The 72,089-nt window shown below is 39.5% G+C and overlaps 1 protein-coding gene across 1 annotated transcript; it reads left to right on the forward strand.

Moving 5' to 3' along the window:
- The first annotated feature begins 34,705 nt into the window (after positions 1-34,705).
- LOC121973551 (eukaryotic translation initiation factor 1A-like) lies at positions 34,706-35,389 on the forward strand. Its single transcript, XM_042524959.1, has one exon. The coding sequence runs from the start codon at positions 34,824-34,826 to the stop codon at positions 35,256-35,258; it is 435 nt and encodes a 144-aa protein (XP_042380893.1). The 5' UTR covers positions 34,706-34,823; the 3' UTR covers positions 35,259-35,389.
- The last annotated feature ends 36,700 nt before the right edge of the window (positions 35,390-72,089 follow it).

Below are 72,089 nucleotides of genomic sequence, written 5' to 3' on the forward strand. Positions count from 1 at the left end.
ATATCAATTTTAAAAAAACAAACATGTGCTTCTCAAAACAGTCTTGTGTATCGTTTTTCACAAAGAAGTTTGGTTGCAAAATAATGAAAAAATCCTCTTCTTTCTACAAACATTTCACCCCTATCCCAACCGATTACTCACTGGAAGAACAGATATAAACTAGGGAGAATTTACATCGTTAAAATGATTGTTTAAGATTGTTTGATTTCTTTTTTTATAAGTTTAAGGTTTGATAATATAAATTTATTTATTTATTTTAAAAATTAATTAATTTATTTATTTAATAAGTTGATAAATATTTTATTGATGATTCATAAATATTATTTATCAATATTATTCGTGAACATTAATAAGTGAATATATATATTAAAGTTTATTTATTTAATTAAATGAATTATTTAAATTTATTCATATAGTTAATTTTATATTTATTAAATAAATATAAATAAATTTTTATTAAGGGGAACGGAGTCGTTCAATTAGGGGTGTAAATGAACCAAGCCGCTTGTGAACTATTCGAAGCTCGATTCGATAAAAACCCATTTGAGCTCGTTTAATGAGACTCGTTAAGATAAACAAACCAAACTCAAGCTTCGTAATATTCGGCTCGTTAGCTCGTGAACACGTTCGTTAAGCTCATGAATTAACTTTTAAATTAAAAATAATAATAATTTTGATATTAAACTTATAGATTTTACACTCTACTTATGAAAAATATAGACAAATATATTAAATTTATTTATTAGAATAAAATTATAAATTTTAATTAGAATATTATAATTTTCTTTAAATATATAGTTTAATTTTTAATGAATATTTAAACTTATAATTTATATTTATTAAGCTCATTTAGGTTCGATAAAAATTCGAATAAACTTGTGAGCCATGAATATATTTATTAAATAAAACTCAAGTTCAATTCGATTATAAATGAACCAAACTCAAATATTCAAGAATTCGACTCAACTCACTCAATTACACACCACATTCAATTCATTTATAGTATTAAAAGTATTGGATCAGCATGGCAGTTATCATGGTGGCAACATTATTGATGGACTGACTTCCAGTCAAATCGTTCATTTATCGGGTCGACTCGAGTTGGCTGAGATATGGCTGTCTTACTGGGTCAATAAAGTTGTGGCTCCCGAGCCGTTCACTCATATCAATCACTATTTTCACTTAATTTTCAACAACGCAACACTTCAACTCCATGAAATCGAGCATTTCTGGAGTAAGGCGTATTAACCAAAATCAAAGAAAAAAAAAACAAAGGACAAGGAGCAGTCTATAACCACAACTATAAGCATTCCTTGCGCGTATTATTAATTGTAAAAGCATCCATAATATATGTTGTTGTAATATTTATCAAGATTTATTGTTACATTATTTCATCATTATAAGAATATATTTTTTTATTCGTATTTTTTTAACATTAATATTCATTATTTATGAATTTAACATTTCACTCAATCATCTTAAAATTATATCATATTAAATAAATATATTTTAAATATATTTAAAAATTTTAAATTATTATTATTAATTTTAATAATAATTTTACTTTAAAAATATAATTTTACTGTTGTTCAAAAAAAATATTAAATATTTTTAATATATTTATTAAATAAAATAGATGTAGGTAAGAAAATGAAATTACAAAGTTGGAAAAATGAAATAACAACTAAGCAGCTAAAATTACAAAATTGGAAAAATAAAATTTATTTAAAATTATCATATAATTTTAATATATGTGTTGATAATTTGGTGGAATTTATGGATTTTGAGAAGATGAATATTTTTTAAGGTTATTTGTAGAATTCAAAAAATTTGTAAAAAATATCCTATTATTTTCATCAATTTCGGATAGAGAATAAGATTTTAGGAACTTAAAAAAATAAAGATTTTAACATTGACACTCTGATGCTTAAGTTAGAAGTAGGAGAGGAAAAAAGTGAGAGTACTAAAGATAAAGATTTTTCTTGCCCTTCTTCATACTTGGCATCCCCCTTTTATATCTTTTCTGGTGACCCTCCGTCTTTCTCTGTTTAATGATATTGATTACCGACAGAGGATATCTTTGTCTTATTTTCTTCTCATTTAATGATAGATGAAGTGTTCTATTTGATTTTCTCTTTCCTTTATTAATTATCCATCTTTTCCTCTTTTATTATTTTATTGATTCAGTATGTGTATAATGCCAATGTCATTCTCCAAGCCAGATAAGTTGCCTGCTCGACTTGGGATCCCGACCCACTTAGCTTGTCCTCCTACCGACCGAGTTAACTATACTTGTTTACTTAGATGGTTGATTGGATAGGATCTCTCCGATCAGTCGATAAATCACTTCCCGCTCGGGTGTAGCCGAGCCTTGCTTAAGCCCTGGTGTTGGCCGCCTTGACTTTGACTTATACCGTGGCAATTGGCTCGTGCCAGGTAGACTCTTCCTTATCGCTACATCACAAGCCTCTCCTTCAAGTCCAATCGAAGGAGGTTGCAAGTCCGATTGACTGGACAAGATGTGTCTTTGGCGACTCTGAAGCCCGTTCGACCCAAATATTATAGTGTCCGATTGGACTGTGTTCAATCTATAATCATTGGTTGGCCCACAAGCCAACGCTACTCAGCTGCATTTTGTCGTTGTCAGGTTCAGTCCTGTGGCTTGTTCATTGTGCCGATCGGGAAGATGAGCAACAACACTTGGCAAATTGGCAAATTATCTTCCGTTATGTGTTTCCTTGGGTGAGTCCGGTCACGACTGACGTCATCTAAATTTCTTGAAGACTGTGCAAATTCTTGCTAATTATGGTCGAGCACGCGTTATATCCTTTTAATCAAGTTCATTAAATGTTATCCGGTGATCGCAGGACATGTGTCCCTTACTGTCGTCGCACGCTCGATGTGACAGGCGGACATCCGCTTGTGACGAGACGTGCGCCTTTTCAAAATCAACTATTGGATCTGCTTCTAAGTTTTCATAACCTTGGATCAGATGGTTGAGGTCGATCAGTCGCAAGGTTTATAAACCTCACGTGCTTCGCCATCTTCCTCACTTTGCATCTTCATCTTCGTCGATGAGCATCTCAGCGACACTACGCTCTTCACCTTTTCCGACAATCTCAGCTATCTCTCTAGTAAGCCATCGTCTCCTTTCAATTGAATCTGTTCATTGTTCTTAGCCCCCTCTTTTTCAGTCGAATCTCTTCGTTGTTTCCCGTCAACTTTTATTTCCGATGGCAAGCTCCTCTCAACCTCCTGTCCCTGTCCCTGGGCTCTGGTATACGTCCATTAGGTCCAGGTTCGACGAAGGCGATGCTGAGAGTTTCAGAGCTGCCTTTGAAATTTCATCCGATTATCAAATTGGTCTTCCTTCAGCTTTGACCACCTGAACGAGTTGCCTCTAGGTTTTGTATGCTTCTTTAGGGACCAATTTGCCATTGGTCCGTGGTTCCCGATCTACCCTTTCTTCTCTGCCATGTGTAAATATTTTCGTATTCCTCTCCATCAACTAGTGCCAAACTCCTTTCATCTACTGTGTGGGGTCGTCGTTTTGTTTCGCTTGCACGACATTCCCCTCACTCCTAGGCTTTTTCACTATTTCTATTATCCCAAACTGTCCGAGCCGGGGACTTTTCTCTTCCAAGCTCGAGTGGGCCTTGTCTTCTTTGACAAGATGTCGTCCTCCAACAAGCATTGGAGGGACTACTACTTCTTCGTTCGCTTTCCCGAGCGAACAAATTTCCCTACCATGTGGCAATTAAAGGTGTCGAACCCTCCAGAGCTCAAGAAATACAAGAGCCGCTCGCACTACCTTCCTGTAGCTTCCAGCTTGGTCGGTCAGAAATATCATATACACAAGTTGCTGCTAGAGGGTGTCCTCTACGTGTTCGGTCTGAGCCTGATTCGCACAAGGCTTCTGTCCAGCCTAGGTACGCTCCTTCTTGGTCTAACATTTGAATCTAATTGATTTCTCCATTTTTTTTTTTGTAGCCCAAGTCATGTTATGTGAACTTCTGGTCGGCAAAGCCAAACTCGCAGACACAGAGATCAATGCTGCGGTCGTTGTTGAGTTAGAGAGACGCAGCTTACAACCGATCGACTCTCAGGAGGATCCGCTCGGAGAGAGCACGGGAGTCCCAGCTCAAGGGAGCGAAGGAGTAGCCGGCCGCATGGTCGGTGATGAAGTGGTTATCGCAGTGAATCCCCCACCCGAGCGGTTGTCGGTAATTCCAATTGTTGAGGCCTCGGAATCGGCTTCTTCATGGGAGCCGTTGATAAGCCGGAAGAGGCGTTGAGCAGAGATTGCCACCCGATCTATTGCCTCTGCTACATAGACTCCAACCAGGGCAAGCCCACATCTGTCATCCGAGTGGGGCGAAACCTCCACACATGCGCCCGAGCCAGCGACGACCATCCCACACACTTCACTTTCATCCAATCGGACATCGTCCTTATCTGGTCTGCCATAAGGAACAATCTATGCACCGCCAGTTGCTTTCTTACCGCCTCCATTGCCAAAGACTCAAAAGTCTCACATCCACTCGACGTCAACATCTCAGTCGGGGGCAGAGTAATCTCAGCCCCGTCTGCCCCGAGTGGCCAGCGCCACATAACGATGGTCATTCATCTGCCCACGGACGAGTGGTGCGACTCTGACAGTGATGAATCCCAAGCCCCGGAGAACCAAATAATCATCCAGGGACCGCTAGAATTGATATGGGCCGACGCCCGAGCCCGTGCGACGGTCATGACTCCAAGGGCACTCGCCGACAGTCATACCCAGATGTCCACTGGGGTAAGTATTTTACAAGTTACTTTTTGTCGCCACTCAGCCCTAAAAAATTTCTCATTTCCTCGCAGTATAGGGTCGAGAGTCTGGTTATGTGTCAAAGGCTCGTATTTTTGGAGCAAGAAGTCAAGCAGCTGCGAGCCCCGAGCGGCCAATCATCTGCTTCCTAGGTGTAGCTGGAGCAGATGAGTGCTGAGATGGCTCAACTAAGAGCCGATCTGAATAAGAGCTCCAAACAGCTGGAGGCAAAGAAGAGAAAATGCGCCGAGAAGGCTGATCAATTGGCTTGGCTTGTTAAGCGGATCAGCTTCTTCGAGTCTAAGCTCAATTTGGCCAACACCAGAAAGCTCTAAGCCATCGAGGACTTGGAGATCAAAAATAAGGAGTTCCAGGTGTTGACCCAAAACCTAAAGGAGATGGAGGCCACATTGAAGGCCGAGCGGGATGGACAATCGGTCGACCAAACCGCAGCGAAGACCCAGCTCGCCGAAAAAGATGAAGAGCTAGCCAAGTTGAAGGTGTTAGGATCCTTCGTACGGAGGCTAGAGAGGTGTGAATAGCCGACCCCAAATCGTCGTTTCTTTCTACAAAACGTGTTAGCGCAGCGGAAAATAAACACAGAAACGAAAGGGAAAGAAGACAAACCTCAAACAAACCGATGTAACGAGGTTCGGAGATAAACTCCTACTCCTCGGCGTGTCCGTAAGGTGGACAAGTCCAGTCAATCCGTCGGTGGATGAGTCCCCGGAGAACCGGCTAATACAAACTCCTTCTGGGTGGAGAAACCTCGCCACAACACACTCTTGCAACAGCAAGTAAGGAGAGTACAGAAATACAAGAAAAAAAATAGCAAGAAATACAACAGTAAGAAAACTCTTGCTTGCCTTCTCTTCGACTGGAAGTAGCAGCAGCTCCAAGCGCCTACAACAGCAGGTGACCCAGCCAAAGGGAAGTTCACGCGAAGCTTCAACGCTTCAAGAACTCAGCAGAGCTCAGCAGCAGAAAGAAGAAGAAGGTTCGGAGAAGAGGAAGAAGAAGAAGGAGGCTCGCAGCAGCAGCCCTCCTTTTATAACCTGCGAAGAAAACGAAGAAACACAGAAGAAATCTAGCCGTTGCGTCGCAACGGCTAGTGCCTAGATCGGTTTGTGGACCGATCAGGCTCCATGTGGATCGGTCCACAGACCGATCCATTCCCTAGCCTTCGCTTCTGTTCCGTCTCTGATCGGTCCATGGACCGATCAGGGAACCTCCTGATCGGTCCGTAGACCGATCAGGCTTCTCTTCTCCCGAACTTCTTTGCGCCTCCTGATCGTTGTCTGATCGGTCTCCAGACCGATCAGATAACCTACAGTAGGCTACTGGATGGTTACTGATCGGGCTATCCAGTGTATCACTGGATCGGTCCCCAGACCGATCCAAACTCCCCAGCCCTAAACCTCAGGCTTCTACACCAACATCCGGTTAACCTTGACCTGTTGGTTCATCATTCCTAGCATCTGGTCACTCCCTTGACCTGCTAGAATTCTCCACCAAGTGTTCGGTCAATCCCTTTGACCCACTTGGGCTTTCCTCTTCGTGCCAAGTATCCGATCACTCCCTTGATCTACTTGGACTTCCCAACACCAGATGTCCGATCACCCTTGATCCATCTGGATTTTCCCTTGCCCGGCTTCACTCACCAGGACTTTCACCTAGCTTCACTTACTAGGGTTTTTGCCTGGCTTCACTCACCAGGATTTCCACAATGCCTGGCTTCACTCACCAGGACTTCCACTTTCACCTAGCTTCACTCACTAGGATTTTCACCTGGCTTCATTCACCAGGATTTCCCGACTGCCTGGCTTCACTCACCAGGACTTCTCCGACTGCCTGGCTTCACTCACCAGGACTTTTCCCCGTGCCAAACTCCCTGTTTGGACTTTCCCCGTGCCAAGTCTCCATACTTGGACTTTCCGCGTGCCAAGCTACCTGCTTGGACTTTTCCCGTGCCAAGTCTCCATACTTGGACTTTTCGCGTGCCAAGCTACCTGCTTGGACTTTTCCCCGTGCCAAGTCTCCGTACTTGGACTTTTCCAGTGCCAAGTCTCCATACTTGGACTTTTCACCGAATCAGGTCAACCAGATCAACCTTGACCTACGGTTGCACCAACAATCTCCCAAACATCTATTCTTGTCAAACATCAAGAATAGAACTTCTCTTCTCGTCAAAACATCGTCAAACATCAAAATACAACTCGAGTCAGGTCAACTCGAGTCGAGTCAACCAGGTCAACCTTGACCTAAGGTTGCACCAACAGAAGGAAGAGCTGAAATCTTCTCGAGTGGCCTTAGAGACTTACCAGGGAGCCGAGTCGAGCAGGTTCGACCTCATGAAGCAAGCTTACATTCGCTCAGACGCTTTTAACGACAAGGTTGTCGATCGAGCATTACGTCTATTCGACCTTGCTATCAACGGGACTCTTGATCAACTGAAGGAAGGCGGCTACCTCCCCACCTCTTTGACAAGCAAGATCATTAGTCAAGATAAGCTGACTGAGTCACTGTCCGATGATGTTTTAGATTATCTTGAGTAAACCTGCTCATGTGGGATTTACTTTTATATTTTTTGAAGTTTCAATAAATGATAGTTCGTCTGGAGAACCATTATTTTTCTTTGTCTCTTTCTGGCCATTCATCATTTTTGACTTGTATTTAGATCAGATGTCGCGTAAACTAAAGTGTGGCCTCATGTTCTTCCGATCTATTTTCTTAGCCGATCGATCTTTTTCAGTCTTAAGGTTGACACTCGACCATTTTTATGGAGCAGACGTGGGTTTATGGTCGTCGCTCGACCGCTGATGAAGGCAAGGGTTTAAGGTCGCTGCTCGACCGCTGATGAAGACAAGAGTTTAAGGTCACCGCTCGACCGCTGATGAAGACAAGGGTTTAAGATCGCCACTTAACTGCTTATGAAAACAAGGGTATAAGGTCACCGCCCGACCGTTGATGAAGATAAGGGTTTAAGGTCACTGCTCGACCGCTGATGATGACAAGGGTTTAAGGTCGCCGCTCAACTGTTGATAATGATAAGGGTTTAAGGTCATCGCTCGACCGTTGATGAAGATAAGGGTTTAAGGTCACCGCTCGATCGTCAGTATAGGCTGGGGTTTATAGTCACTGCTCAACTTAACATGTTCGACCGACTCATGAATCTGGAATACTTGCAATTTTATTCATATTTGTCCTGCAATTGGAAGACATGTGTGCATATACAGGTAAATATAATTATTCATACACCTCTTACTCGACCCTATAGGGTTGGAGGTGGTTCGCACTCCACGGTCGTTTCAGCCGTCTTCCATCTTCATCTTCCAAATATATACTCCCAACTGGAGTTTTTTCACGACCTTATAGGGTCCCACCCATGGAGCTTCGAGTTTGGTGACGTCGCGGACCGACTTTATCCTCTTCCATACTAGATCGTCGACCTGGAAGGACCGCACGATAACCCTTCGGTTGTAGCTCTGCTTCATTCGTTGTTGACATGTCATTAGCCGAACGACATCCTTGTCCCATGCTTCGTCGACCAATTCTAGCTCCATCAATCTCCGCTTGCCATTCTCCTCATCGCAGTGCTATACCCGATCGGACTCCACTCCGACTTCCATTGGGACTAATGCTTCACCGTTATACACTAGATGGAATGACATCATGTCGGTCGCCTCCTTCAAGGTCGTGAACAGGGCCCATAGGACACTAGGGAGTTCGTCGACCCAGCTGCCTCTTGCGTGGTCAAGTCGAGCTCATAATCCTTTGAGAATTTTTTTATTGGTGACTTTTGTTTGGCCATTGCTTTTGGGATAAGCCACCGAGGTGAAGGCCTGCTAGATACCATAACCTTCACACCATTCTTTGAGCCTCCGACCGGCGAATTACCTCTCGTTGTCTGAGACGAGCCGTCGGGGGATGCCAAACCGGTACAAGATATTTTGTCATACGAACTTGATGATCATATGTTCACTTATTTTTGCCAATGGTTCGGCCTGTAACGACCACCCTTCTTACTACTAGTCTGTAAGGGTAACCGTTACTAACTTAACTACTAACTCCCTAACGTGGTTAACGCTACCTACTTGACTACTAACTTTTTTTTTAAAAAACTATTGTCAGGCCTTGAGAGAGATTTCTGCTAGACAAAAATTCCGACAGCACCTCCCCTGTACCGGTGACAATAATCATGGATACATATATAACAATCATATTAAACAAACAACCACGCAGTTCTAATAAATATAAAACATAAAACATCTAAGAAGCTAAACCAAATCATCACATGGTGGCAAAAACTCCAATAGTCTAAATACAAGTCTTTATAGATTTCTAAAACTTAGTCCCAAGGCTTCCATAGTCCACACATCACACCTCCATCAGCTCCTTGTCGCCTTCCTTTCATACTTTAGCTTTTCCTTTATCTTTACCTTTATCTGCAGTAGGAGGAAAGTAGTATCTATAAGCATAAAGCTTAGTAAGCGCTATCTAACTCACAAAATCTCGATATGAAAAGCATGTGTACGAAATAAATTCGAAACATGATAAGAACTACTCATGCTTACTAAAAACAGCAAGTAAAGTATAACTAACTGAAATACTAAACATGTGAAGCTAGTCATGCTCATAAATAGCTATAGAAAGTCTCAATGGCATGCTAATATAAAAGAACTAACTTGCTGAATTTAAAGAGATAGAAATGACTATCTTGCTGAAATAAAACTAAGACAGTTAACTTGCTGAAATTGAAACAAAAAGAACTATCTTGCTGATTTCTGAACTTAAATTAAGTTTATTTCTTTTGTTCCAAAAGCTTATATATATATATATATATATATATATATATATATATATATATACACTTCAAAATAGATAATAAACTTCTTCTTGGGCCCGGCATTGGACCACTTTGCGTGCATCCTTAATAAGAGTCGAGGTAGCTAATCCCGAAACTACTAAGGTACTTCTAGGCCTTGTGCCTAGGGGCATCTTGGAGCCCATCCCTTGGACCTTGTGTCCGGTACATGCCCTTTAAAAGTAAAATACTTTTTATCTTTAAATACTTCTTATAATAAAATGTCTTAGCATTTAATAAGCACCTTGTGTGCCAAAATCCCTAAAGTCTTGACTTCGGAATCTTACTTAAGACTTTAGCCTTTTTCTTTCTTTTCTTTATCTTTCTTTTACTTATCTTTTGGTAATTTAGTAGAGGATCATAACTAAATCCAAAAGTAGATCTGTTCATGCTAAATGAGGTAGTAAAGAAACTTAAATCTAAACTGCATACTATCCTAAACAAATTCTGCATGCTTTGTTAACAAAATTCTAAAATATTATAAATACATGCTATCCATGTTCATTGCATATCTATAAAAACTAAAACTATATATTGAACACATGCTGTTCAAGTTCATTGCATATATATACAGAAAACTAAGCAAAGCAATAAGAAAATCTGCTTGTCTAACCGCAATAAGAAAATATGCTTGTCTAATAGCAATGGAAGCTACTGGTGAAGTAAACAAAACATGTTTCAAAATCAAGCAAAAATGAAAGTCATGTTCTTCTTCTCTTGTTCATAATATAGGCAAATATTGATTGACTTTGCATGACCCCTTGGACTTATTCCGTATACAAATCACACACGTGCTTGGAATTAATGACTTAAATGTTAAACAAGGAAGTATCCACCTCAGTAAACAAAACAAACTGATCATTGCTCATTAAGGTTGATACGGATCAAAGAAGATTCCAAGTTTTCAATATTAAAGCACTCTTCATAAACCAAAACTAGAATGAACGCTGCTATTGTTCATTTCACAACAAAAATGCAAAACAAAACCCCGAGAGCTATTCCTACCGCAGGTGAGAAGCACTTACATCGGGTTCTTGGACTTACAACCGAAGGGAAATGCTTTAGGGTTTCGGTGGAGCTTCAATTCTACCGGTTCCTTGTATCTCCCGAGTTCTCCTTGTCGGAATGGTCACCCACGGGTGAAAACCGGCCGGAAAAGCACGTCGCCGACGCCGGAGGGAGGAACCCTAGCCTTGGCTGCGGTTTCGCCCGAGGGAAGAAAACGGCGTCGCGTGCGTGGGGAGAAAAGGAGAGATTAGGTTTTAGGTTTCGGGAAAAGAAAATTATCTCCTTTAATAACCTGGATTATTTCGGTTCCATCTATTACTTAAATAAATTCCGCCCCATATATGATTAACGAAACAATTACAGCTTAGTTGGTTGGCTGCTGCTTGGCTCATACTTGGAATCGCGGGTTCGAATCTCAACTTCAACATTTTTGGTCAAATCTTCCTTTTTTTTGTAACCCTACTAAACGACCTCCAAAAATCACGTAAAAATACTCTAAAAATTCTTAAAAATCTCTAGAATATTTTAAAAGTATTTCCAAATATTTTTATGGACTTTTAGAACTTGAAATAGGGAAAATTGGGTTGTTACAATTCCCCACACCTTATAAAAAGTTCGACCTCGAACTTAGAATAGCTCTGGATACTTCTGTCTCATACTGTCCTCCCGCTCCCAAGTGACTTCCTCGTGCTTCCGGTTCTGCCAGACGATCTTCACTAGTGGTACTTCTTTGCTTCTTAATCTCTTGACTGCTCTGTCCACTATCTGTGTAGGTCTACTCTCAAAACTAAGATCCTCTTGGATCTGCACTGACTGAGGCTCAATCACTTGGCTAGGGTCATGGAGGCACTTCTTTAACATGGAGACATGAAACACATTGTGTATTGCTGACATGTCTTGTGGTAATTCCAGCTTGTAAGCTACCTTCCCAATCCTGTCTGTAATCAGGTAAGGTCCTACATAGCGAGGACTTAATTTGCCCTTCTTGCCAAATCTCATCACTCCCTTCATAGGAGCAACTTTGAGAAAAACTGAATCTCCTACTTGAAATTCCAGTGGCCTACGGTGTGTGTCAGCATAGCTTTTCTGTCTACTCTGGCCAGTCTCAATCCTCTGTCTGATTTTCTGAATAGCCTGAGTGGTTTCTTCTATCAGCTCTGTCTGAATACCCAGCTCTACTTCCATTTCCTTTCTTTCACCTGCTTCTTGCCAGCATATAGGTGATCTGCACTTTCTGCCATACAACGCCTCATATGGTGCCATCCTGATGGTGGCTTGGTAGCTGTTGTTGTAGGCAAACTCAGCTAAGCACAGATACTTGCACCAACTGCCTTTAAAATCTAGTGCACAAGCCCTGAGCATATCTTCTAGAATCTGATTTACTCGCTCTGTCTGTCCATCAGTCTGAGGATGGAAAGCTGTGCTGAACTTGAGTTTGGTGCCTAGTGCAGTCTGAACACATTCTCAGAAGTGAGAGGTGAAGCGCCCATCTCTATCAGACACAATAGATTTGGGAACTCCATGAAGTCTGATCACTTCCCTAACATATAACTGTGCCAACTGCTCTATAGAGTGGGACACCTTGATGGCTAGAAAATGGGCAGACTTGGTCAACCTATCCACTATTACCCATATTGCATCATATCCATTCGTAGTTCTTGGGAGACCTGTTATGAAGTCCATAGAGATGTCTTCCCACTTCCACTCTGGTATAGGAAGAGGCTGTAGAACTCCTCCTGGTCTCTGGTGTTCTGCTTTGACCCTCTGACATGTCAGGCAGGTACTGACATATTTAGCTACATCTCTTTTGAGTCCAGACCACCAGAACCTCTGTTTCACGTCTTGGTACATCTTGGTAGAACTAGGATGCATGGAGTATGGTGTATTATGGCTTCTTCTAGAATCTTCTTTCTCAGCTCTTCATCATTGGGAACACAAAGGCGACTTCTCTGATAAATAATTCCACTGTCTGATACTCGAAATTCTGAATTTCCTTCTTCTTGTATCCCTTGCTTGATCTTTTGGACATCTGGATCTTCACTTTGCTTCTTCTGTATATCCTCAAGCAGGGTTGACTCTAGAGTCAATGCAGAGAGTTGCCCATAAATAATTTCAAGTCCGAAATCTGACAACTCCTTCTGTAGTGGCAGGGCTAATGATGACAAGGACATCAGGGATGCACTGGATTTTCTGCTTAGTGCATCTGCCACTTTATTAGCTTTACCTGGGTGGTAAAGGATTTCACAGTCATAATCTTTGACCAACTCTAGCCACCTGCGCTGTCTCATGTTTAAGTCCTTCTGAGTGAAGAAGTACTTAAGACTCTGATGGTCTATGAAGATTCTGCACTGGACTCCATACAAGTAGTGTCGCCAGAGTTTCAGTGCAAAGACCACAGCCGCCAGCTCTAGATCATGAGTGAGGTAGTTCTTCTCGTAGTCTTTGAGTTGTCTGGAAGCATAAGCTATAACTTTTCCTTCTTGCATGAGTACAGCTCCTAGGCTCATCTTGGAAGCATCACTGTAGATGTCAAAACTCTTGTCACTCTCTGGAACTGTCAGAATGGGAGCACTGGTCAGTCTCTTCTTTAGCTCTTGAAAACTCTGCTCACATTTATCTGACCATTCAAACTTCTTGTTCTTCCTGGTGAGGGCTGTAAGTGGAGAGGCTATTCTGGAAAAGTCTTCCACGAATTTCCTGTAATACCCAGCTAAACCAAGGAAGCTTCTGATCTCCCTGGCATTCTTGAGTCTCTTCCAATTGCTGACTGCTTCTACTTTGACTGGATCTACTTGTATGCCTTCTCTAGAAACGATGTGACCTAGAAACGCTACCTGCTCCAACCAGAATTCGCACTTTGAGAATTTAGCATAGAGTTGCTTTTATTGAAGGGTCTGCAGAATTATTCTCAAGTGCGTGTCATGCTCCTCTGGGGTCCTTGAATAGATTAGAATGTCGTCGATGAATACAATGACAAATTTGTCAAGGTATTCTCTGAACACTCTGTTCATCAGGTCCATGAAAATTGCAGGTGCATTAGTCACACCAAAAGGCATGACTACGAACTCGTAGTGTCCGTATCTGGTCCTGAAAGCCGTTCTGGGTATATCCTTTTCCTTCACTTTCGACTAATGGTACCCAGAACGCAGGTCTATCTTGGAGAACACTGTTGCCCCTCTCAACTGATCAAATAAGTCGTCGATTCTGGCCAGTGGATACTTGTTCTTGATGGTCACTTGATTCAGAGCCCTATAATCTATGCACATCCGCATAGATCCATCCTTCTTCTTGACAAACAACACAGGAGCTCCCCAAGGTGAGTGACTAGGGCGGATGAAGCCCTTGTCAAGTAGCTCCTGAAGTTGCTCTTGTAACTCCTTTAGCTCTGCTGGAGACATGCGATATGGAGCTTTTGAAATTGGACCGGTACCAGGAACCAGTTCAATCTCAAACTCCACTTCTCTGTTGGGAGGTAGTCCAGGTAGCTCTTCCGGAAATACCTCTGGATACTCACAGACTACCCGAACTTCCTCCTGCTTAGGTCTTTCTTCTTCTTCTGTACTCACAATGAATGCAAGAAAACCAGCACACCCTTTAGCTAGCATCTGGTGAGCTGTGAGGGAAGAGAGGAATTTCTGAGTCTTCCTCTTTGGCACTCCTGTAAATTCAAAGGATGATTCACCTTCTGGACTAAAGATTACTTTCCTTCTGCGGCAGTCCACTGAAGCACTATACCATACCCAAAATGATATCGAAATCCTGCATAGCGAGGACTACCAGATTAGCACATAGCTCTCGGTCTGAAATTCTGACTGGTACAGACCGAAGCCACTGACTGGATTCCATGACTTCCCCAGAAGGTAGGGTTGTCAGGAACATGGAATTCATGCTTATAGGTACCTGTAATTCTTTGGCAAAAGGTATGGATACAAAAGAATGGGTCGCCCCAGTATCAAATAGTGCAGTAGCTATATGCTGAAAAATAACTACTTGACCTGTTACGACCGTGGAGGCACTAGCAGCTTCCTCTTTAGTAAGGGAGAATACTCTGGCATGGGCTGGAACTGGTGGAGCTTCCAACCTTCCTTGACTGATCTGAGGTCCTTCCAGAGTTGCAGGCATGTAATGTAACTGAGGCTTGCCTCCATATTGTATTGGCTGTGGCTGAGGTGCTTTGAACTTGTTAGGACACTGTTTAGCCATGTGTCCTTCCTGACCACAAGAATAACATCCAGTCTTACCCAAAAGACAAGCTCCTGGATATGTTCTCCCACATTTGGAGCAGGGAGGGAAATTAGTCTGCTTGTTTTCTGGTTCTCCCTTCTGGTTACTCCCTGAATTCCACTGCTTTCTTTTAGTACCCTTGCCTTTCCAGTTCTGATTATTTAACTGAGGTTTCTGACTTCCCCCAGTCTTGGTTTCTATCTTGATTGGCTTGTGCTGCTCTCGTTGTGCCTTCATGCTGTTCAGGTAATGCTCAGCTACTAAGGCTCTACTAACCAACTCTTCTCCAGTCAGGGGCTGATGAGCTCCACTACTCACATTAAGTGATATCACAGGCTTCAGCATTCTGAGCATTAGTCTGACTCGCTCCTTCTCTGTGCTTACTAATTCTGGGCAGAGACGAGCTAGCCTGTTGAATCTTTTAACTGCTTCCTCCACTGTCAGATCACCCTGTCTAAACTCCATAAACTCCTCGTAGTGCTTATTGGTGATCCTTTGGCGGAAGAACTCGTCGTAGAACTCTGTCTCAAAATCAATCCATCTCATCTGATTGACTGCCCTCTTGCTTTTGACTCTCTCCCACCACATGCGTGCATCTCCAGTCAGGCAGAAGGAGGCACACTTGACCTTTTCGACTTCTGGCCAGTCAAGAAGCTCCATAGTGCTCTCCAGTGTCTTGAACCAAGCCTGGGCATCCCAGGGCTCAGCCGTGCCTGAGAAGCTCTCTGGTTTCAGTTTCAGCCACTGTATGAGGTAGGCTTCTTGTCTCTGGGATGCTGTGACGACTCCCTGGGCAGTTGGTGGAACCTCAGTTACCACTGGAGTCTCCACAGTTACTGTTGGAGGAGTGGGAGGGACTGGCTGCTGATTCGCCATTAGATTGACGATCACTTGCTGCTGCTCTGCCACCTGTCTCTGAAGTTGAGCAACAACTTCAGAAAGATTGGGCTCAGTTGAACCTGGCCCCTCATTCTCCTGAACTTGGTCCTCAGTACGAGCGGTACGGGGACGTCCTCTTCTTGACATCTAGTTAAACAAATAAGAATATTTGATATTTTCTCTATCCTTTCTAATCATACACATATGTATATGAACAAAGAAAACTGCAAAAACTTTTATCTCACTTTAGCACTTATAAGCAATCACTCTATACTGCAAATAATAATAAAGGAAAGCAATAAAGAAAGAACTTAAATACTTTCTTACTTGAAGACGGCAAGGATGATGCTGATGTGTGTGTGATGCTGGAGAATAGGAACTGCTCTGATACCAACTGTAACGACCACCCTTCTTACTACTAGTCTGTAAGGGTAACCGTTACTAACTTAACTACTAATTCCCTAACGTGGTTAACGCTACCTACTTGACTACTAACTTTTTTTTAAAAAACTATTGTCAGGCCTCGAGAGAGATTTCTGCTAGACAAAAATTCCGACAACACCTTCCCTGTACCGGTGACAATAATCATGGATACATATATAACAATCATATTAAACAAACAACCACGCAGTTCTAATAAATATAAAACATAAAACATCTAAGAAGCTAAACCAAATCATCACATGGTGGCAAAAACTCCAATAGTCTAAATACAAGTCTTTATAGATTTCTAAAACTTAGTCCCAAGGCTTCCATAGTCCACACATCACACCTCCATCAGCTCTTTGTCGCCTTCCTTTCATACTTTAGCTTTTCCTTTATCTTTACCTTTATCTGTAGTAGGAGGAAAGTAGTATCTATAAGCATAAAGCTTAGTAAGCGCTATCTAACTCACAAAATCTCGATATGAAAAGCATGTGTACGAAATAAATTCGAAACATGATAAGAACTACTCATGCTTACTAAAAACAGCAAGTAAAGTATAACTAACTGAAATACTAAACATGTGAAGCTAGTCATGCTCATAAATAGCAATAGAAAGTCTCAATGGCATGCTAATATAAAAGAACTAACTTGCTGAATTTAAAGAGATAGAAATGACTATCTTGCTGAAATAAAACTAAGACAGTTAACTTGCTGAAATTGAAACAAAAAGAACTATCTTGCTGATTTCTGAACTTAAATTAAGTTTATTTCTTTTGTTCCAAAAGCTTATATATATATACTTCAAAATAGATAATAAACTTCTTCTTGGGCCCGGCATTGTACCACTTTGCGCGCATCCTTAATAAGAGTCGAGGTAGCTAATCCCGAAACTACTAAGGTACTTCTAGGCCTTGTGCCTAGGGGCATCTTGGAGCCCATCCCTTGGACCTTGTGTCCGGTACATGCCCTTTAAAAGTAAAATACTTTTTATCTTTAAATACTTCTTATAATAAAATGTCTTGGCATTTAATAAGCACCTTGTGTGCCAAAATCCCTAAAGTCTTGATTTCGGAATCTTACTTAAGGCTTTAGCCTTTTTCTTTCTTTTCTTTATCTTTCTTTTACTTATCTTTTGGTAATTTAGTAGAGGATCATAACTAAATCCAAAAGTAGATCTGTTCATGCTAAATGAGGTAGTAAAGAAACTTAAATCTAAACTGCATACTATCCTAAACAAATTCTGCATACTTTGTTAACAAAATTCTAAAATATTATAAATACATGCTATCCATGTTCATTGCATATCTATAAAAACTAAAACTATATATTGAACACATGCTGTTCAAGTTCATTGCATATATATACAGAAAACTAAGCAAAGCAATAAGAAAATCTGCTTGTCTAACCGCAATAAGAAAATATGCTTGTCTAATAGCAATGGAAGCTACTGGTAAAGTAAAACAAAACATGTTTCAAAATCAAGCAAAAATGAAAGTCATGTTCTTCTTCTCTTGTTCATAATATAGGCAAATATTGATTGACTTTGCATGACCCCTTGGACTTATTCCGTATACAAATCACACACGTGCTTGGAATTAATGACTTAAATGTTAAACAAGGAAGTATCCACCTCAGTAAACAAAACAAATTGATCATTGCTCATTAAGGTTGATACGGATCAAAGAAGATTCCAAGTTTTCAATATTAAAGCACTCTTCATAAACCAAAACTAGAATGAACGCTGCTATTGTTCATTTCACAACAAAAATGCAAAACAAAACCCCGAGAGCTACTCCTACCGCAGGTGAGAAGCACTTACATCGGGTTCTTGGACTTACAACCGAAGGGAAATGCTTTAGGGTTTCGGTGGAGCTTCGATTCTACCGGTTCCTTGTATCTCCCGAGTTCTCCTTGTCGGAATGGTCACCCACGGGTGAAAACCGGCCGGAAAAGCACGTCGCCGACGCCGGAGGGAGGAACCTTAGCCTTGGCTGCGGTTTCGCCCGAGGGAAGAAAACGGCGTCGCGTGCGTGGGGAGAAAAGGAGAGATTAGGTTTTAGGTTTCGGGAAAAGAAAATTATCTCCTTTAATAGCCTGGATTATTTCGGTTCCATCTATTACTTAAATAAATTCCGCCCCATATATGATTAACGAAACAATTACAGCTTAGTTGGTTGGCTGCTGCTTGGCTCATACTTGGAATCGCGGGTTCGAATCTCAACTTCAATATTTTTGGTCAAATCTTCCTTCTTTTTGTAACCCTACTAAACGACCTCCAAAAATCACGTAAAAATACTCTAAAAATTCTTAAAAATCTCTAAAATATTTTAAAAGTATTTCCAAATATTTTTATGGACTTTTAGAACTTGAAATAGGGAAAATTGGGTCGTTACACGGCCTCCACCCATTTTGAGAATTAGTCAACAGTGACGAACAGGAACCTTTGTTGACCGATTGCCATGAGAAACAGTCCTACGATGTCCATTCCTCATTGGTTGAATAGGCAAGACACTGTAGATGTTTTCATCTCCTTGGGTGGTCGATGTGGGATGTTGTGATACCTTTGACTGGACAGACGGGTGGCTACTGTCTGAGTGACATCCTCTTGGAGAGTTGGCCAAAAATATCTGGCCAGGAGGATCTTTCAAGCCAGCGAACGACTGCTTGGATGGCTTCCGCAGGAGCCTTGGTACACTTCTTGTAGGATGTATTTTGTGTCCTCTGGTCCAACGCACTTGAGCAAAGGTCTGGAGAAGGCTCTTTTATATAGCTGATCTCTGACATGGGTGAACCATTCAACCCTCTTCTTTAATAGTTGTGCTACCTCTCGGTCGACCGACGTGATACCCGATCGGAGGAATTCAATCAATGGCGTTCTCCAATCGCTCGAGCAGACCCCTCTCTCCATCCGATCGATGTGTGCCACCAGCAAGACCTGTTCGATCGGCTGACTGATAATGACTGGTGATACTTGTTGGATCGTGACACATGTGAGAGGAGAGAGGGGTGAATCACGTGGTTTTCAAAACACTTCTATTTTTATTTTTAGAAAACTCGAGTACGCAGCGGAAAGTAAGAAGGAAAGCACCAGAAAAAAAACACGAGCAGTTTTTAACTTAGTTCAGAGTCTTCAGAGACTCCTACTCCAAGGCCCATGTCTCGCGGACCTATCGATGGGAAACCCACTAAAAACCTCTTCTGGTACCCCTGGAAGAAAGAATCGAGGACACAAGAATTAGGTTAACTGCACAAACTGCACTTACCCTTTTATAGAAATTTAGTATAGAAAAATAATTGTTACCAACACTCTTATGGGAATCAAAATGATGCGCTTCGTGCTGATGTCTGTCTGTCGAGCGCGATCGAAACTCCTCGGAGCAATTGTCGAGCTCAGCAACTTTGAAGTAGAGTCGTAGCATCAATCGGAAGCAGTCGAAGGCTCAAATGTGCGCGCAATAGCTCGTATTTAGTTGTTATTCGAAAGTCTTCTCGAGATTGCCTTATAAAGAGCTTGGAAGGCGCCTTCTAAAGGCCTTGAAGGCACCTCCAATGGGATAGAATCTATCCTGAGGTGATTGGTGCTTATCTGTAAATCAGTCAAATTTTATCCGTGGAAGGCACCTTCCATGAACAATACCGAGGCGGCTTTCATATCCATGGAAGGCGCCTTCGGGTACTATTCACCCCGAAGACAGCTTTGTTCCTTTGCTTGCTTTCTTACCCTGCAACAAAGGTATTAGTCCAAAATATCCGTCAAGACAAGTGTTAGCGCAATATATCAAAAATAGGTTAATTAGTTTCTGTCCTCCCAGAACCAGGAACTAGTCAAGGTCTTAGTTTAAGGATCTCAAATGGACCTAAACTTGAATGATGCCTACTGTCCCTCAACTGGGATGCGTCCTCACAGTCACTCTCCTCCTATGACTTACTTTTACTTACCTTTTGTCAGACATTCGATCAGCCCATCGATTAGTCTGGACTTTGTGCTAGCTATCCGGTCGGCCCGTCGACCTAGCTGGACTTCGTGCCAGCTATCCGATCGGCCCGTCAACCTAGCTGGACTTCGTGCCAGCTATCCGATCGACCCGTCGACCTAGCTGGGTTTCATGCCAAATATCAGGTCAGCCCATCAACCTATCTGGACTTCTTGCCAGTTATCCGGTCGGCCCGTCAACCTAGTTGGATTTCTCCTGCACACTTAGTCAAAGTGTTAAATCACAATAAAACTAATTTAACCTACTTTGTCATTCATCAAAACCTGAGTTAGACCGTTAGTGCTAACCGCATCAACAATCTCCCCTTATTTGATACAATGACAACTTGGGTTAAGTTAGTGAAAAATACGCAAAAATAACTGGACCAATGAAATAATTTTGATTTAGTTAGGTTGGTGTTTTGTCTAGTATTTTTTTGCTAACTTAAACCACCTAACCCTCCTCTTTTAACATTCATCAAAAATAATAAATATAAACAAGTGAACTCATAAAGAAATAAAAAATTAGCTAAGTAAAGAAAAAACTTTGACAACTGAAATTTTTTTAGGTTTATTAGGGGAAGTTAAACTTATAACATTAAGTTAACAAATTGTAAAAAAAAATAAAACGATTTTCAAATAGGTCTTAAATCTTCATGTATAATTTCTAAAAATAAAGTTTAGATAATTTTCAAAGGATACTTAATTTTCAAACTTTACTACCTTTTTATTGGATTTTTAAAAGATATAAAATTTTGAAAAATGCTAAAACAAAGTTAGAAAATTAAAGAAACAACATTTTCAAAATGGAAAGAGTTTTGAAAAACATTTTAAAAATTAAATTTTGAAAACATTTTAAATATAACTTGCTAAATATTTTGAAATTTGAATTTTGAAAAAGATATAAAGGATGTTTTCAAAAATATCTTTTTCCAAAAATTTTAAGGTTTCCAAAAATAATACGATAACATTTTAAGTAAAATAATTTTTAAAGACTATATCGGGTTGTTTTAAAAAAATTTGTCAAATTGATTTTTAGGCTCTCTTCCCGGATTCTAAGTGCCTTGCGGGACGGGATGGGAGTAGATGGGCTGACCTCCTAGGGACCTCTCCCCACTGTAAAAATTATCTTTAAAATTTTTGAAGACTAAGGGAGTAAACAAAAAATTTAAAAATAATTTCGTAAAAAAAATGCAAGTAGTTTGGAAAATAAAATATTAATACTCCCCCTGAATTTGATAGTATTTTTAAAATAAGACAATTAGAAAGTGTCCTTAACTATCTAACCATTTAGTTATTTACTAACTATCAGAAAATAACAGTTTTCACTTGATTAGTCAGGTTAAGTTTAGTTGATTCAGTTAGTGTTTGACTAAGCTGAACAACTTAACCTGATTACTGTTAGTGTGTTTTTTAACGCCCAGACTTGTATTGATGCACTGATATAAGCATCTTAAGTCTAGGTAATCTGTCTATACATCTCACCCCTTTCTAAGTTTAGTAATACACAAACAAGGTAGTCCTAGTGTGTTAATGAGATGCTCAAGTTCTAGACCTATAGGAGCATGCATTCCAAGGATTTGATCTATAATAAGGCTAAAATTGATTTTGAAAATTTTAAAAATAGAGAATTTTTAGAAATATAAATAAAAAAGTTTCATCCTAGAATTTAAAAAAAAATGAAAATAATTTTGAAAGTAAAATATCATAATCTATTAAGCACATTCCTAATTTCTCAAATAGACCAAAACAAACTGTCTATAAATAACAAGTCAAATATGCAATGCATAGTAATGTATGTAGTCTGATCAAGTCTGATCATCGTCAGCTGGAGGTGGAGGTAGGGGTCTCTTGGGTGCGTGTAGAATCTAAAGGATCTCAGTAAATCTGGTGGTCATGTCATCTCGGAGAGAAGTGAATCCGGAGGTCATCTCCCCCCGAAGTGCGCTGAAACCATCCGAGACTGACTGTCAAATCTACACGGAAGACTACTCAAGACGAGTGAGTTGATCCTCGATGGACAGTGAAGTCGAGGGATGGGTTGAAGTCGAGGGTTGTGTCGGAGTGGGAGGATGTCCAAATATTTCCTCAGCCGTGAACTCTAACCACTCATCTCCCTCGGCTGAAACAAAAAACTCATCTCCCTTAGTTGGAGTAGCTGGCTGTGGCCCACCTCTCTAGGCTAGAACCCTTTGAGTAGTGATGTTTATATGCACTAGAGCTAACTAACGCTGACCAAACTCGTCATATGCACTAAGGGAGCTAGACATACCCTGGGTCATATCTACTCCTATGGTGGAAAATATGTATATCAGGATATGATAATAGGGCATATGAACTTGTCACCTAGTGACTAGACTAGATGCATGTATGACATTATGAAACATATGTAATGAAATGTCAATGTCTAGATGCTGATAAAGAGCATACAAAAAGGAGTGGGAGGGTCACATCATCGCAACGTCGCGAGATGTGATCGACAAAATGCATGTAGTCAGGACTCTATATAGGATATAGTCCTGAACTCTAAAAGAGAGTGACCTGAAGTTAGTCACTACATGGGATCTCTCCTCCCCAAAGAAATACATATAGATATCATCTAATGTAATATGAGAGTAGGGTCCGCCAAATGGTAAATCCCTACTAAGGTAACACAAAAATGGGAATGCTGACCTCCTAAATCCTAAACTATCATATAATAAGATAGGGGAAAAGTGAAAATCCTTTCCACTAACTCTGGTGGAGTAGGTCAGGTCATCTATCTTTCCTAAGTTATTATAGAACTGAGCACATAATTCAAGATTTACTGCATGACTATAGTAAACCAGTTTTTCTAACTGGTAGTGCTCAATAACCTGGATGATAGGGGTGCAATACTGGCGAAAAAGATCCTACTTAAGTATCTAGATTTCAATGAAACATATGTATGCTGTAAAAAGGACAATCTAAGCTGCCCAGAAGAGAACCTAGCATCAGTAGATGGGGCATTTATAGGTCTAGGGGCAACATGTTGTCTCTTCCTAATGTTTATACAAACATATAGGCATAAATACAAAAAAAGCATATAAATTAAGTATTGAAGTAATATACTAAGGTAGATTATACCTAGGAGGCATTTTCAAAGGTTGTGGAAGGGATGATGATGAAAAATGAGGCTGAAAGGCGCCTTGGTGTGGCTGAAATCGTGGAAAAGAACAAACAGAGAGCACTTCTGTTCGTTGGAAAATTCCAGTTTAAAGACACCTTTTATCCGTATGGAGGGCGCCTTCTATAACCCATGGAAGGCGCCTTCTATCCGTATGGAGGGCGCCTTCCATAACCCATGGAAGGCGCCTAATATCGGTGGAAGGCGCCTTCCACCGCTTTGGCGGGATTTTTTTCGCCGCTCCCGAAGGTGCACTCTTTCCATGTTGGAGGCACCTTCCAGAGGCGCCCTCTAGGGGCACCTTCGTTTTTCATTTTTTTAAAAAAAAAAAAATTGGTTTAAGTTAATTAATTTTGAATTTAGTTTAAATTAATTTAAAGTTAAATTAGTTTTTTTTAAATATTTTTAAGTAACAATGAATTTTTAAAATAGCTTTTAAGTTTAAATAATTTTTAAAATAACTTTTAAGTTAAAATAATTTTTAGGTTAAAATAATTTTGAAACTAATTTTTAAGTTAAAATAATTTTGAAAATAATTTTAAAAATAATTTTTAAGTTAAAATGGTTTTTAAACTAATTTTTAAGTTAAAATAATGTTTAAAATAATTTTTTAAATAATTTTTTTAGTTAAAATAAATTTTAAGATAATTTTTAAGTTAAAATAATATTTAGGTTAAAATAATTTTTTAGTTAAAATAAATTGAAATTGAATTTTTAATTTAATTTTAAATTTGATTTGATTTATTTTAATTTAATTTAATTTTAAATTTAAATTTAAATTTAATTTTAGATTTAATTTGAATTTGAATTTGAATTTTAATTTTAATTTAACGTCCTTAGTCATCTCACCCGATCTATGTTTTCAATCAGGAAATCCTATAATTTTTATGAGATGAAGTTAAGTTCAATTTTTAAGGTTTGATTTAACTTTGTGTTAGCTTCAGGTTTAGCTTTGGGCTCAACAAACAGACATTTTTTGGATAAACTTCTAGGCTATGATGAGTCACTTGGACATCATTAGAGTAACCATGCCTTCGAGGTTTTCCAAATAGTCTTATCCTCTGAACTTAGTACAAAACCTTGGTCTAACTAGTTAGGATCTGTAAAGGGTAGCTTCAATTAATTCCACTCAGCCAAATGCACTAGGTCAAACCATATCTTCCTAGACATGCATAGACAGAGCTTCTCTAACCTACTATCATCCAAAACTTCACCAGTACCGTGGGTCAAGTTAAACTTTGTCCCTTTTTAAGCTAATCCTAATTACCTTGCCGGGTAGGTTAGTTTTGGAGGTACCAACTAATTCGGAGTCTCCCCCTGAATTATTGATCTGGATTAAATTTTAGTTCTGGGTTTATGTCGATTACTTTTATAATTATAATGAACTTGATGATAGTTTGAGTTTGATTTGGTTTTGTAGTTGTTTCTATTATTTGATTTTGGTTTAGTTGATTTAATTTTATAGTTAGGATTCTGAATTGGATTATTTGCTTTTACATAATATACTTTATTTTTAGGTATATATTATTGATTAATTCCTACTTGCATGGTTAGACACATTTTCAGAACCCAAGCTTTAGTTTGTATTTTATGTTGAGTTATTAATGACATAAATGATTTATTTGTTGGATTTGGCTTGTAACCAAGCCCGGATTTGTTGTATATCGCTTTTTTATTATTTAATATTAGTTCCAAATTTTTAGATCTAGTTGTGAAATTTTCTAACAAATCTTTAAGTTTGTTAATTTCAATTTTTAGTGTTGAATTTTTCTCCTCAAGTTTTATGACTTGATTTGGATTTGTCTTTTCAATTTGTTCCTTGAGTTGTTGGTTTTCCTCAAAGAGCATTTTATTTTAATTTTCTTGTTCAGTTAATTTTTTATTTAAACAAGAAATGACTTTAAAAAACTTTTTGCTTAAATAAAAGTTTACCTCATCAGAACCTTTGGAAACGAGTACAGACTCGTGGCTCGATTTGGGTTCGGACCCGTCTTCTGATTCGTCCTCCGATTCTGATTCGCGGGCCATCAGCGCGAGGTAGCTTCGGTGCTTCTGCTCTTCGGCTTCTGATTCCTCTGAGGACAATTCGTCCCACGTTACTTTGAGTGCCTTCTTTTTAGTTGTCTTGGTTTTGTCGTTCTTTAGCTTTGGGCACTCGTTCTTGTAGTAACTCTTCTTGTTGCATCCGAAGCAGGTCACATTCTTTGGTTCGATAGTGGAGTTGATCTTCTGTAGATCTTTTCTGCTGAAGTTCTTCTTTCTCCTGATGAACATTTTTTTTACCAAGTTCACCAGGTGTTCTTCATCTTCTGAGTCTTGGTCAGACTCACCTTCAGATTCAGGGTTGGTTCTTGACTTTTCCTTGGAGGAACCTGCAAAAAGGGCAATACCTTTCTCGGTTCTGGCGTTAGTTTGCTCATGTAGCTCAAGTTCACAAAATAATTCATCTAACTTTAACTTTGAAAGATTCTTTGAAATTTTGTAGGCATCCATGATGGATGCCCATAGTGCATTTCAAGGAAATACATTTAGGGCGTACCTTATTAAGTCACGGTTCTCCATTTGGTGGTCGATGGTGTGAAGCCCGTTGAGGATATCCTTATTCTTGCGTAGAGTTGACTCGCCGATTCTCCTTCCTACATTTTTATATTAAATAATATGTTTAAATAAAGATCTCGTTTAGTTACCTTAACATCGTTGGTTCCTTTGTGCAGTTTGATGAGTTTATCCCATAGTTCCTTCACATTTTTGTGTGGGCCCACTCGATTCAGCTCTTCCTTCGTTAGCCCGCATTGTAGTGTGTTGAGGGCTTTGAAATTTGTTTGGGCTTTCTTCTTCATCTCTGGGTTCCAATGTTCCAGGTCCATTGGATTTTCGAAGATGTCGACTGGAGCCTTATAGCCTCTGGTGACGTTGAACCACTGATTGAAGTTTGTCTTCAGATAGACTTCCATTCGTTTCTTCCAGTATGAGAAGTCGTCGCCATTGAATAGGGGAGGTCGGACGGTGCTGTAACCCTCAGTTTGGGCCATGAATTCTGCACACAAAGAGAGAAGAGAGAGAGGGCCCAAGAATTGGTCTTGGATTAGTAGTGTAGGAGAAAGAAAAAAAAATGTATTACGACTAAATTGGTGTTGCACCAATTCTAATTAATTTGCTATAAAACAAAACTTTCCAAAGAGGTAATTATATCAATTTGGATTATGTCGAAAAACTAAAAAAGACGAAAAAAAATTACCCCCTTGCCCGACTGGTGGTTGCACCAAATCAAAGCGGTACCTGCTCTGATACCACTTGTTGGATCGTGACACACATGAGAGAGGGGGGGGGGAGGGATGAATCATGTGATTTTCAAAACACTTTTTTTTTAGAAAACTCAAGTACACAACGGAAAGTAAGAAGGAAAGCACCAGAAAAAAACACGAGTGGTTTTTTTACTTAGTTCGGAGCCTTCGGTGACTCCTACTTCAAGGCCCAGGTCTCGCGGACCTATCGATGGGCATCCCACTAAAAATCTCTTCTGGTACCCCCGGAAGAGAGAATCGAGGACACAAGAATTAGGTTAAGTGCAATAAACTGCACTTACCCTTTTATAGAAATTTAGTACAGAAAAATAATTGTTACCAACACTCTTATGGGAATCAAAATGATGCGCTTCGTGCTGATGTCTATCTGCCGAGCGCGATTGAAACTCCTCGGAGCAGTCGTCGGGCTCAGCAACTTTGAAGTAGAGTCATAGCAGCAATCGGAAGCAGTCGAAGGCTCAAATGTGTGTGCAATAGCTCATATTTAGTTGTTATTCGAAAGTCTTCTTGAGATTGCCTTATAAAGAGCTTGGAAGGCACCTTCCAAAGGCCTTGAAGGTGCCTCCAATGGGATAGAATCTATCCTGAGGTGATTGGTGCTTATCTGCGAACCAATCAAATTTTATCCGTGGAAGGCGCCTTCCATGAACAGTTCCGAGATGACTTTCAAATCCATAGAAGGCGCCTTCGGGTACTGTTCACCCGAAGGTAGCTTTGTTCCTTTGCTTGCTTTCTTACCCTGCAACAAATGTATTAGTCCAAAATACCCTTCAAGACAAGTGTTAGCACAATATATAAAAAATAGCGTAATTAGTTCATACCCTCCCAGGACCAGGAACTAGTCAAGATCTCAGTTTAAGGATCCCAAATGGACCTAAACTTGAATGATGCCTACTATCCCTCAATTGGGGCGCGTCCTCAGAGTCACTCTCCTCCTGTGACTTAGTTTTACTTACCTTTTGTCAGACATCCGATCAGCCCATCGATCAGTCTGGACTTCGTGCCAACTATCCGGTCGGCCTGTCAACTTAGCTGGACTTCATGCCAGCTATCCAGTCGACCCGTCGACCTAGCTAGATTTCGTGCCAGCTATCTGGTCAGCCCGTCGACCTAGCTAGGCTTCATGTCAGATATCAGGTCAGCTCGTCGACCTATCTGGACTTCTTGCCAGCTATCTGGTCGGCCTGTCAACCTAGCTGGATTCTCCTGCACACTCAGTCAAAGTGTTAGATCATAACAAAATTAACTTAACCTACTTTGTCATTTATCAAAACCTGAGTTAGACCGTTAGTGTTAACCGCACCAATAATAATGAACTAGCTAACTTAGCCAGCTCATCTATTGCTTAATTGTTTGATTGAGGGATCTTCTGTATAGTGACTTCTTGAAAATTTACCTTTAGCTTCTCGAAGGTTTCTGCATATAACTTGAATCGGGAGCTGCTAATCTCGAACGCCCCTGATAACTGTTGGGCAGTCAACTGAGAACCTGAGTGAATGAGGACCTTTGTGGCTCCGACATGCCGTACTGCCTGTAAGCCGACTATCAAGATTTCATACTCAACTTCGTTGTTGATGGCTCGATAATCTAGCCGAATGGAGAGCTGTATTTGATCTACTCTTGGTAAGATCAATAGTACGCCGATCCTATTTCCTTGTCGGGTGGAAGAACCACCCACACATACTCTCCAAGTTGCTTCAGGTTCTTTGTTTTGGATTTCTGTGATGAAATCAGTCAAGGCATGAGCTTTAATCGCCGTTCGGGGTTGATATTGGATATCAAACTCGCTGAGTTCAGTTGTCTATTTGATTAGCCACCTGGACATTTCTGGGTTGAGGAGGAATTTTCCCAAGGTAATGTTGGTCATGACAATTATATGATGAGCAAGAAAGTATAGACGGAGTCTTCGAGTGGCAAGCACTAGAGCATAAGCTAACTTTTCCAGATCAGTGTAGCGAGATTCAACATCTTTTAAGATATAGCTTAAAAAATATACAGGCTGCTGTTCATGGCTATTCTGCTTGACCAATGCCGATCCGACCGTATATTCGGTGGATGACAAATAGATCCAAAGAGACCCCCTGTAGAGAGAATAACTGCCACAACATGTAGCAGCTACTCGATATTAGCTGCTATACCCTGTAGAAGATTGACAAGACATTTATAGCAGTATTACAAAACATTTACACCACCTAGGAAAAATTTATAGGATTTACAATAAATTTATAATCAGTTTTACAATAAATTTACACCACCAACTTGTCAGTAATCCAGTATTTGTTGGTAAAAATCTTATGACCAACATGAAAACTATATTCTCTCATTCCAGCTTGTCCGAAGTTTATTGGTCTTCTGTACATTAAGCTCTCAGCGTATCGGATAACAAAAAATGCACAATTTTAATTGAAATATAGAGTCGATTTCACACTGTTAATAATCTAATTGCAACTAGGATTGTGGAGATGTATAAAAAATATGGCTAAACATATACTTACGATTTTACTTGTGTAGGACCCAGGACTATAGATACATCAAAGTCTCTTGACATTAGCGATGGTAGCCCTGGATTCCACATATCGTAATAAGATGGGTCTATATTTTTTAAAAAATCCACGTGTATTAGGATGAAGTTTGTAAGTAATCAATACACACATAAATTCATTACATAATGATTTCTTCAACATGACAAGTATTTATAGAACTTTGAAACTTAGATGTGTAGAGTTCTGAGGCTCCAAGGGAGTTATAATGCATATAGTGACCTTCTTGGATGTCTATGATCAATAGGTGCCAGTGATCATCTGCATTATTTAATGGACAGAATATATATTTGACTAGCTTGTCAGTGTCAGTGTTTGCTGATAAACTAAATGCCTCATAGTTTACCATTGTAAACAAATCCTATATATGCACACAAATATTGTTGGAGGAATATATGGAGAATAAAAAACTAGGTAGTAGGAGTTGGTGTTATACTTATAGCAAAACCAGAAGGACAAAATATGAATGACCAATAAGGTATGCCAGAAGATTTCGCTTCCTCTACAATGATTGCAAAATATGCATTTATGCAATCACCATCTCTGTCGACATTCCAATCAAAAATACACAGAAAAGATGACATATTCAATGAAATCGTTCCGTTGGACCATATTGGCTTTGTCGTAGCCCTACATAAACCAAAAATAAAACATGCCCATAAATTTGGTTTTACATCAATAGTGTCTATTGCTGTTACAATTGGAGCAGTTACAGAAATTATATGTGTTATAGCAACTTCTAAATCAGTCATGGTTGATTTTATTCAACAATATAAATGAATTGTTTGACATATAATAAGAAGATAATTCCAATGTAATTTATCCTTGTGTTCACAATAGAAGTATTAACATAATTCATCATATATTTGCATTACAATAAGTGCATAACTCAAGAAACATTTGACTCACTTTAACCAACTCAATTTCAACAATGCCTCTTTCACCGCATCATCTTTAGTTTTCTTAAAATATGACTTCGCTTGCTAAACAAATGCATAGAGACAAGTTTTCTATGTGAGTAATTATATGTGAATTAGGACTAAAAGATACAACATTAACCAACCAAAATCGTACCTTAATGATTTTGGATTTTTGTTTGACAAGCGTATGCAAGAGTTTAGTTGATGAAGATGTGGCAGCTACATTAGTAGATGAGACAGGGGCATCTGGTACTTTAACAAGAGGCTCAACATTTTCCTCTCCTTTGCCCTTGGCCATCTCTGTCTCCTGCTCATCTTGGAAAGTGACTCTTTTACTCTTTTTGGCCAAGGGCACTCCCTTAATCTCTTTAGTAGTTGGAGGCATCCTTCTCTTTGTAACACACCTCTTTGACCTTGTTAATGGTCGATTGGCAGGTAATGACACTATAACCTTGGCAAGTAATTAACTTTGAAGATTTTGAATTTTTCTATCTTGCTTTGTTATAATTTGATCTTTTATATCTATAATTTTGTCCTTCTCATCAATTGTTTTGTCCTTGGAAGCTAATGAGGTTTCTGCATCACTGGCACATAATTGAATCTCAACAATTAACTCACTAATTCTGGCCTCCATCTGGCCAATGAGTCGGTCATTGCCCTCAACCACAAACTCTAAATGAACAATTTCGGCCTCCCTTGCTTAACAATTTGTACAAGCCTCTTTCTCCTGCTCAGGCTATGCTTGGGGATTTTCTTGAGCGTCGATTGCCTATTTAGGAAATTGTTCAGGATCTTGTTCAGGATGTCGCTTAGCAGTTGATTGTAAAAACCCCTCAGCAATTTGTTGATTTATATGCTCTACGACATCATCTAGGGAATCGTCTGAAAGCAGATGTGTCTCTAGGTCTGATGGACTTAAATCAATAATTATTTTGGCAGTAGGTAATTCTGTGATCCTAAATTTTATTGTCTCCACACGGGAGACTGACCACTTCCATCTGCATATTCTTGGAAGGGCATACTGTCTGTAATGATCATTTATTCTGACATGTTTATACATCCAGACTTGCAATACAATAAAATTGTTTAAATAAGATATTTTATGCATAAATATTATGAGACTATCATTATATTTAAGCACTTATAGCTAGGAGATGTGCGAACCCTTTAAGCATGGGAGCTTGATTTCCTGTAAGGCCTTCTGGTTTCGGCCTTTGGCAAAGCATTACACCAATGGCCCCTAGCCGTGGGCTCATATAGTTATATACAGCTTTACACCAATTATACCTACCTAAATTAGCAAAATCATCTACAAAATCTATTAGTGACTGTACTAGTAATCTAGATATACTGCTAATAGTAGTAAATAAAACAAAAACAAAGAAATATAGTATTAAAATTGGCAAAAGAGAGTATCAGATTCAGCAGATGAAGGTTGTTTGCGGAGGTTGATCATCTTGCTCTCTAACTCCTACTGTGTATACTCCACATTATTAAAGTGTTGAAGAAATAGTTGGGCGGTGGCAGTCTGCTGGTGCAAATTTACTTTATCTCCTTGGTCTGGGAGTCCTAGAATCAGTGAAACATCTTTCCTTGTGAAGTTGATCTCCTTATTATGAAAGATGAAACATCTTACTTCAACGCCCTAATTGTCAAACATATTTTGTATAAGGCTTCGGATATTTGTAATTTCAGGCATGACTACTGCCCAAACAAATGGGCTTCCATTGATCATCTCTATCTGTCGGTCGTTTATGTGTAGTGATGATAAAAAAACTCTTGAAGTGTGGGTAATTACTTTTCCAATGCACTTTCTTACGGTATGCCCGGGAAGCAGTAATTTTCTGGCTCGCCATTTAATTCTGTCAAACAAATACATAAGATCTTAGTGAGTAGTTGCTGCTAAACATGAGTAGCTGCTACACGTTGTAGCAGTTAGGGTCAAGTAGCTGCTACAATAGCGAGAAACCAATCGAGACTGTAGGGTTTAACCACGTTGTATTAATCATTAGGGTTCAACTACAGTAGCTGCTACAACAAAGATTAATTTTTTTTAAACACTCTATTCTCTCAACCATAATCTTAAACCCGAAAGCCCTAAAATCATTAAACCCCATTGTAGCAGCTAGGAGACGAATCAAAACTCTAAATTCAAACCCCTAAACAAACTGAGATGACTCAAAACTTTCATCCTTAACAGAATACTTACGATAGAGGTGAAGATTTGGATGAGAAACAAGTCGTCACGGTGAGATTGATTGACGAAGATACCGTGTGGGCACCGATCTACTATGATTGAAATTCTTTTGAAGTGTTTGTCACACGGCGAGTTTAGGGGTTAAACCTTTGGCCAATGAGGGTAAAAATATAATTGCACAATAATTGCAAAAAGGTAATTGGTAAGAAAGGTTATTTGGAGATCAGCAGTACCTACTACGCGTTGTAAGAGCTATTCTGGAGTAGTTGTTACAAAGTGTAGCAGCTAATCAGAAGTAATTGCTACACAGTGTAGCAGCCACTCTTGACAAGCTGCTACACCGTGTAGCAGTTTCTGACAACTAGCTGCTTCAACGTGCTGCAATTGCTTCTACAACGTGTAGAACCTCATTTAATTGATCTAAATAAAAAACTGAGATTGTTATGATCTATTTATTATTGGTTGAAAATGTAGAGTAAAATCTTGTTGAGCGTAAACCAAGAAATAACTGCTACACCTTATTTAGCTGCTACAAGGTTAGTAGTTATTTGTCGAAGTAGTTGCTGTTGGATCGAAAATAATTTAGATATCTCCACAATGGTATGATATTGTCCACTTTGGGCCTAAGCCCTTATGGTTTTGCTTTTGGGCTCTACCCAAAAGGCCTCATGTCAATGGAGATATCTTTTCCCTAACAATCCCCCCATCAAACAAATGACCACAGGCTTTGCACATCCGATCCTCGACCCACCAGGTCTTCTTGCCCCTTGGTCCACCTGACCTATTAGGACTTCCTTGCCTAGCCGCAGCTAGGACTTCCTGCCTGGTGCCTGGTCCTCTTGATCTGAACATATGAGCCCCCACTTTCTTTGTTCGAGATCAATATTGTACCCACATGGCTCAGTCAGACCATTGCTCTTGTGCACAGTCGACGGTTAAACCTTCTTGTAGTCTGAGTTCTGATACCAATTGTTTGATCGAAAAGAATTTAGAAATCTCCACAATGGTATGATATTATCCACTTTGGGCCTAAGCCTCATGGTTTTACTCTTGGGTTCTACCCAAGAGGCCTCATGCCAATGGAGATATCTTTTCTCTTATAAACCTATGATCTTTACCATGTGTTTTCAATATGAGACTATATTTACAACCTTGCAACCCCAATAGCTGCTACAATGTGTATCAACAAAGCAAAGGCACTGCAACAACATAAATAATTTTAAATAATTTTTTAGCAAGTTGATATACAACTACAAAAATATTTTTAGGGTTAATATCTGCTAGAAAATATAGCTAGTAAAAAAATAACTTACCAAGCGGCTGCTATAAGTTGTAGTAGTTACATGGAGAGTTAACTGCTATAAGGTGTAGTAGTTACCTGTCGAAGTGGCTGCTACACGTTGTAGCAGCTACATGGACAGCTAGTTGCTATAAAGTCTAGCAGTTAACTGTCGAAGTAGCTGCTATAACTTGTAGCAGCAAAGGAAAGTTTGTTTGTCCAAGTGGTTGCAGGCGTTTGTAGCAAGTGTCGGCCTTGCACATCATAGCATAAATCATTCCTTTCTTCTACGACCGTCATTCTAAGTTAGCTGCTACAAGTTGTAGCAGCTACAAGGACAGTTTGCTCCGAAGTAGTTGCTGCAACGTTTAGAAGCGAAGCAAAGGCGCTGCATCAGTAAAAAAATAATTTCAAATAATTTTTTACCAAGTTGATATACATGAACTTAAATATTTGTAGGGGTAGTATCTGCTAGAAAAATTATCTACCAAGAAAATGACTTACCAAATGACTGCTTCACGTTTGTAGCTACAACATGTAGCAGCTAACGCGCAGATGTGGTTGTAGCCTGCAGGCATTTATAGATGTCGTCATTCCTGCATGTTATAGAATTAATCCTTCTAATATATGTATGCTATAACGGTGGAAAATAATAAATTAAAATGAAACGAATTATCATTGGGAATGGTAAGAGGTGGTAAGCTCTCAGAGCATCTATGAGATTGAAGACGCCGGTGAAACTTTTCCGACAGGAGCGTGAGGTCCGACGGATGACGGAGATGGTGGGAGTGTGAGAGAGAGAGCGACGAGGGAGATTTTAATTTGAGAAATTTTCCACGCTAAAATTTTGAATAGAAGGCGGAAGGGGAGAGAGAATAAATGACATATTTTTTTTAGCGAAATCGAGTTGACAACGCCACGTCTGCACGTCATTCATGGTCGCGCACAAAGCGTCGCTCAACATATCAAAATATATATATATATATATATATATATATATATATATATATATATATATATATATATATTTGAACTAAATCAAATCTAATTTTTATTCGTCTTACTTTCAGATTCGTGCAGATTCCGATGGACGGCTAACTGCCCTCACCAAGGATTATAAAAAAGAGGTTCGCTCAATCACGGCTTCGGTGGCCTGGCCTTCACGCGATCTCCTTCGACGGCGGCGCGAACCATAAAAAAAAAGAGGGGTAGGTAACCCTTTCTAGGGTTAGGGGTTCGATCGACGCCGGAGAAGGATGCCGAAGAACAAGGGAAAGGGAGGGAAGAATCGCAAGAGGGGAAAGAACGAGGCCGACGACGAGAAGCGCGAGTTGGTCTTCAAGGAGGACGGCCAGGAGTACGCCCAGGTCCTCCGGATGCTTGGCAACGGCCGTTGCGAGGCCACGTGCATCGACGGATCCAAGAGACTCTGCCACATCCGCGGTAAGATGCACAAGAAGGTGTGGATTGCCGCAGGGGACATCATCCTCGTCGGCCTCCGCGACTACCAGGACGACAAGGCCGACGTCATATTCAAGTATATGCCCGACGAGGCCCGTCTCCTCAAGGCCTACGGCGAGCTTCCTGAGAACATCCGCCTCAACGAGGGCATTGGAGGCCTCGACGAGGAGGACGAGGGTGGTGCTGACGACTATATCGAGTTCGAGGACGAAGATATTGACAAGATCTAAGGTAGTGATGGGATCGATTGGGCCTTCTTTCTATCTCTCGAATGTTTCAATTTCAGTTTGGTTTATTGTACGTCTAAATTTGCTGCTTGAATGTTTTAAAGTATTTCATAAACCAAGTACGAAGATGCTTATTTGCTGTGTTTTGTGATTCTTATATATATATATATATATATATATATATATATATATATATATATCCTATCTTTGAGCACCTTTCGTTATGTTGAGTTTTCTTTCTGAACTTTTTATCAGTTTTCTTTGTTCTTATATATGATTAAACTTTCACTTTTCTGTTTAAAATTGTTATACAAAGATGATATAAAATAAGTTATGAAGATGTTTATATGCTTTAAATGATCAATTTCTGTGTTTGTGATGCTTATAGTTATCTTTCATTGTCCTTGTTTCTCTGTCTTATATTTTCTCCTAAATTTGGCCGCATGCTTAGCCAGGTTCATCTCAAGCTTTATTGATCTCATTTCATTCAATATCATAAGAGCCATTCAGGCAATAGCTTTAATTGTGAAGGCGCCGCCTTTGTTTTCCCCTGTCTAACTTCAAATTAAGTAGAAAGCAAAACCACCTCTACATTTTAACCTCCATCTTAACTCCACAAAATAAGAGTACTTCCCCTTTGCCACTGTTTGTGTTCAAGCGTATGCGGTCATAAAATGTCTGAGCTTTAATTCATGAAATTTTCACACAGTTTACTTCCTGAAAGGACACTTTTTGATACATGCGTCTTTTCAACTAATGTTGTTTTCTGGAACATTGTTTGATTAGTAAACAATTTTTTTTTTTTTAAATTGGACTTCTAAATTTGCTGTAGAAATTTGGTTGAATTTGTTAGATTAACTAAGGATATTCATGTGCTTTTGAATTAACTTCTGTGATGGTTGTGGCCCGTGTAAACAAGATTATTTGAATTCTTACGTGTGGCTTGAGTCCGCCATCTTTGATCATCTTTATTGTTCTCAGAGCCCATCTCAATATTTTTTCCTCTCTGTTTTTTTTTTCTCGTATATTAAATGGTAGACCGATCAGCCATAAACACTGCAGTTATGAATTTATTGCTTGAGCGAGCATACATTTGAGGGACTTGCCTCTTGATTGTTCCTTCATCGCCTTCAATTAATTAAATTTGCTTGGTTTTGGTGACACTAGCAAGTATATATATATATATATTGCTGTGGATCTGGTTGGAGCTTCATTTGTTTGCATTGCCTTGTGTTGATTGACTGATTGGTGACTTTAGTGCTGAAGATTTGATGGGTGTTTCTTGTTTTGATCCTTTCTAGGTCATTAATATATAGTAGTGTTTGCAATAAGGGGATAGATAATTGTAATTTTGGATGGTATATTGACACATGAGAGCATCATTGAATATCTGGGAAAATAATTCCTTAGACAAATAAAATCCCTCCTTAAATAAGTCGTTCAGTCACTCCTTTCATTTCATTGTTGAACCGGTGGTGAGAAACCGTTTGAGGTGAGCAAGTCACCGTTGCCAGAGTCAGTTTTGGTTCTTGATTTCGTATGGCTTTTGCATCTGATCTGGTTTAGAGGAGAAAAAAATTGTAAACCGGAGAAAAGAAGGGAAAACTTTTTATTATTCGAAGTGGAGGGAAATGGAGTGACCAGTGAGTATTGCTCGTTAGTGTTTGTGATACATTCTCTCGGGGACACATTCTGCTTGTGATACATTCACTTGATTGCACATGTCCTCAGTTAGTGCCTCACTTAGTGCTGTCAAACGGATGAATATATATATATAGTCAAACGGATGAATATATATATATATATATATATATATATATATATATATATATATATATATATATATATATATAATATTAAAATTTTTAAATTTGAATTATGGATTAGATGGGTGAAATCAAATTCATGAATTCATTGGGGTTTTTATTTTAATTCATTGGGTTTTTCATTTTCGGTTTAAATTTTAGAAGATTTTTTTTTTTCAATCCACGGGTCAACTCAGGTCTAATTTACCTGGGTCACAGTCCAGATGGATCGGTGTGCTTGGATCGGTCTAAAATTGGGTTAATAAAATTTAACTTAATTTATTGATCGGTGTGCTTGGATCGATCTAAAATTGGGTTAATAAAATTTAATTTAATTTATTTAAATTATTAGGCAAAGCAAACAAATTGACGGATCAATGTGTTTGGATCTGTCTTAAAATGGATGGGTTGATAAAATTTAATTTAATTTATTTAAATTATTTGATGAAATAGATAAATTGACGGATCTATCCTCAACACACTGCCCTCTCCCATTTCTAGTCGAATTTTGGACTTCTATAAGTTAAATAAGTTGATTTTGAGTAAAACTATATATAAGAGCATTCAGACTAGCCGAGTTATACTCGGATGACAGTGTGCTTCATAAGAGCATGCAAAATTATAATTTTAGCCGTGATTGAATTCAAGTAAGCTCGTGTTGAATTGTAGTAAAAAGTCGTATGTTGATCTTAAGCGTCTCACACAACTAGGTAAATTAAAAAAATTGTAATTGGTCAGCATGTGGAAGGATGTTATACACAATTTTTATCGACATTGGAGACCATTGTAATAATACTATTATATGACAACATGGTTTGGTATATAAATCGCGGGCCATTATTTGAATTATCAATTGAAAAATTTAGAAGTAAATAAATCTTAAAAAGAGTTAATTTTGAAAGATGCAGCTTGCAACATGGATTACTTGTGCCTCTTAGGTCGCTAAAGAGTATCCTGCTTTCTCATCAATATCATTGATGTTATTAGGGATGATAATTTTTTCGGTGAGTTTGAGATCCCGCGAGGAAAATCTGAAATAAGGATGGAGATTTTCGATTTTTCAGGGATGAGGTGGGTTTGAGGCGAGTATGAGAATACTATCCCCATCCCCGAACCCGCCCCGAATATTATTATTATTAATATTAATAAATAATAATATGATTTTTTTTTAAAAATATTAATAATAGTGTTAATATTAATATTAAAATTTTTGAAAATATGATTAATAATAATAATATTAATATTAATATTATCATTAATAATAATTATTAAATAATAATAATAATATAAATTAAATTTGGGAATGAAACGGGAATGGGGGCGGAGATGGGGATTCGATCCCCGTGGGTTCGGGTTCGAGGAATCTCCGAACCCGAAAAAATGAGAATGGGATGGGGATGGGAATGACAAACCTCCTCCCGTCCTATCCATTGTCATCCCTAGATGTTACAGGATGAGACGCGAAGGAACAGAATCTAAAATTTTAAAATGTTTTTTTTTTTGTTTTTAAGAAATATAAATATCTATGTTATATAATTTGAAAAGGTTTACAAGAAATAAAAATTATGAAATTGTTCATATCTGGTCAACAAATAATAGTTCCTTGCACATCCATTTTCATTAAAACAACAAAAATGGTTAATTAAAATATTTTAACACTAAAATAATATTTATAATATTTTACTCAATTCAAAAGTGCAGTGCGTATATACCGAATTACGTGGAAAAAGATAAAGTCTCGCCGTCCTCCAAATTAAGATATTTTATTTACATAGATGAAAAAAATTAAAACTAGATTGATCGAAATAAAGAATATCCAACCGATCAAAATGAATATCACTCCGATTTGACTGACTACTCAAGCTGGCTGTCTAAGTACTTGGCTGATTGAGACCAAGATTGGTCGGACAACAGTTGGTAAATATCCAAGCTGACTTTCCAAGTTCTCGACTGATAGGGACAAAGGTTGCTCGGACAACGGTGGATAAACGTATCTAAGTACTCAACTGATTGGGGCTAAGAGGATTTTGTCGGATATACAGTAGCATTCATAGGTTGAAGATGAAGAGACAAGGGCGTTAGTAATCGATATGCTAAAGATAATCATTGTACATGTTAATGATAAAATAATAATAAACTGATAAAACAAGAAAAAAAGAAAAACTATATATTTAATAAGGAGAAGGAGAAACAAAAAAGAATATTCCATCTATATTTGTTATGACATCTTTGAATGTAAAGAAGTCAAGATAAAAATATATGTCAACAATTAATACTAGTTCCATTGAATGTAAAGAAGTCCAAACAAAGATACCTTCTAACGGTAATTAATACTATTAAATAGGGGAATATGGAAGGTCACGAAGAAAAGTATAAAAAAGTATACTGAGTATGAAGAGGACAAGATTCATCTCCGTCTCTAAACCGTTCAGACTAATACCAAATTACACTACAACCGTTCCAATGGTTTGTCCCAATCCATTTTGGTTGTGAGCTACTATTTATAATTTATAAGGAACCGATAACATGATCTTCTATGTAACACCACACACCATGTTATCTACAATATAAATTAAATGGACAACTGCATTGATATATATAGAAATATAAAATGCAAACATTTAACCAAAGTGATTCTCATTTCAAAATATTTTAAAACAAATGTTCATACAAAAGCTAGGCTTATAATATACATCCCAACAATCTTCCATTTATACTAAAAGACTATGCTGTCATAAATGCTTCCATATATCTTATTCTCATCCCCTCAACATGTTTATCAAAAGCTCTCGCCAGAAGAGCATTAGTGAAAGGATCTGTCAGATTATCTGTTGATATAATCTTGGCGACAACAACCTCTCCTCGTTTTACGATGTCTCGTAACAGGTGGTACTTGCGCTCAATGTGTTTACTTGCCTTATGGGCTCGTGGTTCCTTCGAGTTTGCTACTGTACTACTATTATCACAATAATTTATGATAATTTTGGGCAAACCAGGAATCACATCTAAGTCCATCAAAAAGTTTCTCAGTCATACAGCTTCTTTGGCTGCCTCAGACGCTGCCACATACTCAGCTTCCATGGTAGAGTCCGAAACACATTTTTGCTTAATACTCCATGTTATGGCTCCACCTCCCAAAGTAAACACATACCCTGATGTTGACTTACTATTGTCCCTATCTGATTGGAAATCCGAATCTGTGTAACCCACAGGGGGCAAATCATCTGCCTGGTAAACCAACATATAATCTCTAGTCATTTTCAGGTACTTTAATATATGCTTTATAGCAGTCCAATGTCCCGGTCCTGGGTTACTTTGATATCTGCTAACCATGCCCACGGTAAAACAGATATCTGGTTTCGTACATAACATCACATACATTAGGCTTCTTACAGCCAAAGCATAAGGAACTCCCTTCATCTCCTCTATCTCCTTTGATGTCTTAGGACACATCTCTTTAGATAAAGGTACTCCATGCCGAAAAGGTAGAAAACCTTTCTTGAAGTTTTGCATGCTAAAACGAGCTAGGATAATATTGATGTATGAAGCTTGGGATAAGCACAACATCCTTTTCTTACGATCCCTTATTACTTTAATCCCAAGAATATGTCCACATTCTCCCAAGTTCTTCATATCAAACTATTTGGACATCCATACCCTTACGTCTGACAACACTTTGACATTGTTGCCAATGAGCAAAATGTCATCTACGTATAGTACAAGAAATATCACCACGTTTCCGTCACTTTTCTTGTATACACAAGACTCATCCGAATACTGAATGAATCCATGAGATCAGATCACTTCATCAAACCGGATGTTCCAAGATCTCGAAGCTTACTTTAGTCCATAAATGAACCGATTGAGCTTACATACAAGATGTTCTTTGCCCTTCGCAATGAATCCCTCTGGTTGCTTCATATAGATGTTTTCTTCAAGACTTCTGTTAAGAAAAGCTATCTTGACATCCATTTGCCAAACCTCATAATCCATATAAGCAGCAATAGATAAAAGAATCCAGATATACTTAAGCATGGCTACCGACGAAATTTTCCTCATAATCGATTCCTTCTTTCTGAGTATACCCCTTCGCAACAAGCCTTGCTTTAAAGTTTCCACCTTCCCGTCTGTTTCTCTTTTCCTTTTCTAGACCCATTTACATTCAATGACTTTTACACCATTTGGTGGTTCTACAAGCTCCCAGACCTGATTAGAATGCATAGATTCTATTTCAGAATTCATTGCACTTTGCCAAGATGCTACATCTTTATCTTGAAGTGCTTTATCATATGTCCAGGGATCAGCTTTATGTTCACCAGGGATCAAGTCCGAAGACTCTCCCAAAAATATGAATCTATCAGGTTGTCTAATAACCCTCCCACTACGATGATGCACTATCCGTATTTGTGCATCATTTGTGACACGTGTTACAGTTACTTGTGGTATCTCATCTTGTACCGTTGGTACTAAAGTAGAAGTGTCCTCTCTTATTTCCTCAAGAATAATTTTACTCATGAGCTTGTGGTTCATTGCATAGTCCTCTTCTAAAAATCAGGCATTGGTGCTAACAATGACCTTCTGATCTTTAGGACTATAAAACAAACAACCTTTCATTCCTCTAGGATATCCCACGAACAAGCGAACTTCTGTACGTGATTCCAACTTATCAGCATCTCCCTTCAGCACATGTGCTGGACTACCCCAAATCTGAATGTGTTTCAAACTAGGCTTACGCCCATTCCACAATTCTGTGGGAGTAGAGGGTACTGACTTAGAAGGTACCAAGTTCAGAATGTACGCCGCTGTTTCCAGAGTATATCCCCAAAACAAATTTGGTAATTCTGAATAACTCATCATTGATCTAACCATTTCTATAAAAGTCCTATTCCTTCATTCTGCGGCACCATTCTGTTGGAGTGTACCAGGTGCAGACAATTGAGATTGAATCCCGGCCTCTGATAAGTAACTCTTAAACTCTCTTAAGAGATACTCTCCATCACGATCAGATCGTAGTGTCTTGATACTTTTACCATAACGTTTCTCCACATCAGGCTTGTACTCTTTGAGCTTATCAAAGAACTCAAACTTGCGGCACATTAAGTAAATGCACCCATATCTCGAATAGTCGTCTATAAAAGAGACAAAATATTCAAACCCACCTTTTGCCTGGATAGTCATAGGCCCACACAAATCAAAATGAACCAATTCCAACACTTCTTTAGCTCTATATCCCTTTGCCTTAAAAGACCTCTTGGTCATTTTTCCTTCCAAGCAAAACTCGCAGGTCGGAAAATTTTCCACTACCAATGAACTCAAAGGTCCATCGACTATTAACGTTTGAATCCTACTCAAGTTAATATGACCCAACCTTAGATGCCAAAGATATGTTTGGTTCATTTTTGAAGGTTGCTTTCTCTTATTATAATTAGAAGATGTGTTATTAATTTCCATTTATTGCATCATGGGAGTTATTGGATTAAAAATATACAAATTGCCAACCAACGTACTAGAACAGATAACTACCCTATTTTTCTTGGCAACCACTTTGTCATCAAAAGAAACAGAATATCCATCCATAAATAATTTAGAAACTGAAATAAAGTTCTTTCTAAAACATAGTACGTAAAGATAATTTTTCAAAATCAAAGTTTTATTCCTATCAAAAGATAAATAAATATATCCCACTGCAACATTCGCCACTCTCGTAGCATTGCCTATATAGACGGTGATCTCCCCTACATGTAGTCATCTGGTTTCCTGGAACGCCTGCAATGAATTACAGACATGATCAGTGGCCCTCGTATTTACACACCAGGTACCGGTAGATAACAGCGCTAAACATGTTTCAACAACTAATGAATTTGATATACCTTTATTGTTCTCTTTTCTGTGAGGACAGTCCACCTTCCAATGTCCAGACTGCTTGCATGTAAAACACTTGTCTTTCAGCTTTTTCACACCTGCCTGCGGCCCATTCCCTTGAGGTCGAATCACTTTCTTTGCCGAACCAACTTGTTTCTTCTTCTTCTTTCCACCTTTCGGCTTAGAGGCAGAAACGTTTTCAGCAATGTGAACTTGAGAACTTTGATGAAATAGCTCTTCTGCCGCTTGGAGTTCTATCAAAAGTTCCACCAACCAATAAACCCTTTTGTTCATGTATTAGTTCAGTCAGAATTGCTCAAAACTCTTGGGCAATGTTTGGAGAATGATATTGACCTAGGTTTCCCCATCGATTTCAGCTCCAAGGGCTTCCATCTCATTTAAATGAGCCATCATCTTGAGGATATGATCCCTCACGGGTGTCCCCTCAGTCATGGTGGTCATTAAGTTTCTCATGGCCTCCTGCCTGTCAGTCCGATTTTGGTGTCCGAAGAGTTCCTTAAGATTGAGCATCATGTCATAGGCAGTGGGTAAAGCCTGATGCTAATGTTGCAACACATTTGACATAGAAGCTAAAATATAACACCGCGTCATCTTATCTGCCTTGATCCATTTCGTATGTCTCTCTATCTCCTCTTCACTAGAATCTTTATCAAACATGGTAGGACAGACCTCAAGAAGTACGAACTTGTATTCTTCAGCAGTTAAGACAATGTCCAAGTTCCATTTCCAATCAATATAATTTGGACCAGTAAGTTTATTTTCTTTTAAAATAACAGAAAGAGGATTGAAAGCTATTTTGAAATCCTGAGAATTACAAAATAAAATATTTGGTCAAAACTTTAGAATTTAAAATAATATTGATTCCTCAAACAATATAATTTAAATTCACCAATACCTCAAAACACCGTGAATTTCGTATGCCACGATAGTGTGGACGTATACTAATTCAAACATTTGTAAGAGGAGGTTTTACCCATTAATTTTATTATCTTATCAACATAACTTTATGACAAATAAAATTAATACTTGGTTCATCTTCGGTCACACAAATAATAGCAATGACTCCGATGCGGAGGATACTATTAAATGCGCCTAAGTATATACCATTTTTGATACTTAGTCCATTAATTAGGAGTGTGCCCCTTCAGATGGAGAAGATCACATATACCTAAATAATTTCCTATAATCATCCATAGAGGAAGTTTGATCTAGTGATTTACAAACAAACTCATCTGATATGGAAGAAGGCACTTAAAGCCAACACGTAAGTTTGAATGCATCATTTACAAACCAGTAATGAAGACCGTGAAATTTATTTAAATAATCTCTCTCCTACTTAGTTATTTAAATTGAGGAATTTTAACATGCACACACATCACAACACATAAAAACAACATCACAACACATAAAACAACATCACAGTACATAAAACAACATATAAAGGCAATAAATATGAAAATAAAATTTCCAACTATTATGACCTCATCCATCGTTGTCCTCCAATATGCCGCCAATGGATCAAGTCATCACATCTATCTTGCTCCTTCTTTACCGCGCCTTCGGTCCTCAAAATAGCACCACGTATAGCAAGGATACAAGCCGCAACAAAAGAAATAAAAATTTACATTTATTGATCTTATATTCCACAAAGAAATGTACATGTAATTTAGATCAAACAGAATGAAAAAATGATACAACAACCGACTGTATTTAATTATTACAATCATGCACAACACAAAACAACCTCGACATGCCCGAGGGTTCAAATAACACATAAACACAAAAGGTCATAATAGTTGGACCTAGGATGTCTGCAACTACAGAGTTAATCTTTTTAACACATCCTACTATTATCCTTCCTAAACTTATATATGAGCAGTGCATAATTTAACCGAAAGTCAATCACACAGAGTCAGAAAACTCGCTCTGATACCACTTGAAGGCACTGGAATTCCGTTCTGTTTTAATTTCCCTGTACAAAAATTGTACAAGTACAAAACTTTTCTTAGCAACCCGCATGTTCGATCAGACATGTGTTTGATCAATCAAGCAAGTTCTTGATGGATCAAAGCACACCTTGATCGAAGTACAAGATCGCTGGCCTCTTATATTGGTATTCAAAATCAATACAAAGAAAACTAAACTAATTACACAGCAGAATCAAATAACTAATTGTACTTTTCCTTTGTAGATAAAGACCTCTTGATCTTCTGCTGTATTTCTCTCCTCTTCTTAGACGTTGTGTGGGTGACGATCTACCAAGACAAAAAAACCACCCTTCTTCTCTTCTTTGTTTCCAAACGTTAAGATTTACTAAAATGAGAGTATGATTCCATGATTTCAATCATTTCCCAATAGAGAAGAATTCAAGAACAGCTGAACTGAACTCATCTTTAACTATATCTCATGCCTGCTTGAAGAATCCTAAACTATAGCCATCTGGGCTTGGGGCTTTCAAATCTCCTATGCTAAAAAGAGCACTCTTAACCTCCTCTACAGTTGGGATCCTTGTTAAATGAGCTTGCTAGTCAGCTAAAAGAACTCTCCTTATTGCATACACTCATCTTGAAATGGGGAACACTTTACCTGTGCTCCAAGCTATGATTAGAAGTGCCTCATAAATGTCTGTGCTACTTCTTTAGGATTGGTGGTAGTCCCCCCATTGTCACTTTCGATGGTCACAATCTTCCTTCTCTTGTTGTTCCTTTTTATTAGGGAGTGGAAAAATAGAGTGTTTCAGTCAACTAGCTTGAAATATGTGTGCTTCTCTCTTTGTTGATAGAAAAGATATTCGGCCTGAGCTAGGAGGTCTTCCTCTTTCCTGAAGTCCTTATATTCCTCATCCATAGATCCTTGGGCTAAAACCCTCTCTTGGAGTTCCTCTAAATGTGCTTGGGATCTTTTGGTTCTCTCTTGGATATGTTGAAAACAATTTTTTGTTGGGCTACCGTAGTGGTCCTTGGAGGAATAAGAGCTTCTGTTTCATCTTAAACTGGCATACTCCCTCTCTAATTATCACATTAGCAAGGGCCCAATTTTCCTATACTAGTTGTCTGAAATTTGGGTGTGTGATCCACATATTATAAAATTGAATGACTTGACTTATAGCCTATGGGGATCCATGATGGATACAACACAAGATGCATGGTCTGAGAATATCCCTAGGGGCATAAACTTGGCAAAAGTGCATCTATCCAGCTCCAACCACACTTTGTTAACCACTGTCCTATCCAATTTGTATACCACTCATCCATTTGTCCATGTGAATTGATATCTAGTAGCATTTAGGTCTTCCATCCCAACCATAAGTAAAAATTCTAGAAAATGAGCTATAGCATAGGATGTCACATCCATTCCTCCACACTTGTCTACAGGGGAGAGAGAGGAATTGAAATCATCAATGAGAAGCCAAGACAAATCTATGCTAGCAGCTATCTGGTGTAAGCTTTCCCACATCACTCTCTTGCTCAGGATGAATAACTGTCTGTATATAAAGGTCGCTACATAAAAGGTCCCTGTAACCTTGCATTGAATGACAGTGTGAATGAATTGTCATGGAGGAAGCTGGGTCAAGGAGTTGCCCAGTATATTGTGGGTTTACCGCACCACTTCACCGGAAGTAACAGGTATAACTCCTTTTAACCTTATTTATGGTGGTGAGACAGTCGTCCCGATTGAAGTTGGAGTGAAATCCGATCGGAGGCAACTATATGACGAAGATAATGCCGGTTTGCACTATAAGTACCCTACGGTAGTTTTGATATGGTCAACCAAGTTAAGTTAGGTCTTATTGAATTTGATTCTTGTGTCTAAGTGTGTGGGAGTTTAGGGACACAAGAAGTCGAGCAGAAGATGTAGCTTGCGAGAAGGATAGAACGGGAAAGGAGTCGACAGGCTCGGTGCATCCGAAAGACGAGATGCTGCGAAAGAGTACACTGGTGAATGAGAAGGATGTGAGCGGCGTTCGAGGTATGAGAAGCCGGGGAGGAAGGCTGCTCAAGGAGAAGATCGGAGTTGGGTTCAGGTGAGTTGAACTCCGGCTAGCCGGAGAATCACCCACGGTTCGTAACAGCTACTAATGAGCTGATCTGCCTCTTGGAAGGCGCCTTCCATGGCTTGGAAGGCACCTTCAATGAATAGTGCGAAGACGCCTTCCAGTAGCCGTTTGCCACAGATAAGGTTTTATCCTCAACGGATAAAACTTATCTAATGGAAGGCACCTTGGAGCATCTTGAAGGTGCCTTCAAGCTGTGGATAGAGTTTTCCAAGTAAAATTACCCTGGAACTAGGCAATATTCAACAACTCTTGTATTCATTTCCTAGCACATTTATGAGTGTTCAATGAGTGTAACAGACTTCTCCACCTACACGAAAAAGATCTTTTTAGTGATTTCTTTTGTCTTAGATTAACAACAACCTAGGTTGTAACCAAGTAATTCCTTAGTCTCTTTCATTTTATTAGTTCTTTAATTTTCTTTTATAAAGTGTGCTACTAATATGAGTTGAAAGATCAAGAAGAGTGTAGTTTTTTTTGTATAGGCAATTCATCCCCCTCTTGCCGGCTCCGCTAAGCCAACAAGTGGTATCATTCAGAGCTCAATCGCTTCAGAAGGACTAACCGCCTATTGAAGTACAAAGACGATGGTCGAACCCACCATCTACCCGCCTAAGTTTGAGAGGGAGTTTGCAATATGGAAGAAGCGAATGGAGGTATTTTTTTAAAATTGATTTTGAATTACTGCTAAGAATTAAATATGGTTTTGTAGTCCCCAAGGACCAACAAGGAGCTGAAAAGGAGGAATACCAATGTACCAAAAAGGAACAAGCGGGCTTCGTGGCGAACGGACGAGCCGAGTTCCACCTGCTGAGCGTACTTCCATCCCAATAAGCTAGTAGAATCAGAGCATACGACTCAGCAAAAGATCTTTGGGAGAAGTTCCTGGAGCTACACTAAAGAACGTCTGAAGCAAAGCTCGCAAGACGGGACCTGCTCCGGAACCAAATCAGCAAACCCTGAATAGAAGAAAGCGAATTGGTTGCTCATCTACACAGAAAAATTAAGGAGCTAATCACCGAATTAACAAACTTCGAAGAAATGGTAACTAATTGGGATGCACAAAAGTATGCTTCAAATGCGTTTCCGAGAACACCGGAATGAACATCAATAGTAGATTCCTACTATATCTCCAAAGACCTCGAAGTAAGTACACTAGAAAACCTTTTTTCTTCTTTCGAATTACATGAGTCTCAATGTGCAGGACAAAGAAAGGGACCAAGTCAGAACCTAGCAATGCAAGCCTAGAAGAGTGGACCAGATTCAGACTCATCAATTAATGAAGATGAAGTAGCATTCATGGTAAGAAAATTTTATGTATTTTAAATCTAATAAATTTAAAAAGTCACAGGCCAAGAAGTTTGTTTCGGAAAAATGGAAAGTAAGGTGATACAATTGTCAAGAAGAAGGACATATCAAGGATGACTGTCCGAAATTAAAGAAGAAGGAGAAGAACAAAGGACCAAGCAAACTAAAGCACAAAAATCTGAAGGCAACGTAGGACGAATCATCATCAGAGTTTGAACTGGAGGAGTATGCTGGACTAACACTCATGGCGAGTCACCAAGAAGAAAGTATTGATGAAGGGAAAGCTGCATCTGAAGAAAGCAACAACGAAAGGGGAGCATCCAACTTCAAATGACTATGCATATTCAACTCTGAAAGATGTACGAAATTTAAATTTTAGAAATTACAAATGACTAAACTGGTATATCATGAAACATAGGGGTTAAATTTTAAAAAAATCTTAAAAATTATGTTCCACCAAAATTATGCATAAACGAGGGCAGTCTCCCTTCCAATGTCCTGATTGCTTGCAGATGAAGTACTTGCCCTTCGGCTTCTTCATTCCAGCTTTTTATCCTGTACCTTGAGGTTTATTTACTCTCTTCTGAAAAGACCTGTTTCTTCTTCGTCTTGCCTTTCGACTTAGAAGTAGAACCATTTTCAGCGTAGTGAATATGAGAACTGTGACGAAATATACCTTCTGCTGCCTGTAGTTTTGTCAAAAGTTCCGCCAACGTATACTCCCTTTTATTCATATTATAGTTCAGGCGGAACTGCTTAAAACTTCTGGGTAGCGTTTGTAGAATTATATCGAGCTGGGTTTCCCCATCGATTTCTCCTCCAAGGACTTGTATTTCATTTAGATAAGCCATCATTTTGAGGATATGATCCTTTACGGGTGTCCCCTCAGACATGGTGGCTGTCATTAACTTTCTTATTGCCTCTTGCCTAGCAGTCCGACACTGGTGCCTAAAGAGTTCTTTGATATTGTTCATTATATCATAAGCAGTTGGTAAATCTTGATGCTGATGTTGCAATACATTTGACATTGAAGCCAAAATGTAACATCACGCTATCTCATCTGCTTTTACCCATTTCTTATGATACTCAATCTCCTCTGGGGTAGAGTCACCATTAGGTGTATCTGGGCATACCTCTTGTTGGTGCAGCGGAGGCCGGCAAGAGGGGGGTGAATTGCCTGCAAATAAAAGTTACCCTCCTCAAAGCTTTTCAAATCTAAAATAAAGCAACACTTAATAAAAGAAAGAGAAGTGAAGACAGAATTTTTAACCTGGTTACAACCAAGAGGGTTGTTAATCCAGGGTGATGGAAAGCGCAGTAAGAAACTACTTCTTTGAAGGCGGAGAAGCCTTGTACACTTTGAGAGCACAGAAGTTGCTTAAACAGTAATTGTAGAGTTGAATTTCGTATCAAATCGTTGTATTGAATAGCTACCCGAGACCCCCTTTATATAGGGGTTCTAGAGTTTATTAGTTAACCTGAACCTTCGGGATCAGGTTTGACTCGAAAGGGATCGGTCGACCGATCCCCAGGTTCGGTCGACCGAACCTGCTGTACTTGCCCAGTCTTCCGTCCAGGTGCAGTCTCTGAGGATGAGCTTTTGTTCGATCGACCGATCCTTATGTTCGGTCGACCGATCGGCCAACGGTCTTCCAACTGAGTTGGCCCGATCTGTTGGTTGCTACTCGGAAAACTTAGAGGTTCCACTGTACAAAAATTTTGTACAAAGGTCTGAACATTTTCCTAGCTACCATGTGTTTTTTTAAATTAAATTTTGGATCGCCTACGGAACTTAACACGTTTGATCCAAAACTTAATCTATTTGTTCTTTTAGGTTTTGACTTGGGTCTCCTGCGAAACTTAACACGTTCGACCCAAATCACCTTAAGTTATTAATTCCATTAAATATTAATTTCCATAATTCGTTCCCAGTACTGACGTGGCGAGGCACATGGCCTTCTTGGATATGGGAGCAACCACCACCGACTAGACAAAACCTTTTATGGAAAGATAATATTTAATTTCCTAAAATAACTTTAGGTTAACCGAAAAGAACAATCAAATCACAAGGAAAAATAAAACGAAAGAACACAACATCGAAAAACATATTCGAAATACTAGAATCGTAAGCCTCTTGTATTTGGTATTATTTCCATAAATAACTAGTATGATGCGGAAAAGGAAAAACTACTAGTTATACCTTCTAGAAAGACCTCTTGATCTTCTACCGTATTCCTCTTCTAACCTCGGATGTTGTGTGGGCAACGATCTTCCGAGATGAGAAACCACCAACCACCTTCTTCTCCTCCTTGCTAGTTTCGGCCACAACAAGGAAGCTTTACCAAGGATGAAGAACAAAACACCAACCAAGCTCCAAGAGATGCAAGCTTTCTCTCCTTCTTCTTCTTCTTCTCCAAGTAGTATCCGACCACCACAAGAGCTCCAAGGGAGATGAAGAATTCGGCCACCACAAGAGGAAGAGAGGGAGAGGATGATGGCCGGCCACAACACCAAGGAAAAAAGAGGAGAGAAATAATAGAGGTTCACCTCATGAAGGCACCCCCACCCCTTCTTTTATATTCCTTGGCCTTGACAAATTAGGAAATTTAATTACAATAAAATTTCCTTAATTTCCTTGACATGATTTAATTGAGAAAAATAAAATAAAATTTCTCAATTAAAAACATAATGGCCGGCCACATCATGAGGAAATAAATTAGACAAGTTTTAATCAACAAATTAAAAACTTCCTAATTTGTTTCCGGAAAAAATAAAATTTCTCTTCAAAAATCTCTTCATGGTTGATTAAAAGAAATTTCTATAATTTTAATTTTTTAACATGTGAATAATTTTTAAAGAGAAAATAAAATATCTCACCAATTTACAAATAAGGAAAGAGATCTAATCTCTTTCTTTAATCTTTTGTAGATCTTTTACAAGAGAGATATTTTAATTTTAATTCTCTTTAAATTATATCTTCCAGATAATAAAAATTAAAATTAAAATTCTTTTAAATTTAATTTGGCTGGCCCCTCTAGCTTGGGTTCAAGCTAGGGTCGACCACCTTAAACCATGCTTAGGCCGACCCTAGCTTGATTCCAAGCTAGCTTGGCCGGCCCCCTTTAGGTGGGTATAGAAGGTGGGTATAGGTGGGTATAATACTCTATAAATAAGAGGCTACGATAGGGACCCAGAGGAGGAATTGGTTTTGGTCTCCCGATAAAATTAAGCATCTCGTGTTCGCCCCGAACACACAACTTAATTTTATCAATAATAATCCATTCCACTAGAGAACTATTATTGAACTACCGCACCAATCCCAAATTATATTTTTGGGCTCCTTCTTATTATGAGTGTGTTAGTCTCCCTGTGTTTAAGATATCGAATGTCCACTAATTAAGTGAGTTACTGACAACTCATTTAATTAATATCTTAGTTCAAGAGTAGTACCACTCAACCTTATCGTCATGTCGGACTAAGTCCACCTGCAGGGTTTAACATGACAATCCTTATAAGCTCCTCTTGAGGACATTATCAACCTAGTATCTCTAGGACACAGTTTCCTTCTATAATCAACAACACACACTATAAGTGATATCATTTCCCAACTTATCGGGCTTATCGATTCATCGAACTAAATCTCACCCATTGATAAATTAAAGAAATAAATATCAAATATATGTGCTTGTTATTATATTAGGATTAAGAGCACACACTTCCATAATAACTGAGGTCTTTGTTCCTTTATAAAGTCAGTATAAAAGAAACGACCTCAAATGGTCCTACTCAATACACTCTAAGTGTACTAGTGTAATTATACAGTCAAGATAAACTGATACCTAATTACACTACGACCTTCTAATGGTTTGTTCCTTTCCATTTTGGTCGTGAGCTACTGTTTATAATTTATAAGGTACTGATAACATCATCTTCTGCATATGACACCACATACTATGTTATCTACAATATAAATTAATTGAACAACTACAAACAAATGTAGATAATTTGACCAAATGTGATTCTTTATTCAAAATATATGTTTACAAAAGCTTAGGCTTTCAGTATACACTCCAACACGATCAAACTGCTCGACTTGCTCTCTGGATAAACTTGGGTTCGGTCGACCGATCAGGAGGTTCGGTCAACCGATCAGCTTCACCAACGGTCAGCTTCTGACATGGCATTCGACGTGTCTGTTGCGATTGGCTTCGGTTAATGAAGGGTTCGATCGATCGATCAATAGGTTCGGTTGACCGAACCGTTGACAAGTCAACTCCAGTTGACTTGCTCTGGTTCGGCTCCTTGGGAGATTGCGGCCATCCGGAATAGGGCTCACCTGAACCCAATTCCCGGCCTTCTTCTCGAGCAGGCTTCCATCTGGCTTCTCGTCCCTTGAATGCCGCACACGTTCTTCTCGCTCCACCGGAGTATTCTTTCGCAGCTCTCTCGTCCTTCGGACGCACCGAGCCCATCGGCTCCCTTCCCGTGTCGTCCTTCTCGCTAGCTGCGTCTTCCGCTCGACTTCCTGCGCTCCTAAGTTCTTGTACACTTAGACACAGGGATCAGACAAAACGCAGGACCTAACTAACTTGGTTGATCACATCAAAACTACTACGGGGTCCAACAATCTCCCCCTTTTTGATGTGCATCAACCCAAGTTCAAGTTAGGATAAAACAGACACAAAAAGTAATTTTAAAGAAAAATTACTAAACTAGCATATTAAGCATAAATTTTGTAATAAATAAAATTGCAACAGTATTTAGAAAAATATTAAAAATTTAAACTTTTAATTTTCCTAACTCCCCCTAAACTTTTGTACTTTTCTCTCCCCCTTTGATCACAGCAAAAACGGTGAAGTAAGTTCTTACGATAGGGAAAAAAAATTTCTAAGCATTTTTTTAAAAAAATTAAGAACCATTATTTGATTAATTTTTCAAAGTATTATTCAAGTGTTATGAGAGTTTTTAAAATATTTGTACTCTTTCAAAGCATTTTAATTCTACTTTTAATGTTTTTTCAGAAAGTTAATTAAACATTTTTGTTTCAATATTTCAGCTTCCAGATCATGGCGAGGCACTAGGCCTTCTTGGTTATTGGAGCAACAACCACTTCCTTAGACAAAGCCTTCATAAAGAAAATGTTTAATTTTCTCTCTATAAAGCTTTTAATTTTAAGAGATTAGTTTATCACAAATTTTGAAATCCAATAGAGGTTCCTTCCTACTGAATTAATCAGGAATTTAGGTGGTACATAGTTTCTTGGTATTTTCCTAATTTGACCCTGATGATGTTTAACATACTAGTTTAATTTTCCATATAACCTTATTTTTGATTTTGGAAAAATATTTACTTTTAAACATGCATCAGATTTCAGTTCTTGAATTTCATTTTTTAACTTTGCATTTTCTAATTTCAAATTTTCATTTTCCTTTTTAAATTTATCTAACTCTTTAGAAAGTGCTTTAATAAAACGAAAGGACTGAGTAGAGGTAAGATTGCGTACCTGACTTACCTGATTTGGAGAGGCTTCCCCTTCACTGTAACTTTCCTCTTCTGATGTTCCTCCCCCTTCATCGATGCTCATCTCTGAGCTTGACTCTTCTTCTGGCTGATGGTTAACTAGTAGAGCTAATCCTGCGAATTCTTTGACTTCTGACTCGGAGGATGAAGAGTCGTCCCATGTTGCCTTCAGATTTCTGTGCTTGGGTCTAGCTGGCTTCTTGCTTCTTTCCTTATCTTTTTGTTTGCTCTTCAATTTTGGGCAATCATCCTTGATGTGTCATTCTTCGTTGCAATTGTAGCACCGGACTGTCCTTCCTTTTTGATGACGTTTACTTGACTGCGATCTAAACTTGCTGGATTTAAAAAACTTATTAAAATGTCTTACCATTAATGTAGCTTCGTTTTCATCGATTGACGCTTCGGAGTCGGGATCGTCCTCGGGAAGGCATTGAGCGCGTATCGGATGGAATCCCGGTTGGTTACTTCTTCTCCAAGGTTCGTTAGTTGCGTTATCAGCTCCTTGATTCTTGCTTGGAGTTGCGCTACCTTCTCGCCGTTGTTCATCCGGAGGTTTGTTAGTTGTGTCCGGAGGATGTCGCGCTGCGCCAGCTTCACTTCAGAGGTACCTTCGTGAAGCTCCAGAAATTTCTCCCAGAGATCTTTCGCTGAACTGTAGCTTCCGATCCGGCTTACCTCCTGAGGTGGCAGAACGCTGAGGAGGTGGAATTCAGCTTTTCCGTTGGCGACGAAATCGGCTTGCTCCTTCTTGCTCAACGTGTTTTCTTCTTTGTCTTTAAGAGCTGCAAAACCATATTTCATAGTAATTAAAATATCAAACTCTGTTTTAAAGAATACCTCCATTTTTTGCTTCCATGTAGCGAAATCTCCGTCGAACTTTGGGGGATGAATGTTCGTGCCGACCATTATTCTGATCTTTGTGCTTCAGATGGTGGTTAGTCCCTCTGAGGCTGTTGGGCTCTGATACCACTTGTTGGTGCAGCGGAGGCCGACAAGAGGGGGGTGATTGCCTACAAATAAAAGTTACCCTCCTCAAAACTTTTCAACTCTAAAATAAAGCAACACTTAATAAAAGAAAGAGAAGTGAAGACAGAATTTTTAACCTGGTTACAACCAAGAGGGTTGTTAATCCAGGGCGATGGAAAGCGCAGTAAGAAACTTCTTCTTTGAAGGCGGAGAAGCCTTGTACACTTTGAGAGCACAGAAGTTGCTTAAACAGTAATTGTAGAGTTGAATTTCGTATCAAATCGTTGTATTGAATAGCTACTCGAGACCCCCTTTATATAGGGGTTCTAGAGCTTATCAATTAACCTGAACCTTCGGGATCAGGTTTGACTCGAGAGGGATCGGTCGACCGATCCCCAGGTTCGGTCGACTGAACCTGCTGTACCTTCCCAGTCTTCCATCCAGGTGCAGTCTCTGAGGATGAGTTTTTGTTCGGTTGACCGATCCTTATGTTCGGTTGACCGATCGGCCAACGGTCTTCTAGCTGAGTTGGCCCGATCAAACTGCTCGACTTGGTCTCTGGATAAACTTGGGTTCGGTTGACCGATCAGGAGGTTCGGTCGACAAATCAGCTTCACCATCGATCAGCTTCTGACGTGGCATTCGACGTGTCTGCTGCGGTTGGCTTAGGTTAATGAAGGGTTCGGTCGACCGATCAATAGGTTCGGTCGACCAAACCGTTGACAAGTCAACTCCAGTTGACTTGCTCCGGTTCGACTCCTTGGGTGATTGCAGCCATTCGGAATAGGGCTCACCCGAACCCAGTTCCCGGCCTTCTCCTCGAGCAGGCTTCCTTCTGGCTTCTCGTCCCTCGAACGCCGTGCACGTTCTTCTCGCTCCACCGGAGTACTCTTCCGCAGCTCTCTCGTCCTTCGGACGCACCAAGCCCGTCGGCTCCCTTCCCGTGTCATCCTTCTCGCTAGCTGCGTCTTCCGCTCGACTTCCTGCGCTCCTAAGTTCCTGTACACTTAGACACAGGGATCAGACAAAACGTAGGACCTAACTAACTTGGTTGATCACATCAAAACTACTACGGGGTCCAACAATCTCCCCCTTTTTGATGTGCATCAACCCAAGTTCAAGTTAGGGTAAAACAGATACAAAAAGTAATTTTAAAGAAAAATTACTAAACTAGCATATTAAGCATAAGTTTTGCAATAAATAAAATCACAACAGTATTTAGAAAAATATTAAAAATTTAAACTTTTAATTTTCCTAACTCCCCCTAAACTTTTGTACTTTTCTCTCCCCCTTTGATCACAGCAAAAATGGGGAAGCAAGTTCTTACGATAGGAAAAAAAAATTTCTAAGCATTTTTTTAAAAAAAAAAAAATTAAGAACCATTATTTGATTAATTTTTCAAAGTATTATTCAAGTGTTATGAGAGTTTTTAAAATATTTGTACTCTTTCAAAGCATTTTAATTCTACTTTTAATATTTTTTCAGAAAGTTAATTAAACATTTTTGTTTCAATATTTCAGCTTCCAGATCATGGCGAGGCACTAGGCCTTCTTGGTTATTGGAGCAACAACCACTTCCTTAGACAAAGCCTTCATAAAGAAAATGTTTAATTTTCTCTCTATAAAGCTTTTAATTTTAAGAGATTAGTTTAGCACGGATTTTGAAATCCAATAGAGGTTCCTTCCTACTGAATTAATCAGGAATTTAGGTGGTACATAGTTTCTTGGTATTTTCCTAATTTGACCCTGATGATGTTTAACATACTAGTTTAATTTTCCATATAACCTTATTTTTGATTTTGGAAAAATATTTACTTTTAAACATGCATCAGATTTCAGTTCTTGAATTTCATTTTTTAACTTTACATTTTCTAATTTCAAATTTTCATTTTCCTTTTTAAATTTATCTAACTCTTTAGAAAGTGCTTTAATAAAATGAAAGGACTGAGTAGAGGTAAGATTGCGTACCTGACTTACCTGATTTGGAGAGGCTTCCCCTTCACTGCAACTTTCCTCTTCTGATGTTTCGCCCCCTTCATCGATGCTCATCTCTGAGCTTGACTCTTCTTCTAGCTGATGGTTAGCTAGTAGAGCTAATCCTGTGAATTCTTCGACTTCTGACTCGGAGGATGAAGAGTTGTCCCATGTTGCCTTCAGATTTCTGTGCTTGGGTCGAGCTGGCTTCTTGCTTCTTTCCTTATCTTTCTGTTTACTCTTCAATTTTGGGCAATCATCCTTGATGTGCCCTTCTTCGTTGCAATTGTAGCACCAGACTGTCCTTCCTTTTTGATGACGTTTACTTGACTGCGATATAAACTTGCTAGATTTAAAAAACTTATTAAAATGTCTTACCATTAACGCAACTTCGTTTTCGTCGATTGACGCTTCGGAGTCGGGATCGTCCTCGGGAAGGCATTGAGCGCGTATCGGATGGAATCCCGGTTGGTTACTTCTTCTCCAAGGTTCGTTAGTTGCGTTATCAGCTCCTTGATTCTTGCTTGGAGTTGCACTACCTTCTCGCCATTGTTCATCCGGAGGTTTGTTAGTTGTGTTCGGAGGATGTCGCGCCGCGCCAGCTTCGCTTCGGAGGTACCTTCGTGAAGCTCCAGAAATTTCTCCCAGAGATCTTTCGCTGAATTGTAGCTTCCGATCCGGCTTACCTCCTGAGGTGGCAGAACGCTGAGGAGGTGGAATTCAGCTTTTCCGTTGGCGACGAAATCGGCTTACTCCTTCTTACTCCACGTGTTTTCTTCTTTGTCTTTAAGAGCTGCAAAATCATATTTCATAGTAATTAAAATATCAAAATCTGTTTTAAAGAATACCTCTATTTTTCGCTTCCATGTAACGAAATCTCCGTCGAACTTTGGGGGATGAATGTTCGTGCCGGCCATTGTTCTGATCTTTGTGCTTCAAATGGTGGTTAGTCCCTCTGAGGCTGTTGGGCTCTGATACCACTTATTGGTGCAGCGGAGGCCGGCAAGAGGGGGGTGAATTGCCTGTAAATAAAAGTTACACTCCTTAAAGCTTTTCAACTTTAAAATAAAGCAACACTTAATAAAAGAAAGAGAAGTGAAGACAGAATTTTTAACCTGGTTACAACCAAGAGGGTTGTTAATCCAGGGCGATGGAAAGTGCAGTAAGAAACTCCTTCTTTGAAGGCGGAGAAGCCTTGTACACTTTGAGAACACAGAAGTTGCTTAAACAGTAATTGTAGAGTTGAATTTCGTATCAAATCGTTGTATTAAATAGCTACCCGAGACCCCCTTTATATAGGGGTTCTAGACCTTATCAGTTAACCTGAACCTTCGGGATCAGGTTTGACTCGAGAGGGATCGGTCGACCGATCCCCAGGTTCGGTCGACCGAACCTGCTATACCTGCCCAGTCTTCCGTCCAGGTGCAGTCTCTGAGGATGAGCTTTTGTTCAGTCGACCGATCCTTATGTTCGGTCGACCAATCGGCCAACGGTCTTCTAGCTGAGTTGGCCCGATCAAACTGCTCGAAGTTGCTTAAACCTGGTTACAACCAAGAGGGTTGTTAATCCAGGGTGATGGAAAGCGCAGTAAGAAACTCCTTCTTTGAAGGTGGAGAAGCCTTGTACACTTTGAGAGCACAGAAGTTGCTTAAACAGTAATTGTAGAGTTGAATTTCGTATCAAATCGTTGTATTGAATAGCTACCCGAGACCCCCTTTATATAGGGGTTCTAGACCTTATCAGTTAACCTGAACCTTCGGGATCAGGTTTGACTCGAGAGGGATCGGTCGACCGATCCCCAGGTTCGGTCGACCGATCCCCAGGTTCGGTCGACCGAACCTGCTGTACCTGCCCAGTCTTCCGTCCAGGTGCAGTCTCTGACGATGAGCTTTTGTTCGGTCGACCGATCCTTATGTTCGGTCGACCGATCGGCCAACGGTCTTCCAGCTGAGTTGGCCCGATCAAACTGCTCGACTTGGTCTCTGGATAAACTTGGGTTTATTAGGACCAAAAGTAGCTAGAGGGGGGGGGGGGGGGGGTGAATAGCTCGTCGCTCGGCGTTGCTTGTTTCTTCAAGGATATGCAGCGGAAAATAACAGAAACAATCACACACGCTAACACGGTTGGTTTACTTGGTATCCACCTCACAAGAGGTGACTAATCCAAGGATCCACACCAACGCACACACCCTCCACTAGTAAAAACTCTCCTTTATGGTAACTACCAAGGGCGGAGAAGCCCTACAAGACTCAATACAAGAAGAGAGGGAAAGGATACAAGAAATACAAGCTTACAAGCTTACAATGAGTACAAAACCCTAGCCCTAGCTTCTCTTCTTGGCTTTGATTCGCCTCTTGACTTGGAGAGCCTCCAAGATCCTTCAAGAACTGGTGATTTGAGCTTTGTGAGTGCTGTGGAGGAGCCGACGAGAGAGCTGGAATGAATCGGTGAAAAGATGTCGCAGCCATCGCACGCCTGTAGCTATAAACGACGCCAACGGTCGGATCCCGATCGATTCGAATGTTCCCAATCGATCGGGGAGGCTTTGGATCGATCCATGGATCGATCTAGAGCGTCTCTGTGCTCTGGGAAAAACGCCTAGATCGATCCACGGATCGATCCAGCGCTTATCGCACGAAGCAGCCGGGTCCCAATCGATCCACTGATCGATTGGGACATCTGGATCGATCCACGGATCGATCCAGAGGCTTTCTGTTCGCTGAGAGAAGCCTGGATCGATCCACTGATCGATCCAGCTCCTGGATCGATCCCCTGATCGATCCAGCACTTGGTTTTTGCCCAAAACCAAGTTCCAAGACTCCCAAACCAACATCCGGTCAACCTTGACCTGTTGGTACATCATGCCTAGCATCTGGTCACTCCCTTGACCTGCCAGGACTTCCCACCAAGTGTCCGGTCAATCCCTTTGACCCACTTGGACTTTTCTCGTCGTGCCAAGTATCCGTTCACTTCCTTGAGCTACTTGGACTTCCACCAGATGTCTGGTCAATCCCTGATCCATCTGGATTTTCCCTTGCCTGGCTTCACTCACCAGGGCTTCCACCTAGCTTCATTCACTAGGGTTTTCCATCTGCCTGGCTTCACTCACCAGGACTTTCATACTGCCTAGCTTCACTCACTAGGACTTTCACCTGGCTTCACTCACCAGGATTTTCCTTCTGCCTGGCTTCACTCACCAGGACTTTCATACTGCCTAGCTTCACTCACTAGGACTTTCACCTGGCTTCACTCACCAGGGCTTCCACCTAGCTTCATTCACTAGGGTTTTCCATCTGCCTGGCTTCACTCACCAGGACTTTCATACTGCCTAGCTTCACTCACTAGGACTTTCACCTGGCTTCACTCACCAGGATTTTCCTTCTGCCTGGCTTCACTCACTAGGACTTCCTTCTGCCTAACATCCCAGTTAGGACTTCCCGGTCAAATATCCGGTCAACCTTGACCTACTTGACTCTTCTTCAATTAACATCTTATTGTCAAACATCTAAACCCAAACCAAGACTCAGCTTGGTCAAACAGGTCAACCTTGACCTGAGGGATGTTGCACCAACAATCTCCCCCTTTTTGATGTTTGACAATACCAACACTATCACTTACAATACCACATGTAAGTTAGGCTAATCCCATAGCCTAAACCTTCTTCATGCCACTAGGTAATGAATACATAAGTTAAGTCTTTCATTTTCCCCCTAAGAGGGCAAACTCCCTCTAGGTAATGAAAGCCTAACTTACTCCCTTTCATTCTCCCCCTATTGGCACACATCAAACCATCTTTGAGCACACATCAACCCGTGCCTCAATTTTGGACACTCTTCAACAAAAGCCCTATTGTTGAAAACTCTCCCCCTGAAGAGTTGCGCATCGTTGTACACAACTTCACTCGTTGTGACCAACACTATAATGAAGATCTCATACCCTTCATTAACCTTAACCCTACATTCTCCCCCAATGTAGGCAAATGCCCATCCTTGAGCATTATCCACTTGAAGCCACTTGAACAATGAGGATATCCACTCCCCATTAAAGTTCAAACGCTCAACCTTGAGCATGTTCTTAACGGAAGGTTGACCACCTTCCAAGGTTCATGAAAAATAATTTTCATGTCTTTAAAGAGTCCCTCCCCCTAAAGACATGGTGGTAACTTCTGTCATTGCACCAATAATGACTTGGAATCCCTAAACCTTTAGGAAACCCAAATTTAGAAGTTTTGGAGGTTCAAATATTCAAAATTTGAAACAAACCTCAACCTAAACTTCAACGAAGTCTTCCTTAACCATTCCATCCTTGCTTTCAACATGAAAACACCCGGTTTGTGTATACAAATGTATTTTTAAGGGTTTGGAATGGTTACAAGGACTAACCATGGTTCAAAGATGCTGAAATCAGGCCTTCCCAGCCAAAATCAGCAACTTGGATCGATTGGAGTTGGGTTCCAATCGATTGAACCTTTCTGAATCGATCCACTGATCGATTCAGACTCCCTGGATCGATCGGCTGATCGATCCAGCGAGCTTCTGCTCACGGAAATTACCGTTTGAATCGATCCATGGATCGATTCAGGAACTCCAATCGATCCATGGATCGATCGGAGCTCTGATAGTTGCTGAAATTCCATTTCAGTCAACTTCAGAAACCCCTAGAAAATTCTACAAAAATCCAAAAATTATGAAATTTCGTGTGGACATTATTTAGGGCGTTTACTATCACGGAAAAATAGTTTTCTATGAAAATACTTCATATTTTCAAAGATTGACACAAACTTGAAAACTTGCAAAAACTTTAGTGTTTTCTTCAAGTTTGTGTCTAACTATTTAATGGTGATTACTATCAAAAGATAGCCTTCACCAAGGTTTTCCAAAATCATTTTGAAAACATTTTCAAAACCAATATCCCATCATGTTCCTTGGGCATAATGCACATGACTTGTACATTAGCTTTCCCAATGATGGGAAAACACATAACTATGTGTTTTGATGAACCTAAAACTCAAAAGAATGCACTAAATCAACATCTTGAGTTTTGTTCATCTTCCTAACATCTCACTTGTATCTAATGTACACTAAAACACGTACAAGTCACCTTATAGTCCTTGTGAGATGTGAGATTTTGGTTTTGCCCTAATCTAGGGATCATGCATATCTATCTAGGCATTCTAGAGATATTAGACATCCACCTAGGATGTCACTTGTCAATACTTGTTGTTAAATGCCATTCGTCCTTAATTACAAGGAATTAAACTTAATGCATGATTATGTTATGGCATACATCAAAAGAAAATAATTTTCAACAGAAAATATCCTATTACTACATGATGTATGAATGTCATGACATGGTATTTTTGGATTTTTCATAATAAAACAATGAAGTCAAAAATAGACATGATGTCATGGCATATGATGGGCAAACAATCATGGCAAGGTTTAGCATAAATAAAATATACCTAGATTACCTATCTAAATATCCTTACTCACTTAGCTAAACTTAAAATATACCACTTGTTTTAACTTAAAACGATACCACTTGTTTTAATTTAAAACATGTAACCTAGATTGCCCTAAATGCTTAAAAGAAATGCCAAAACCTAAATTGACATTTCTTATTTCTCTTGATTTGTTTATGCCACTTAATAATTAAACATATCCTCAATCGTTGGCATATTTCATTTTTCCACAAGAGTAGCACTAAGAAAATACCAAAGTCCCAACTTGGTATTTCTTATATTTTTCTAATTTGTGCCATTTTAAGATAAAAACAATTTTTTTCACCAATAGACACATGTTACTCTTTCAATGAGTAAATGATAGTTCCATTTCATTTTCAAAAGTTAACAAAAACCTTGAAAATGCTCCTTGAGTGTCAATTTCCTCAAAGTTGGGTTAACTACCCTTCTAATCGGAGTTGACACTCTCTAACCCATCTATGGGGTAGAGAAGATGCTCCTAGGAACCCAACACCTATTGGTGCTCCTTGGAGGCTCTAGGTATTCACTAGGGATAACTTCCCTAGATACCTTCCTAGTGACCTTGTTTGGTTTCTTGGAAGCCTTGGTCACACTTTCTAGGTCAACTCTAGGGATAACCTCCCTTGTGACCTTGTTTGTGACTTTCTTAGACTTCTTAGAAGTCTTAGTCACATTTATTGCAAAAATACTCTTAGGGATGACTTCCCTAGTATTTTTAGCTTGACCACTAGACCTAGGGTTTGTTCCATAACTATATGGAACTCTATGGTAAGAGGGCACATCCTTCTTAGCCTTTGGTTTGTATCCCAAACCTCTATGGCCATTGGATGACTTTTGTACCCCTAAACCTAGGTTATGCTCATTTTGCCCTAATTGGATATTTTCCATTCGTTTTAGGGTCTTTTCCATTTTATCAAGTCTTGACCTCAAGACTTGATTTTCCATCACTAAGTCCTTAGTTTTTGGTTTTCCATTAAGTTCATGAGCATTTTTGTGTCTAGGCTTGTAGCTACAATCCTTAGAGTTCTTGCCTAGACTTTTACCTACATTCCTAGCTTTAGGTGTAGTAGTTTTAGCATGAAAAGCTATATGTTTTTCTTTAACGCTATCATGCTTTCTATTTTCATGGTAAATAGCATTAAAATGATAAAAATTAGAACTAGCATGCTTTTTACCATGATGTAAAGGGGTAGGCTCAATAAAAGTTACCTTCCTTTTTACCTTAGAAGCTCCCCCTTGACTTGAGCTCCCTCCTTGAGCCTTGACCATCTTCTTCCCCTTAGGGCATTGACTCCGGTAATGCCCCTTTTGATTGCAAGAGAAGCACACAATGTGCTCCTTGCTCTTCTTTGTTCCGGGAATGGTCTCCTTTGACTTCTCCTTGCCCTTTTGTGCCACTTGACCCTTCTTCTTGGCCAAGTTTGGACACTTGCTCTTGTAGTGCCCATGTTCCCTACATTCAAAACATATAATATGATTTTTATTATTAATTGAAATATTTATACCTTTGCTTGTAGGGGTGGCATCTTTTTCTTTGGATCCGGAGGTAGAAGCTTCCTCTTGATCGGACCTTGATTCTCCTCCATTTGATTTTTCTTGACTCGTGGAGGTAGAAGCTTCTTCAATCTCTTCGTCTCTTGACCCGGATGTAGAAACTTCTCCTTCTTCTTGATCCGGTGTCACCAAGGATTGCTCCCCCTCAATCCTAGCGGTGGAGGCTTCATCATCTTGAATATGAAACAAGGAGTATACTCCCTCCTTGTTCCCTTCGGTGCATTCCCTTGAGGATGAAGCTTCTTGGATTTCCTCTTCTTCGGAGGTTGAGCATCTCTCAATCTCGGAGTCCTCCTCTTGGTCTTGCTCCAAAGAGTCACCCTCTCTGGATTCTTCATGATCTTGTGCAGTGGAGGGGATCTCTTCATGAAGCTTGGCCAATTTGCTCCATAATTCCTTTGCATCTTCAAATTCTCCAATTTTGCAAAGGATGGTGCTTGGCAATAAATTGACCAAAAGCTTGGTCACTTTGTCATTGGCCTCGCACCTTTGGACTTGCTCTTGACTCCACTTGTTCCTCTTGAGAACTTTGCCCTTTGAATTTCTTGGAGCCTTGAAGCCTTCCATTAGAGCAAACCATTGCTCTATCTCCATCATAAGAAAGTTTTCGATTCTTGATTTCCAAGAATCGAAGCTCGTGGAAGTGTACGGTGGAGCCACCCTTGTGTCAAATCCAAGTCCATCTTGGAATTGCATCTTGAAGTTGAGCTTCTTGAAATCTTTGACTTTTGATGAATTTGCTTCAACTTTTTCACCCTCTAGCTTTTCTTGTTATGCTTGACCCTTCCGGCAGTGATTCCGGTGAAGAGCGGCCTCGCTCTGATACCACTTGTTAGGACCAAAAGTAGCTAGAGGGGGGGGGGGTGAATAGCTCGTCGCTCGGCGTTGCTTGTTTCTTCAAGGATATGCAGCGGAAAATAACAGAAACAATCACACACGCTAACACGGTTGGTTTACTTGGTATCCACCTCACAAGAGGTGACTAATCCAAGGATCCACACCAACGCACACACCCTCCACTAGTAAAAACTCTCCTTTATGGTAACTACCAAGGGCGGAGAAGCCCTACAAGACTCAATACAAGAAGAGAGGGAAAGGATACAAGAAATACAAGCTTACAAGCTTACAATGAGTACAAAACCCTAGCCCTAGCTTCTATTCTTGGCTTTGATTCGCCTCTTGACTTGGAGAGCCTCCAAGATCCTTCAAGAACTGGCGATTTGAGCTTTGTGAGTGCTGTGGAGGAGCCGACGAGAGAGCTGGAATGAATCGGTGAAAAGATGCCGCAGCCATCGCACGCCTGCAGCTATAAACGACGCCAACAGTCGGATCCCGATCGATTCGAATGTTCCCAATCGATCGGGGAGGCTTTGGATCGATCCATGGATCGATCCAGAGCGCCTCTGTGCTCTGGGAAAAACGCCTAGATCGATCCACGGATCGATCCAGCGCTTATCGCACGAAGCAGCCGCGTCCCAATCGATCCACTGATCGATTGGGACATCTGGATCGATCCACGGATCGATCCAGAGGCTTTCTGTTCGCTGAGAGAAGCCTGGATCGATCCACTGATCGATCCAGCTCCTGGATCGATCCCCTGATCGATCCAGCACTTGGTTTTTGCCCAAAACCAAGTTCCAAGACTCCCAAACCAACATCCGGTCAACCTTGACCTGTTGGTACATCATGCCTAGCATCTGGTCACTCCCTTGACCTGCCAGGACTTCCCACCAAGTGTCCGGTCAATCCCTTTGACCCACTTGGACTTTTCTCGTCGTGCCAAGTATCCGTTCACTTCCTTGAGCTACTTGGACTTCCACCAGATGTCTGGTCAATCCCTGATCCATCTGGATTTTCCCTTGCCTGGCTTCACTCACCAGGGCTTCCACCTAGCTTCATTCACTAGGGTTTTCCATCTGCCTGGCTTCACTCACCAGGACTTTCATACTGCCTAGCTTCACTCACTAGGACTTTCACCTGGCTTCACTCACCAGGATTTTTCTTCTGCCTGGCTTCACTCACCAGGACTTTCATACTGCCTAGCTTCACTCACTAGGACTTTCACTTGGCTTCACTCACCAGGGCTTCCACCTAGCTTCATTCACTAGGGTTTTCCATCTGCCTGGCTTCACTCACCAGGACTTTCATACTGCCTAGCTTCACTCACTAGGACTTTCACCTGGCTTCACTCACCAGGATTTTCCTTCTGCCTGGCTTCACTCACCAGGACTTTCATTCTGCCTAGCTTCACTCACTAGGACTTCCTTCTGCCTAACATCCCAGTTAGGACTTCCCAGTCAAATATCCGGTCAACCTTGACCTACTTGACTCTTCTTCAATTAACATCTTATTGTCAAACATCTAAACCCAAACCAAGACTCAGCTTGGTCAAACAGGTCAACCTTGACCTGAGGGATGTTGCACCAACAGGGTTCAGTCGACCGATCAGCTTCACCAACGGTCAGCTTCTGACGTGGCATTCGACGTGTCTGCTGTGGTTGGCTTCGGTTAATGAAGGGTTCGATCGACCGATCAATAGGTTCGGTCGACCGAACCGTTGACAAGTCAACTCCAGTTGACTTGCTCCGGTTCGGCTCCTTAGGTGATTGCGGCCATCCGGAATAGGGCTCACCCGAACCCAATTCCTGGCCTTCTCCTCGAGCAGGCTTCCGTCCGGCTTCTCGTCCCTCGAACACCGCGCACGTTCTTCTCGCTCCATCGGAGTACTCTTCCGTAGCTCTCTCGTCCTTCGGACGCACCGAGCCCGTCGGCTCCCTTCCCGTGCCGTCCTTCTCGTTAGCTGCGTCTTCTGCTCGACTTCCTACGCTCCTAAGTTCCTGTACACTTAGACACAGGGATCAGATAAAACGCAGGACCTAACTAACTTGGTTGATCACATCAAAACTACCACGGGGTCCAACACCTCTGACAGTACAAACTTATAGCTTTCAGTAGTTAAGACAATATCTAGGTTTCTTTTCCAATCTATATAGTTGGGACTAGTAAGTCTATTTTCTTTCAGAATAATGGTCAGTGGGTTGAAAGTCATCCTAAGAATCACAAAAATAAACTTTGGTCAAGACTCTAAATTTAGAATAATATTGATTTCTCAAACAATGTGACTAAAACTTCTAAGTCTAACAAAGTCATAAAGAAGGTCACAAGGGAGACCATTCCTAGAGTTGACCTAGTAAAGGTGACTAAGGCTCCAAAAAGGCCAAATAAAGTTACAAATAAGGTTACAAGAGGAGTTAGCCCTAGGAGTGACCTAGTAGAAGTGACCAAGGCTTCTAAGAAGCCTAGAAAGCTCCTTAGGAAGGTATCTAGGGAAGTTATCTCTAGTGAGTACCTAGAGCATCCAAGGAGCACCAATAAGTTTTGGGTTCCTAGGAGCATATTCTCTACACCCTAGATGGGTTTAGAGAGTGTCAACTCCAATTGGAAGGGTAGTTAACCCAACCTTGTTAAATTTGACACTTGAGAGCATTTTCAAGGTTATTGTTAACCTTTGAAAATAAAAAGGATTGTAGGGTTATTCTTTGAAAAAGTAATATATGTGCCAAAATTTGAAGAGTTGAACTTAATCTAACTTGGCACACTTAAGAAAAGTATAAGAAAAATCAAGTTAGAATTTTTGATACTTTCTTAAGGAATTAAGAGAAAACTCATGCTTTAATCAAATGTGATTAAAGCCTTGAAGAGCAAAAATGTGTCAAAATTTGAGGAGTTAAATTTAATTTAAATTAACACATTTAGAAAAGGATAAGAAATTCCAAGTTGGAGTTTTGACATTTTCTCAGAAGGCTAAAGGCGAATCTAAGCCTTAATTTGATTTCATTTACTCTTTGAAAGAGAAATGTGTCATACTTTGAGGAATTTGTTTAATTTAAAATGACACAAATTTAGAAAGGGAAAAAGAAATGTCAAAATTGGGTTTGGCACATTCTTGATGAAATTGGGCAATCGAGGATTTAATTTTAAGGTTTAGCTAAGAATTAAGGATACTTAGATAGATTATCTAGGTATATTTTGTCTATGCTAAAATGTCATGATTGTTTGTCCATCATATGTCATGACATCATATTTATTTTTGCATTCATAATTATTATGAAAAATATAAAAATACCATATCATGTCATACATACATCATGTAGCTATAGCATACTTTTCTTTTGAAAATTGCTTATTTTGATGTATGTCATTAATCATCATGCATTATGTTAATTTCCTTGTAATTAAGGACAAAGGGCATTTATTAAGAATGGTAAATATCCCAACAAGTGGGATTATACCAAATGACATCCTAGGTGGATGATCATAAGTCTCTTAATGCCTAGATAGATATGTATGATCCCTTAGTTTAGGGCAAAAAAAATAAATAAATATACATCTCACAAAGAATCATAAGGTGACTTGTATGTGTTTTAGTACATATTAGATACAAGTGAGATGCTAGGATGATGAACAAAACTCAAGATGTTGATTTAGTGCATCTTGTTGAGTTTTAGGTTTATCAAAATACATAGTTATGTGTCTTCCAATCATTGGGAAAGCTAATGTACAAGTCATGTGCATTAAGCCCAAAGAACATGGTTGGATATTGGTTTTGAAAATGATTTTAAAATGCTTTTGGAAAACCTTGGTGAAGACTTTCTTTTGATAGTAATCATCATTGAAAAGTTAGACACAAACTTGAAGAAAACACTAAAGTTTTTGTAAGTTTTCAAATTTGTGTCAATCTTTGAAAATAAGAAGTATTTTCATAGAAAACTATTTTTCCTTGATAAAGAATACCCTAAATAATGTCTACATGAATTTTCATGATTTTTAGAATTTTGTAGAATTTTGGGGGAGTTTCTGAATTTTGCTGGAATTGAATTTTAGGAAATCAGAAACCCAATCGATCAGCCGATCGATTGGGATGGGTTCAATCGATTAGCCGATCGATTGGGAAGTCATTTCCCATTAACAGAAGGGTATTAAATCGATCAGCCGATCGATTGACCCAGGCTGGATCGATCAGTGGATCGATTCAGAGGGTGTTTCTGCGAGCAGTAGCTTGCGGAATCGATCAATGGATCGATTGAAGTGATTTCAATCGATTGAGTCCCAACTTCAATCGATTGGGAAGTCTGATTTTGGCCTAAAAAGCCTGATTTCAGCACTTCAAGTCACTTCGAGTCCCAATAACCATTCCAAGCCCCTTAGAATATATTTGTAGACATTTAGGGGGAGTTTTCATGATGAAAACAAGTATGGATTGGTTAAAAGAAATCAAAGTGAAGTTTAGGATAAGGTTTAGTTTCAATTCTGAATTTTGGAACCTTAAAACTTCAAGTTTTGGTTTTCAAGGGTCATTAACCATTCCTAACCCTTTGACATACACTTGTATCCATTTAGGGGGAGTTTTCATGTTGAAAGCAAGTATGGATTAGTTAAGGTAGACTTAGGTGAAGTTTAGGTTGAGGTTTAGCTTCTTTATTGAATTTTGAACCTCAAAACTTCGAGTTTTGGTTTTCCTAATTATTTAGGAACCCCATGTCATTGTTGGTGCAATGATAGAAATTTGACTATGTTTTTAGGGGGAGTTACTCTTTGAAAACATAAAAATCTTTTCAAAGACCTTAGAAGGGGGTTAAACCTTCGTGATGAATTAATATTCAGGGTCAAGTATTGGGAAGCAATGGAAGATTGATTATCTTCATTGCTAGAATAATAAATGCTCTCGGATGAGCATTGTGAAGACGATTACTGCTCAAGGGGGAGCATTGAATACAATAAATGGGAGCTTCATTGGGAAGTTGATGCATGCTCTAGGATGAGCATTGTGAAGTGAAGTAGAGCTCAAGGGGGAGTTTTGGAGACAATGAAGAATATAAGATCTTCATTGTGGGTTGTTAACAACATGTGAGGTTGTAAACAATGAAGAGTTAACTCTTATGGTGAAGAGTTTGTTTTATGATTTGATGTGTGACAAAGGAGGAGAATGGAAGGTTAAGTTAGGTCTTCATCCCAAGCAAAGGGAGTTTGCTCTCTAGGAAAGGGAGAGAATGAAGGAAACCTTCATTCATGCTTTGTCATGAGAGGATTAAGGCTATGAGATTTAGCCTTGGTATAAAGAAGAGATTAAGGCTATGGGATTTAGCCTTGTGATAAAGAAAAAGTTAAGGTTATGGGATTTAGCCTTATGATAAAGAAGATGTTAAGGTTATGGGATTTAGCCTAACTTAGAGGAATTGTCAAACATCAAAAAGGGAGAGATTGTTGGGATAATTTCCCTAGGTCATGTTTGACCGGTTTGACTAAGCTTGAGTTGAGTCAAACTTGAGTCGGGAATTGAGTTTTGATGTTTGACAATGTATGGAGATTGCTGGAGCAATCATCCGATTGTGGAGATGGTCAAGGGATTGACCAGGTTGATGAAAAGATAAGTCAAGTGGGTCAGTGTTGACCAGAAACTTGATCGGGTAAGTCCTAACTGGAGTTTAGGCAATGGGAAAGTCCTAACTGGAGCTTAGGCATCTGAGAAAGTCCTAACTAGAGGTTAGGCAAGAGAGAAGTCAAGTAGGTCAAGGTTGACAAGAAACTTGACTGGGAAAGTCCTAATTGGAGATTAGGCAAAGGTAAGTCCAATAGGAAGGTTGGCAAGAGTGAAAATCCAAGTAGGTCAGTGTTAACCAGACTTGGTGGTGAAAGTCACTACTAGAAATATAACATATTATGACACTTTATTCATGACATTTGAAATTAAATGTCACTATAAATTGTTTTTAATGACATTTATCAAAAAAAGATTATTTTAAATATAAAAATATCATTTTAGACCGTATATAGTGACAGATTTCATCAATGCCACCATATTCCATCATAATAATCTCTTAATTAAAATACTTAAACCTTTTTTTTCTCCCAAACCTAACGCTAAGCCCTTCCCTCACACGCCGATTTTTGCCCTCTTCTCTGTTCTCGTTGTCTCGCCGCGCACGAAGCTCAAGCGCCGCTCCGATCTTCTCCCTTTCTCTTGCTCTCATCGTAGCTGCTTCTCTCCCTTGCTCCTCCTCGTCATCGTCGCTCCTCTCCCTTTCTCTTGCTCTCATCGTCGCTGCTTCTCTCCCTTGCTCCTCCTCATCGTTGCTGCTTCTCTCCCTTCCTCACTAAACTGCTCTCACTGTCGCCGCTCCTTTCAACCACGCTCACACATACCTGTGCCGCTGCCGACCTCCATCGTGTGTCGCCACCACGATTCCTCCACAGCACTGCCAACACGCTGTCATTCTGCCTGTATGTGTATTTTCTTTGAATTTTGATGGATATGTTTCTTTCTTATGCAATTTCTTATGTAACGTGTTCAATCTTTGTGAGTGTTATGAGATATAGGGATTCTATAGTGAGTGTTATGAGATCCTGACGATTCAGATGCTTTTATTATTTAATGCACTCTCCTAGAATGCCATGCTTAATTTGTAAGTTCCCAATGATATTAGCCTAGGGATAAAATTCATGTAGACATCCACAAATAATTACCAAAAGCACGGCTTGATGTGGAAGAAACAGAATAAACTTGAAACACTAGAGGCAAAGAAAACAGATACACTAAAAACTCTGCTAACTAAGTACCACTCAAAACTACAAAATGTAGGTTCAATAATGAGATAAAATAATTGAAGGAACAACTAAGATGAATTGATATGAAATATTATGGTTTTTTAATATCATTGAATCTGTCATTGATAAATTATAAGATACTATATATTGTTATGTTGTATCCTCTTGAGTCCTTGTGTTATAAAGATTTCTCTATATCTTGAGTTCTCTACCTTGTGAATTTTATTTATGATATAGTTCTTTATTTATAAGTGTTAAATTTAGTATACATGCATTTTAAAATTTAACAATATATCATAATGTTAAATTAATTTTAATAGGTTTTTTTTAGGATCATTATGGATAAGAGTTGGATGTTTTTACCAAGACAAACTGAGGAGTATAGAAATGGTGTTCAAAGTTTCTTACATTTTGCATTTTCTAATGCAAATATAAATGGAATGATTTTATGTCCATGCATACGGTGTAAGATTGGTATATTTGTTTCAAAAGAGGTTGCCTTTGATCATTTGACGGTTGATGGATTTATCAAAGGTTATACTCATTGGGTAGCTCATGGAGAGATATCATATAGTACATCTACAAACTCTACTTCTATTCCATCTAAAAATTATGCAGATGATATACAAGGTTTAGTTTATGAGGCATTTGGGATCTCAGACAATGATAATAGAATTAGCACAT

The sequence above is a fragment of the Zingiber officinale genome, chromosome 4A (genome assembly GCF_018446385.1).
Source record: "Zingiber officinale cultivar Zhangliang chromosome 4A, Zo_v1.1, whole genome shotgun sequence".
Classification (NCBI taxonomy): Eukaryota; Viridiplantae; Streptophyta; class Magnoliopsida; order Zingiberales; family Zingiberaceae; genus Zingiber; species Zingiber officinale.

Coding starts and splice junctions, on each gene's coding strand:
- LOC121973551 (XM_042524959.1), top strand. CDS start 34,824: ATGCCGAAGAACAAGGGAAAGGGAGGGAAGAATCGCAAGAGGGGAAAG.